This window comes from Oryzias latipes, chromosome 3 (genome assembly GCF_053564925.1).
Source record: "Oryzias latipes strain Hd-rR chromosome 3, Olatipes_Hd-rR_3.1".
In the NCBI taxonomy this organism is placed as follows: domain Eukaryota; kingdom Metazoa; phylum Chordata; class Actinopteri; order Beloniformes; family Adrianichthyidae; genus Oryzias; species Oryzias latipes.
Window position 1 is genome coordinate 23,299,154 of NC_136239.1, and position 71,626 is coordinate 23,370,779.

At 38.7% G+C, this 71,626-nt stretch overlaps 3 protein-coding genes and 1 long non-coding RNA gene across 17 annotated transcripts in view; 1 reads left to right on the forward strand and 3 right to left on the reverse strand.

The window, feature by feature from the left end:
* Window positions 1-385: 385 nt before the first annotated feature.
* On the reverse strand, window positions 386-29,445 carry stk33 (serine/threonine kinase 33). 12 transcript variants are annotated; one of them, XR_013655160.1, is made up of 16 exons: window positions 29,181-29,441; window positions 23,157-23,280; window positions 22,635-22,748; window positions 22,412-22,516; window positions 22,110-22,248; window positions 21,279-21,361; window positions 20,720-20,807; window positions 20,238-20,313; window positions 20,053-20,165; window positions 19,884-19,969; window positions 19,703-19,805; window positions 18,897-19,069; window positions 18,411-18,482; window positions 8,775-8,854; window positions 6,709-6,765; window positions 386-775 (listed from the first exon to the last, which is right to left on the reverse strand). XR_013655160.1 is itself a non-coding variant. In XM_078945221.1 (15 exons), exons 2-14 carry the CDS (start codon window positions 23,241-23,243, stop codon window positions 8,822-8,824), a joined length of 1,272 nt encoding a protein of 423 aa, XP_078801347.1. In that variant the 5' UTR covers window positions 23,244-23,280; window positions 29,181-29,441; the 3' UTR covers window positions 386-775; window positions 8,775-8,821. The 12 variants fall into 12 exon arrangements, 9 of the variants coding, with proteins under 9 accessions (XP_078801347.1, XP_078801349.1, XP_078801348.1 ...); XR_013655158.1 differs by having other exon boundaries at window positions 8,767-8,854; XR_013655159.1 differs by lacking the exon at window positions 6,709-6,765 and having other exon boundaries at window positions 8,767-8,854.
* Window positions 29,446-32,486: 3,041 nt separating this feature from the next.
* LOC144990968 (uncharacterized) lies at window positions 32,487-32,913 on the forward strand. Its single transcript, XR_013654856.1, has 2 exons — window positions 32,487-32,609; window positions 32,766-32,913. It is a non-coding gene; the product is annotated as an uncharacterized LOC144990968 (long non-coding RNA).
* Window positions 32,914-33,415: 502 nt separating this feature from the next.
* Window positions 33,416-59,920, reverse strand: trim66 (tripartite motif containing 66). Its single transcript, XM_023953453.2, has 19 exons — window positions 59,750-59,920; window positions 52,887-52,944; window positions 52,723-52,767; window positions 51,800-52,019; window positions 48,443-48,572; window positions 47,995-48,111; window positions 47,707-47,821; window positions 47,282-47,428; window positions 45,942-46,059; window positions 45,040-45,827; window positions 41,470-41,676; window positions 40,620-40,749; window positions 40,466-40,535; window positions 40,232-40,385; window positions 38,332-39,194; window positions 38,102-38,222; window positions 37,942-38,016; window positions 35,765-35,917; window positions 33,416-35,663 (listed from the first exon to the last, which is right to left on the reverse strand). The coding sequence occupies exons 1-19, from the start codon at window positions 59,761-59,763 to the stop codon at window positions 35,430-35,432; spliced, it is 3,759 nt and encodes a 1,252-aa protein (XP_023809221.1). The 5' UTR covers window positions 59,764-59,920; the 3' UTR covers window positions 33,416-35,429.
* Window positions 59,921-60,652: 732 nt separating this feature from the next.
* Window positions 60,653-71,626, reverse strand: part of dennd2b (DENN domain containing 2B) — a 48,491-nt gene continuing 37,517 nt past the window's right edge. For all 3 annotated transcript variants that reach the window (XM_023953452.2, XM_004067013.5, XM_078944449.1), the window contains 6 exons: window positions 67,051-67,228; window positions 64,409-64,450; window positions 63,955-64,066; window positions 62,061-62,300; window positions 61,708-61,794; window positions 60,653-61,119 (listed from right to left, as the gene is read on the reverse strand). In XM_023953452.2, the coding sequence (XP_023809220.1) occupies window positions 61,085-61,119; window positions 61,708-61,794; window positions 62,061-62,300; window positions 63,955-64,066; window positions 64,409-64,450; window positions 67,051-67,228 (694 nt within the window). In that variant the 3' untranslated portion in view covers window positions 60,653-61,084. The remainder of the gene's footprint in view (window positions 61,120-61,707; window positions 61,795-62,060; window positions 62,301-63,954; window positions 64,067-64,408; window positions 64,451-67,050; window positions 67,229-71,626) is intronic.

A 71,626-nucleotide genomic window follows, 5' to 3' on the forward strand; every position in this document is an offset into this window, starting at 1 on the left:
CTCCCTTTTCTGTGCCTTTTTGTGTCTCCAAACTGACAATATGTTTGGATTAGTTGTCTTTCTGCCATGAACAACTATGATTTAGCAATTCTTGACATATCCATTACACCCCACAGATTGGCCATTCACCGTTCCCTGTGTCTTGGAAACCCACAGAAATGACATCGTCCCTTTCATTTTTTTTTTTCTCTTCGATGTCCTCGATTCACAGGTGGCGCGTTTAGAAAAGAGTGGATTCTAATTTCAGAAGTGTTCCCTTACTATTAACTATAGCTACAAGAGGGACATCAATCTTGACAAGGTCTTTTTTGAACCACATCTAAAAATGCAATGCCATTGTGTATTTTTCACCTGCTCTCTCCAGCCTGACCATAGATGGGCATTTCAATTTATGATTTACTTTATTTTTGTCTCTCTGACAGTGTCTGGGAAATGCTTCATGTGTCATCATTATGTCTCTCCTATATGTTCATTGCAAAAGGGAGAGTAACTGGTGTCCTCTTCTGGAACAACAAGGGCATCAGTTTGAGTCATCATGACCCAATCTTCATCAGTCTAGAAATATTCGCTTTAATGTTTATTCTGGCGTGCCTCTCTGCTATGTTTACCTATGGATTAGTTGTATTTTTTTGCCCTCCCTTTGAATCCCAACATTAACATTCTTGAACAATGACATTAATTGACCCTGGGACAGAGGAACTTCATCTGACAGCAGCTTCATCAGCATGGGAATGGATTCTGGAAAACCGCATGGCCAAAAGGTCGCACTGCGTCGCTGTAACAAACAGAAATCCATATTAATTAAACTATCATTTGCAACACAAAGAGTTTTAGTTCCGTTCCGAAGATCGAGGACAGCTTTGCAAAAGAATTTGACATCCACTTTTAGACAGAGTTGTTCTGAGCAGCAAGAAAAACATTTTGTTTTAATCATTGAGTTTCAGGTATGAAGGCCGACAGTTTGAAACCATAATTAGGAATGCTTTGAAATAGATTTAACGTGGGCTGCCATTGATTAATTATTCTTACAATAGACAATGGCATTGACTTTTTGAGAAGTGTATCCATTGAAAACTCATCAGAGTTTTAAAATTTGCACCATTTCCACTAACAATTTGTTTTTTTTGTTTCTACTTTTTAATTTTTCAAAGCAAAAACTATATCCATTAAATAAAATATGTTTATTTTTACACAGTACTGATCTAAATGCATTTTCATAAGTGATTAACTTCTGGATGAATAAAGACCCCCTTTAACTTGTTCTTGTCACATTTTCTTTTCCATTTATGAGAATATACATTAAAAAACTTAGGATCAAAAATTCATTTGTGAGTATTTCTTTATTCAAATCATGGAGAATTATGAGCAGATGAAAAAAATGCCATTTAAAAAATCTCTCAGTTGGGACGTAGAAACTGCGATGGGCGGGCCAAAGTCTTACTGCCGCTCTATTATCACGCATCCACTTGCAGACAAATGGATCCATGTTTTAAGATTGTAAATCTGTAAATGTCCATGCAGCTTAGGTAGATCTTGTTGGTAGCTTTTACACTTTAGGCTCTTTGGCCAACTGCACATTTAGTTTTCTTGAAAGTTTTGCCTCATTTGGCACCTGTGAAAATTCCCCAGTCCAAATGAGTAATCCTTGGTCAATCTTAGAAAAAGGGTCTGATTAACATGCAAGTGAGCTCTGGAACTGTTCATCCTCTTTAGGAAGGCACATGGACTAATCTGCAGATCAAGGAGCTTGGAAGTAAACCAAAAAGAGTAAACGGAATGCATTTCAAGAAGAAAAACAACAGGCCACAAAGCACAAAAGCACATCACAAAAAAGTCTCTGAAGGTTTTGTTAGCAAAGTCATTGTAAAATTAGAGATCAAAGTTGTGTCTCCTCAACCTTTCTTTCTGGTAAAGACTTGTATCTTGCTGTATCTTCAGGATCTTTCCTGGAAGTTTGGTCAACTCAGGGAAAGGGAAGCACATCAAAGAAAAGTGAAAATTATTGGCAGCATTTAAATCAGAACACGGCTGTTAAAAAAGTCAGGGTGTTAGAATGAATACATTAAACAAATTGTAGGAGTATGAAAAAAGTTGTTTTTGTTAAAAATTGTCTGATTTTTTTTTAAAAATGCTGGTCTTTGTGTCACTCTTCAACTATTTACAGGACTTTGTGATTGCAAGGAAATAAAGCTTTTAGGGAAAAAAACTCAATTCAAACACCTATAGTTCTAGATAAGCAAAGTATAAAACTGGTTTAACACTCCCAATGTCATTCAAACATGGAAGCATTGGGACTGCATGAGCATGCATGGCTTCCAAAGACAGTGTGTCACTTGCGTTTATTGATAATATGACAGAAGCCAGAATCACCTGAATGAATACTGAAGTGTACAGGGATTGACTGTCTGCTCAGATTCAAATGCTGCAAAGACCACTCAACTGAACCCTTCAGCAGAGATGAGCAATTATGCAAATCACACCAACTATCCCCAAAACAACCCACACCGCTTTGGATATAAAGAAATCAAATATTCTGTAATTGTCAGTCTAATTGATAATCGTATCTTTATTAGGCTGAGCTTCATATTTATTTACTGCGCTGAAGAAACTGAGGGTTTCCAGACTTCTGGTATTACCTTCCGCAGAGGATTCCAGATAAACTTTAAAAAGAAAATGACTTTATATGGCTGTGTCAATTTTCCTTTTTACATTTTGATACAAATGTCATATGAAAGTGGAAATTCTTATACTGTGTGGCAGTTTAGCTCAGGCGTTAGAGCAGGTCATCAAACAACCGAAGGGTTGGCGGATTGATTCCCGTTGTCGCCCCCTGAGCGGGACAAGTCTGCAGCTCACTGCTCCCCCCAGGGGATGGGTCCAACGTGGAGAACAATTTCCCCATTGTGGGATAAATAAAAGTAAATTAAAAAATATAAAAATAAAAAAGTATGTGATCTCTACACTGAATTTTGCATGAATTTGAACAAAAAATCTGTTTTGATGCTTGTCTAAACTACAATAGAAATACCTACTCTGCCTAAAATTATACACAAACATTCTTTCATGTATTTATTGAATACAACATGTAATAAGAATCCACAGTGAGTGTGTGTGCGGGGGGGTGAACCTCTAGACTAATAATTAGTCCAGAAGCTAAATAAAGCCAACCTAAAAGTCTAGCAATGTGATGAAATAGTGTCAGAAGTAAGAGCTCTGTGTCCTCCCTTGGTCACCGGCAGGAGCCGTCCCCAGAGTTCTAGCCACACTACATCTCCCAGCAACCCCAGCACACACTGCCTTGATGCTGCACACCTGACTGTCATTAATTCAATCAACCACTGCATGCTTAAGCCCTGGACTAAGTGAAGCTAGTGTATTGTTTGTGCCACTCTGCCCTCCATAACGAACTGTGTATTTAGACCTGATTTGTTTCCTGACCCTGTGTCTGTTTGCAGGCTGTGACTCTTGCCTGGATCCTGACTACCTTGTCTCTCCTCTGATGATCTCATGCCTGTTATTGACCTCTGCCTGCCCGACGCTGATTTAGCTTTGTGGACTTTTAGCTGAGCTAATAAACCTGCTGCATTTAGAACCAGCTGTCTGCCTGTTCTTGTGACAGACAGTTAGGATATGTGGAATTTAGCTGGCATGTTCAATGAAAGCATGACATCAGTTATATTTTGCTGTCCTTAATCTATGATCAAAACTTGCAGACTTGCATGAAGCTGTAAAAAAATTACAAAAGATTCTCTGAAAGCCTTAAAAGACATTGCTTAAAATTGTGTTTTTAACACGTATTGTAACATTTTTCTCATGATGGAGGGCATATATAAAATTAATCTTAAAATTGGATTTCTGAGTATTTCTTTATTCGAATTGCTTTGAATTAGAACCGGACGTAAAAATGCAGTCTGAAAAGGTTTGTGTCATGTAGAACCTACAACGGCAAGCCACAAGCTCACTGCTCTGCTCCATTCTGATGCATCCACTTGTAGACCACTAGGTCCACGTGCGTCTGTGTTTTCCTCATCCGAGCTTACTGTACAGCTGGATTGCTCCTGAGCTTGCAATTTCGGAAGTGGGGCAGGCTTGCTCAGCACCAACCACCATCTCACCCACTGCTCACTCTGCAGAAACTATGTCCTAGAAAACTACAGGTTTTTTATTTGGGCTAACAAATTGTATAATAATATTTAAAAGACTAGTGGAAACGCTTTTACAATATATCAAAAGATGATTGGATTGGGTCTTTGTTCATGTGTTCACTGTAAGACAAACTACCTACAAATGATGTTTAATACTGTTGCTCCTCTACCCAAGCTGAATTGAGGTTATTGATGTCAAGCAGTTATAGGCCTAAAGGTTCACTTTTACCCTGTACTACAGGTTTTTACACATTGTGTTCATAAACATGTGAAAACATATGTTTGTGTGATATTAAGAAGACTACGTCTTTCTATTGTTGTGACCTGTTTTTGTGTTCAATCCATGCAAATGGTAAAGATTTGGTCCACATCCACTACCCCCTTCCAATGAGCTTTCTATTTATGGCCAACTTTATCACTGGGGAGATTACAATTAGTGACAAAAGGAGTGCATCCCCAAATTGAAAAGAATCAACCACAATTAGCACACACAGTAATAGCTAATATGATGGCAATTGTTACAAATGTACCATAAAACCTGCAACCTTAGTCCTAATAACCGTTATTAGGGGCGTTATTTTAAGCAAAACAAATCAACTTGGTAACTCCCACATATTAATAGTAGAGTAAAACAAAGTCAACTTTTCTCTCTTGGCCCTGCTGTGTTCACACCAGGGTCCTTACCTTTTATGTTGCATGGTGCTTTGGATGTTACACAACAAACCACAGGTAAACTCAGCATCATTACACCCACACAAAAGCCACAGCAGGCAGTACACCAAATGAAGAAAAATGAAAAAAAGAATTATGGTAACTTTTTTTGACAGCCTGTAAACTCATCTAATTACTAGCAGCTTATTTTTGCTCCAATTCTTTGTTTCTTCAAGGCCACAGGATGTAAGCTGTGAAACAATCTCCAAGCCAGTTGTCACAGGAAGATGGGACATGGTGAGCGGGGATTTACTGGCTTTGATAGTTATTGGATGGAGTATTTTTTTTTCTCCTTTTCTCACCTTCTGCTTTTCTGCTGCCTTCCTGAGCATCGGTCCGAACTGACAGTAATGAAAACAATAATAATGGTAGGAACGGCATCTCTTCAATCTCACTTTTCATGATTACGTGGCACTCCCATTTCCATTTCTGCTTAAATTATATTTAACTCTATCTTTTGTGGCCCACAAACAGGATTTGTAGTACTTATCTGAAATGAAAGGGCATTTTTAACAGGGTTTAATAACAAGAGAGGACAACACAGTCCATAGCAATAAAGCTGAAACGAATTAATTTCCATGTGGCTGTCAACACAGAGTATTCCATTCTTTCGCACATGTCCATTCCGACTCATAAAAATCTAAGAAAAAAGAGGTGGGAGGCTATTAGTGCACAATCTGCTGCAGTCTAATATCAGCATGATTACAGAAACTCTGAAGAACCTTCATCCAGCTTTTAAGAACCTCTTCAAAGAGCCACCAAAAAGTCTACATAAAAGCAACCAAGATCTTCAAACCTTCCTTTAGAGTGTCAGGCAGAGTGGAAGTGGTGGACCATCAAAATAAGGAGACGAGGGAGGCACGTCCTCCTGCATCTAAAGTGGTCAGCAGTTTGTGCGTGCCTCCTGTTCCATTATGGAATAGCAGCACAGTTTGTTCGCCAAACACAATTAACAAGGTTTCTGCGGCACATCAATACTGCTATTTGCATAAGGTATTGATCTGAAGTCCTTATAATCACAAAATGTTAATTGCACCAATTAATTCTCAATCTGTTTGTGCCCTTGTCTGGCCGCCTTGAGCCCTGAAGGTCAGTGTGAAAATGAACTTCTCTTTGATTCTCCTCCAGGAAAAGATTTTTTCCCAAGACAACACAGTTTGCTACTCTCAAATCAAAGGGCCTTCCATTCTTTATCATTATTATCATTCCACATGAGTAGCAGCTAATGGCTTCGAAATCTTGTGATCTGATTTGTCCTTTTAAACAGGGTTTTTTCTTGTCTTGTTCATTAACCGAGGCCGTCTCTTCTTTTTTTTTTGCAACGCCACAGCTATTTACACCACAAAGACACGGTATCTCCCTCTTTATTGACTAATAAGTCATTTTCTGAGACAATACAATGGCCACTTGATTCATAGCCTGAACATGTTTTCTGTGTTTTCCTGACTGCGGTCCTGCTGCTACACCATGTTATTACAAGCTGAAACCTGACCTCCTGGCTTATTGTCTGTTTGAGATGATCAGAATAATAAGCCTGAGCTGTCTTTTAACTGGTTCTCTGCCGGTGATATGAAGGGAGGTTCTTTCTTATGTGCTGTGCGCCATATCGTATAGCAATCAAGTGTGTATGTGCCAAGAAATACAGAAAAGAAAACTCTTTTTGACCCTATACATCACCCATACACTGACACAGTGTGAGGGATTTCTCTAAGTGATATGAACAGATTATATTTTTACAGATGCTGTTTCTCCACATTGATTGGACTCTGCGTTAATTGCTTTTTTTCTCCCCCTTTATCTTTAAACAGTCAACAACAACGCAATTATAGGCTTTGCTCCGTGTTTCACTCACCAATATCTTTGCGTAGCAGTGCACCAGTATCTCTCTCCCAATCCCCGTCATCCATGCCTGAACACAGCCAAATGAAAAACGAGCCACCTTGTGTGAAAGATGAATTTCAATCCACTACACCTGTGCCACCCCGGCAAATGAAAGAACTGATTGCCTCCAATTGCATATTTAAAATGCTTAATTCCTCCATTAAGAATCCTATTTACATGAATTAGGGACAATTAGCATTTTCAGACCCACTTCAACTTTGTTCGCCCCCATCCATTAACATTTGAAAGTGTCGGCTGGCAGACACAAGAAAGCCCTTCCGTCTGATTTGTGCTGACCCCCTATGACGGCAGCCTAGATGGACTTTTTTATCTATATCCTCTCGCCAAGGAAGAGGGGGAGGGGGTGGAGGGGATAAACTGGGCAACTATAGTAAGTCACCTCATTATGGTTAATCAACAAAAGCCAGGGAATGAAAGACATCAGGGGGAAGAGCGATGGGATGTCTGATCTAGAAAAGCTAAGGTGAAAGTCTTCAACCTCACGCAGCTTTTATCTAATGGATGTTACATTCATTTTATGTGGCAGAACTCACATGTTGCACCCCTAATAGTCAGTGCAGAGTCAAGGGAAAAAAATGAAAAAAAGAATCTGTGGTCTCAATAGCTGTCAGCAGTTAAGAGGAAATAATGAGGAAAAAAAAGTTGACAAAAAAGGTGAGGATGAGTTTCAGGGTGTGAACCTGTCAGGTTTCTAAAGTTATTGGACCTTGTAGCTAAATCCAGTCAACACAATTAAAAGTAGTCCTAAGTGAAGACTCCGCGCAGCCCTGAGTATTTTCCACTGGTCAGCAATCACAGCCTGCGATTCAAAGTGCTTACACATCCTTATGATGAGCTTTTTGATGGAGAAAAGCTGTCATCTTCTAATGAAGATGACAGACGCTGTCGCACTTTCCAGAGAATTTATGAGGCAAAAGGGCCCCCCACATCATGTGAGTCATGTGTAATGCTTTTCATTGCTGTAGTCACTCGCAAGAGAGGACGAGAGTGCTTGTTTTGATGATTATATTCACTCTTCCAAATGTATTAATATCTCTTTGAGTTACATAAATCATTGAGTGTTTGCCCATGGACACACAACACACAGGCACAGGCAATGTGTGCTTGTGTAAAAGAGGGAGAGGTTGGGTTAGTAATGGAAATGGGTGGATTTATGTGTGCCCATCTGTAAAAGTGCACGTTAAATCCTTTAAGTCTACAGTTTTTATCACTCACACTAACTGTAAATATCAAAAACTCCTTTTAAAATTGCTGTACAGCATTTGACTTGAATTATGAAAGAGGGCAAAGATAATTAAGAGAACAAAAGCATGAAAAATGTGTGGACCATTAATCTAAATATCCCTCTAAGATGTACTAAACATAAAAACTACATTTGTACAATTTTTGGTTTTGTTTTAAACAATAATTAGGAAGAAAGAAAAATAACTTTCTTAACAGATGACTCTGTCTCTTTGATGACTTTAGTTTTTTCCAGCATTTGCATCTTGTGACTCAGCAATTGTGGACTTCTTCAAAAAAACGGGAAAATAAACCTTATGTCACAAACCAGCAAAATAGGGAAAAAGTGTTTTTCAATTAATAAACACTGGCTGATAAGATTAGTTGACATCAAGTTCAGAGTGTGGAATATACACTTTAAAAGAAAATCTTCCAGATGCTGCAAAGATCCTTGACAAACACTCCGTTAGAAGTGAATTAAATTAAACTTGCAGATCTATTCAATGTCCTCTTGTGATTTAGTTTAAAATGTTTTGCAGCAACAAGAACACAGAATTCATCAAAAGTATGTTCCAACATTAGGAACTCTTTTTTTAATACACTATACTTTTTTGGATGCTCCAAAAAAAAAAAAAGAATAAAAGTATAAAACAGAAAAAGAAATTTTCTTTAACAGCTTTGTCCAACAGAAGAGAAGTTCAAAACTGCATAAAAACAGGATTAAAGCAAAATATAAAACAATCATAGTGATTTATTATTAGGACTGACATCTAAAATTAGTACTAACAGTCTCACTTTGTCGGATTCACACTCTTCAGTCGTAAATGTTGATGTAGATCATCTCAGGTCCTCCTCACCACTTCAACTTGTCCTTCCTGAAAGGGAAACACGTTTTCACTAATTTTGGAACCCTCATACTCTACAGCCTTTGTCCTGCTCCCTTTCATGATGAAGTGACTGATCCCACACAAGGAGAAAAAGATAACAACAAAGCTCTCGGCTGTGCTTCTGCGTGATTGTTCATCATTTTGAATCATTTCAGTGTTAAACGCTTAAGCAGAAGACTTCAGAATTTTAGTCTCTGTTAGAATCAGGCAGAGATTTTTAGGGAAAAAATAATATTTATAATAATATCTACATTTCCAGATTGATAAAAAGTCAAATATTTATAGTAGTACTCACATATCATTTATTTATCATCAATCCACATGCACGCACTTTCTTCGTGGCACAAACTTGTGCTTTAAAACGTTTTTTTCCCCCTTTCATCTAAAGTGTTTGTCACTGTGATAGACCTCAAGGTTTTCTCTCAGATTGCCCCAGAGTACGGAAAGCGCCCACTCAATTCACTCCAGTTATATTTAAGCCTTGAAATTTTCTCGTCAAAAGTGGAAGCAAGGGGTCACTTTGACCTGCCACGAAAGCCACATAATGCACAGTAATTTAGCAAAAAACGCTGCCGACGTTGTTCAAGAATTTCTGTAAAATATCATCATGGCTATGACAGTTTAAGTATCCTGTCACCCAAATCACAGAAAAATAATTTTTCCTTTTAACCCAAGAGGACAGCTGGGAGCTCTAGAAGTCTCTTTACCATCTTAAGCGCAGACAACCCAAGCTGAGTTGAAAGATAAAACAGCACAATGCAGCCATTAAACCACACTCAAAAGAAAAAACGATTATTGCTTACTTGGTGAATTATTTAAGTAAAAATCCATCTCCTTTAAAATTTTAGAGTTCAAACTGCCCCCTTCCTAAATTCAGACCATCTTTGGACCATGAAAGGTAACAGGTATACTGCTGACCCTCAGCAACTGACTTGCAAACATCTGCTGAGTAGCCTTTAATCATTTTCTTTATCCTCCTGAGAAAAGAGCGGTACAAGTCTTCATGGAGCCCCCATAATAGAAATGTCAAAAATGAAAAAAAAAAAAGGTTTTTCAGTATGTCCAAGAAAAACCACCTCTACTGTCAAATATATCATTCAAAGGACAACAACAACAAAACTGCTACATGACCAGACTACTTTACCTGGTTTTTTGAAGCTGTTTACCTGTTTTGTAGATTTGCTTGTTTTTTCTTATCAGCAAATGTTTAGTCATACTGTTTTATACCCTTCTCACTTTTGCTTGTTATTTAAAGAGAAATAAATGTCCACACACCACAAATCAATACAGCATGATCATACCTTTTGATTGGATTTTAGTTGTTGAATAACCATTTTGATCCCAAGAATTACAGTTTCAGTCTTCAAAATGGTTCACAGCCCAGTGCATAAAATAAATTAGCTTTTTTTGAGTACAACCAATCCTCCATCATAATATACAAAAATGCTAAACATTCTTTTGTTTGCACATCTTATTTGTCATAAACAAGAATATTTTTTTTAATTAAGAATATTCTCTAGGAGCGCATGTATTGAACATTTATATTTTTCTAAATATTGCCTAGACATATTTTATTTTTTACTTTGAACTTAATTTTGGGCAATCTAATTTAATCCCAGCAGTAAAACTACAAATACAAATAAAAGGTGTGTTTGCATGAATTCTGAACCCAACTTTGTTTATATTTTTTGTTTTTGCAGTTTTTGTAATGCCTGTAAGTTAATTTTTTAATGCTTAGTAAGTTAAGGGACTAAATTATATTAAAAGAAAAACAATAGCAATCCAGTAAATATTGCCGTTTTCTCACAGTTCTGATGCTCTTAACCAGCTTTGAAGTTGATTTGAAGTTATTAGCAGTTTATAATAAAAATGAAGAAAGTGAGAAAAGAAGGTGAAAAACAAAGAAATGTGAATTTTTCTTTAACTTCAAGGACAAAACTTCTGTTGAAAATATTAGCTTCCATTAGTTAGAGGAAGTTATTTTATTCTATAGTGTGCAATTAAGAGGATTTTATTTAAAAAAAAAAAAACAACACAAAAAGATAATTTTGTAAGTAAGTTATAAATTTAGATCAAGCAACCGGGTTGGATAAAACTCCACTGATAACTGAATGCACTGACATTCATGCAGAGCTGCATTGTATTAAAAACAAAAACAAAGCACTTATTCTTTGTATAGCGAGGGTGATTCGTATGAAGAATCGCAGTTGTGCTATTGATTATACATAACTCATTTTGTCTGATTATGATTACAATTTAATATTGACTTTCCTTGTGCGATGAAGTCACCCTCCTGGTGTCACTCTTGTTGACTGGTATGATCTATGAGTCATCAATACCATCGATTGTCCCAAAGTTCATCCATCCATATGTGACTGGCACACCAGTGTTTTACATAAAAAAGATGGAGGGGAGGCAATCTGCATGTCAGCAAAATGTCACTATAATTGAGCTTGGCTGATCTTATTGTCCTTTAACGAAGTTCTGACTGTTTTATAAACAGGGCTGGGACAAGACGCATCAGTCACAAGGGAGGCAGTTAACTTTACAAGGACAGGAGCACCTTGTGCTTCAGAGGAAGCAGCTGAGGTGGTCTCCCCTACTTCAGATGTAATCTGAATACTTGTACTTATCTCCCTGTGAAACAAAAGGAGAACCTGCAGCATCATAAAAGCTCACATGAGTGACATAACACAGAGGTTGATGGGAAAATGCCTGCCACTGATTACAGACGGGCTTGCTCTTCCTGTTTGTGTATCTGTGTCAGAACTTTGTGTGGGCGCCTGGCTATTAAGGGCGTGCACACTCGTGCATCTCCGGCAATAGCTCTGTTGGAAGATACGGTGGTGACAGTGGGCTGCCCTCAGAGGTCTCTGAATATCCAGTGTAAATCCAGCCTGGTGGAGCAATGAAATAAAAAAAAAAACTAATAATATGTTATTGAAGTTTTGGTCCCCCTGCTGTCTCTCCATCAGAGCAGCACTGTCACCTTCAACACAGACCAGGGTGGGAAAATGGACAATAATGTGGACTAGCTGAGAGTGAGAAGTCCAATGCGTTTTATGAGTGGTCACAGGACCAGGATGCTGCGCTCTGGACATGATGCCGACCTTCCCACTGCATCCTTATTCTATCGACTTATTTCTCCCAAATGTATAGGTTCAATTCTCAACAAGAGGAGTCCTCTACAGGTTTCACTGATGACTTTCTTCTCCTCAGAGAAGTGAGGCTAATTAGTGAATACAACTCTCCAGATTTGTTTTTGTTATTATCATTTTCTAGACGTCCAGAAATATAAACCAGCTGCTCGTGCAGGACCATTGCCTAATTGTTTCATCATGAGGGTCTCATTCATATTTAATGCAGAGGCATTTTCTCCTGCAAAAACACGGTCATTAGTAGGATCTTCGCATAGAAATAAATAACTACATTTATGGTAAGAGCGCTCACATTACACAAAGAGAATCTGAAATCGTGACTGACTTCAGGCGGGATTGGAAGACCGCTTCAGTTGTTATGGTTTCTTTGTTTAGAACAAAGTTTTGTAAAAATAACCCTAGAACACTTGTTAGAACTCTGCTTTTTAACATAAACATATTAAATATGCTTCCTTTGATCAACCTGGTATTTCTGCTTTTGCTTACAGTAAATTGTTTCCCTGTAGAGAATTATGAAAACACACGAGCAGCAAAAGATTGAACGAATAAAAACAAAGTGGAACAGCTTTTTACCAGACCGAGGCCTCTGGTGGCAGCTCAGTGCAACACGCTTAATTTTAACTTCTCTGAAACTATGGTAACTGATTCATACCATGAAACTGCCCATTATGAACCCCTTTAGAGTTTGGAGCTAGAAAAATACAAAATTCTATGTTATTTGTTCAGATACTGGGAACCCCAAGGTTAAAATGGGAAGAGAGCAAAGATGTGGGACTTCCAGATCCAGACTGATAGGATGGTAATGGCGAACCAACCAGACATTGTAGTGGTGGATAAAGAACAGAGGAAAGCCGTTGTGGTGGATGTGGCAGTGCCAAGCCATGGTAACATCAGGAAGAAGGAACATGAGAAACAGGAGAAATACCAGGGACTCAGAGAAGAACTGGAGAAAGCATGGAAAGTGAAGGTGACAGTGGTGCCTGTGGTAATTGGAGCACTCGGGGGAGTAACCCCCAAGCTGGAGGAGTGGCTACAACAGATACCAGGAAAGAGAGAGAGAGAGAGAAACTCCTGGTTTACTCGGGGTGAACCAGGAGTAGGAAAGAAATGTAGTTTAAAAAGTCTTGTAATTGTTAAATACACACTTGGCAGGCAACAAGCTCCATGCTCCGCTCCATTCCGATGCATCCAATTACAAACAAATAGATCTATGTACGTCTTTCTTTTCCTCATCTGAGCTGGCCTCTGGTTCAAAAACTGTATGGCTGGATAGTTCCGATATTTCTCGTCTTATTTCCTGATCCACTAATGTTAGGTCGGGGTTGTGAGGGGCTGTAAACTAGCGGGAGTGTAAACAAATAGATATTGGTAAAGGAGCGCAGGATTACTTCCTGTCAATAGTCCTGCCCTCAATTCAGAGGCGACTTTCTGATCAACCACTGCCGCTCGGCAACAACTACATCCTGGAAAATGACACTTTTTTTTATTTTGTCTAAAAGCTCCCCAATCATAGTTAAAAGACCTATGGGAATGTTTTTACAACAGATCACAAGATGAATGGGGTGGGTTTTTAAGGATTCTTGACAAAAGATTTCACTGGTTGTTGCTGACAAATTTTCCCTTCTTCCGCTTGTTTTGGTGTGTGAGCACATCTCCTGTGTTTATAGGCATCGTGGGACCAATTCCAATTATGTACTTGACTGTGACCCTGCAATGTGACCCCTTAAGTCGCCCATTCTTACAGAAACCTAATTTAAATGAATCATCTGATGGCAAGCAGCATTTTTGGTGAGCTGAAAAGAATGCACCGGTCCTGTTCCAGTCCTGAATTAAGCGCCAAGTGATGGGGGCAATTTTCCTGATAGAGGACATGATTGAATCTCCCACACTCCATTTCACTATCTCTCTCTGCTCTTGTGGCATTCCAGCAAACCTGTGGTCACCACTCGCTGTTGGGAGTAAAGCACCCTCTCAGTGCACTGCCAAGCTGTGCATCAATGGGGTGAGTCCAAAATTAACAGCTTGAAATAAATGGATTCATTTTGGCAGAAATGTGTCAAATGACCTTTGCGCTGCTCATTACGCATGGCGCACGTCGCTCCCCAGGAAGGCTCAAGTTGTTCGAGCTCTTTCGCCCCATCCCGCCCCACATCTGCTCTGTCAAAGTCGAGCGGTAATTAATAGAAATGATTTCTGCAGGTTCTTTCTTCAGGTGTGTCAGTGTGTCGATGGATATTTGGGCTGCACTGTGAGGTCAGGTGATAAGAACTCCGGTCATATGGTGCTGAATGACTGCCAAAGCTCCATAAAACCAATTCAAGGGCAGATGAGTTTGAGGGCAAATAGTGGTGGAAATGGAAGTGCGGGGCAGGAGAGGGTGGGGGGTGGCATTGTCCCCAGTGGGCTGCTTTTTGACAGCATTGACATTATCTGCAGAAATTGCCATGTTTTTTTGGATCATTCAAGGCTGGGCACATTTTTCATTTTTGACCCCCCTATTTTACTTCTGATTAAAGAGTTGTTTGTGGGAATCGAAGAGTCTCCTTGGTGGTGGCATCCTCCCGCTTTAGAGAATGTGGGGCATTTCACCAGCTCGGTGCACAAGAGAGGGTAGCTTATCCTTATGCAGCGGCTGCCAGTGTGCCTGCCAAAGAGAGATGTGGCTTCAAGAAGGCCATACATGGCGTTGATTAGTTTTACTGAGCGGGGTATGCAGAGACCAATAAATTACACATGAATAAATTAAAAATGTACTCTTGCAGAAAATTGCTTGGAAAACAACACCCTCCCCATTAAAGCACGTACAGTAATGCCTTTTATGTGAAGCAACCTGGGATTAGATATCACTGTATATTAACACGGTATCCAAGCATAGTGAAGAACTTTTCACTTTTAACAAGGACTTATGAAAGAGGTATTTACTCCAGTGTGTTCAGTAATTAATTTGATTTTCAAATTAGCTCACAATATATATTATAATTGCAAATACCCACCCCACCCCAACCAAAAAAGGATTGCTTGAAAAAAAGAGGTAGTGTCAATAAAGATTGATGAGGCTTGCTTCAAAATTGCCATCTGTTTCAAATGTTTTCCCGACACGGACCCGGCCCTCCCCTCGTTTTCAGTGGAAATGAAGGGGTTTCCTCCTGCCTTTTGACCATATGTATATGTTAGTTAGAGGTGGTGTGTGTGTGCGCGCTCGAGGGTGGGGTGTGTTGGAGAGCACACATGGATCTCCACACCCAACACTGAAGGGGATCAGGAACATCAGCATGTGCTACGAGCTCCCACAGATAACGCCTCAGCAACGTTTCCATGACATTGTAGCTGTGTTAGCTCATTACCACAATGTCACAGCAGCAATGTGTGGATGTTGTGCTGGGTGAGGGTTGAAAGTGTGCATATGAGTGTGTGTATTGTGGAGGGGGGGGGGGGGGGGGGTCAGCTGCAGGTATCGTGCTTCTCTGTAGATGAGCTAATTAATTAAGCAGATCTCTATTAGGGTTGAGATGCACCTCCACCCCACTCATTCACGTTAAGCAGCTTGGTGAGTCACGGTGGAGGAAGCAGAAAGGGGTGCGCCGAGAAGGGGGAAGCGTCCCAGCCTTTTTGACATTAACCCGCCCGCGCTCACTCCACACATCCCACCATTCTCGCCACAAGTGCCTCTCCGCACCCCACCTTTTGCAGAAGTGACACTCTGTGGGCTCCAAAATGGGGCCGCAGAGTTTTAATCCCCGCAGCCCATCAACCCAGCCACCCTTGCCTCCATCTGTCAGGAGCACTGCTGGAGGAGAAAGGGGGAGGGTTAAAGAGGGGGAGGCCCTCTTCTTTTCGGGTGTGTGTGAGGGTTGAGGGGGGCAGTGCCATCAGCTGTTCCATCCCGGCGAATTTTGTAATATCCTTTGCTTCCATGCTCTGTCCCAAATCCACGCCCCCAACCTAACCACCATTCAGCGTTTCATCTGAGACACTCACTCCTCTGCAGCTTCTTTTCAACACTGTTCTGCCACAGGATGTAATGGTGTGTGTGTGTGTGGGGGGGGGGGGGGGGTCTTACAGTAAATAAACAGCAATTGAAGAAGCTGTCAACACATTTAAAAATACTTTTATTTACCATTTTTATGGCTCTAATGATTTTCTAAAACCAGGCATTGTGTGCAGAAAATATGATAAAAATGTAATTCAAAATGTTCATAAATATAAATTGAAATCCAGTTTCATTAAATAAAAAAATGCCAAAACAAAAGGCTAAAAAACTTTAAATAGACCATACATCCTGTGTTCCATTGTTGTCTATATCCTTCTCCAATTGTTTTGAAAAAAGATTTGCGAGACGGCGCCCGAAAGGAAGCATGTCTAAAACCTTTATTTAAACTGAATGAAGCGTCAAAGTATAGGCAGACAACGTAATAATTAGAGACACATTACAGTGAAATCCCAGTGTTAATGGGCAGTTGCTCAAGCACTCCATTCTAATTACAAATCCTCATACTCAAAATTAGGTAGCTTTAGGTACAGCCCACTCCCCTCAAATGAATTCATTGGAGAACAATTCAGGATCCAACCACAGCTCCATCTGCTGTCTGCATCTGAGGAAACCAGAGGCGAAGCAGCGTTTCAACTGGGTTGCAGTGACGTTCTTCTCTTCTTTGGCAACCGGTTTAATGAAAGCTAATTCACATGTCATTGTTGTTCTCTCTTGAACTGTCTGTTTCACAAAAACACACAAAACGCGGCGGCTACTTTCTCACATATGTACTAAAACACAAAGCCTGTGCATGAACACAGAGACCATTGTTGGCACTCATTCACTTGAAGATGCAAATGGGTGGATTTGAAACTCGCCCTGGGTGTGTTATGCTTGGATACTTTAATGTTGTATCTGTGCTGGGGATTATTCTCTCTGCAGAGGAAAAACCTGTGCTTGAATGGCAGTGCCCTCAAAGTAGCTCCTGCTGCTTTCAATGGCCTCCAAACGAGATTAGACCCGTGGCTGTCCTCAGTCCCAATCCTCTGCATTCAGATGGAGCGTAACCAGCCTTTGTGACAGTTTTTCTGTTTTGACACAGAGTGGGTGCAGTCACTGCATATACAACGACTTGGAATTGAGAGGTCAAAGCAGAACAGAAAGAAATCCCTGCTGCTCACTTTGGTTGTTTGAGCACATGTCCTAAAAGGACCTTTGCGTTCTTAGTTGTAACTAATCTGTAATGTGCTTTTGTCTTTAAAAAAAAAACAATGCTAGAAACAATGCTGAAAGTTTTGAATTTTTTAATATATATAACATCTTTGCCGTCACTTTTTAACTTTTATTTTTTAATTTTAAGGCAAAGAGCAACAATTGGAATAGTGAAAAAATGCTGGTAACAAGTCATTGTTTCATTAACGATTGGTCTCTTCTTAATTTTCATTAATGATTCAACAGACAAGAAACTCAACTAAACTAGATCCTTATGGTATGATAAAAGCATCAGTATTTCCTGACAAACTCATCCAGTCTCTGTATTCTCTGTAAAAAGACTAAATCTGCATTTAAAGTGCTTTTATTTCCTAAAAAGTTTGAAGTGAACAATTAGGCGTGGGTTTAGCAGGCCCCACCCCCATTTTCCCACGTTGGCAAACACCTCAGAGTGGACTCTTTAAATTTGGCACAGGGCAAAGCAGCCAACAATGAAGCCTCAGGTGCAAGGGCTTTGTACTATTTTTGACACGAACACTCAAGGTCCCTTTATCAGACACTCAGACAGTACCGAGGCTCTGTTCATTACCCAGAACAGCTGAAACATTCACAGTGGTTATTTTCACATTTCTGCTAAGATGAAAGTCAAAGGAATGACAAATCGTAATGCAAACATTCATCATTGCCGCTTATTTTCCGTCCATTACAGATTTCCCTTATCTTATTTACTAAATTTACTCTGAATGGGACTTGGAGTGCAAATTATCTTTGGGTTTTCACAAGTTAGCTGTGTTTTACTGGAAAGGGGGAGCCTTCCAGGACTTGCCCCATCCAGGTCAGGGGTCAATTTCTGTGCAGAACAAAACGCCTTCTTGACCAGATGATTGCGTGGTTTTGCACTCAGCTGTTTGGATGAGGCTTTACGCAGGTGAAACTGCAGAGATAAGATTCACATTCATCTTGTGCAGTTGAATTAACTGTGATTCATGTAAAGCAGCTGCATGGCTGTGCCAACATTTACATCCTTGTAAAAGGAAAGTCTGGCGCCATCTAGTGGTGACTCAAAATTCAAACAAAAAAATCCATGCTCATAAATAACAATTACTTCATATCTGAAGTTTAAATGTGAAAATTAAATGTGTTGTTGCAATAAAAATCGAATAAAAAGATTCAAAAGTCATAAAATGGAGATGGTTTGACAAACCTTCGGATTTTCCAGCCCGACTGAGTTGTTGATGTTCTGGTCCTGCGCTGGTCTGCCCCCATTATTTTTAGCCTTTATTCAATGAAAAGAAAAACATTTTAAATGTAAACATTACTTAAACTTATACTTCTATAAACAAATAAAGGGGTAAATAAGGCTTGCTTTTTTTCAACCTGTCTTTATTCATCTGAATATAAAATGTTCACATTTTATTGCAAAACTAAAAACAGAATTTCAAAAGCATCCTGCATTTCTTTAACTTTAAGAGCATTTCAAGCTGTCACATGAGATAGAAAACAATTACCATTAGGGGTAATAACTTGCAATCATAATTTTCAAAAGCATGAAAAATGTTGTTTTCATTGAATTTGAAAAAGAAATTACCGTATATATGTGTGATGTTTTTGCAGATTTGACAGTAAAGCATTCAAGCTAATCTCTTGAGTAGAAGATATAAACAAATAAAGAAGACATGTATAGTAGCACCTGTGCAGTGGATGTGGTAGGTATGCACGGGCTGATGTCTCTTTCAGCGCAAGTCTCAGCATGGCTCCCATGGTTGCTGTTTGCTTCATCTGAAAGGGCCAAGGAGGCCAAGGATGGCTCCAGGGTGACCTCAGAGGAGGTGAGGGGAGAGACCTCAGCTGTCTGCTTTCCTGCTGTAGACCATCATAAACACCTACATTAAGCATCTGGGCCTTGTGCTTTGTTTTTTTCTCCTCTCCTTACCATCTCATTCTCTTCTGCTACTTTGTATTCTTACATTACAGTAAATTAATGTTTATGCAACAGTATGCCAATGTCAGGGCAGAAGTGCAATTACTAGGAATAGCAAAGCAAATAAAAGATAACCTGATTTTCAAGGTTAATGATGAGACTCAGTGATAAAAGCCTCATCTTGCACCTCCAGCAGTGATTTTGTGTGAAATGTGAAGTGAGTCTTGGATCAATACAATGTTGAAAAGCCCCCATCTTCTCAGATACAAGTTTTGTATCTTTCTGACAGGCTTTGTTGTCTTTCTTTCACATATCTTTACATTCAGTTGAACCTTTTTTTTTTTTAAATCGCACATTAAGCTTGAAAACTTGACTCCTAAAAAAACATGTGCATTTATTATATGACACTTAAGTGTTCATACAAACCTTTTAATTTGTATGTGTATTTTGTTTTTACAAAAAGGTATTGAGATCTGTTAAAAGTTATGTAAGGACTCAGTCCAGATTGAAAACAAATTGTTGATTATCATTTCATAATGATCCATAATGCTGTAAAGTCACTCTCAAGCAATGACCTGGATCGACTTGAGCTGACATTTCCTCATCCTCTTCATCTTCCAAGCAGCCCCCCATCATCTCCACAATATTGTTTGGACCGGAAGGAACTGTAGTATCACCCTGTGAGGCACAATATAAGAAACAGCTGGTGAATCCTCCTTAAGTTTGTCAATACAGATGGGGGAAACAGTGCCTTACTCGAAACCACGAGCTGCCCAGCAGATCAGAAGGTGACATGCGGTAGACAGGCTCCACCTCCAGGAGCTTAGTCAGTATGTACTTTGCTGTTGAGACAAGCCAAGACAGACAGATGACCCCACTAAAACTGCATTAACACAACAGTGGTAGAAGGAGCCTAAAGAATCACCTGCATCACTTATGGTGGCCCAAATGGATTGGGAAAATATAAGATCTCTGCTCTCAATCTTCTTGAGAAGGTTTTCTCTCGTTGTGGAAACAAATGGAGGTTCTCCGCACAACCTGCAGCAACACATACTTCAGACATGTTTGATCTTAATACACAGATTTGTGATGATTGAAATATTTACTTACACCATGAACATGATGACGCCTATGCTCCATGCATCACACCATTGGCTATAATCATTGCCCCTCAACACTTCAGGTGCTGAAAATGACAACTTATTATAGGCCCAAAGATGAAATACTTGAATAATTACTTGAATTTTGATTCTTTGACCTTGAGCTCAATCTTAAGTTAAAAAATACTATATTATGGGTATTAAGTCGTGTCAGCAAAGTTTCATAGACCTATTATTAAAGATAGATGTCATGATCCTTTTAATTTACTGCAGGTTGCTTTTTTCTCCACACATTAACCGTCTAAAAATAAAGCAGTTAGACTGAGATTGTTTTGTCACAGACTATTTGTGTGTTTTTAAGGTAAAATAGATCCTAAATATGTTGTCTTAGAAGGAAGTGCAAGTGACAATCTAATGCAAGGACTGACATAAGGGGTCAATTTGGTCACTGAGATAACAGTTAGTGTAATGTGGAAGATGCTGGTGACGTACCCATGTAGATGAGCGTCCCACAGGTCCCGCTCATCATCCTCTCGATCCCTGTACCTTTTTTCTTTATCGATAATCCAAAGTCTGCCACCTGCATTAAAAAGTAAATCAGAGTGACAGATTTCTTTACAATCTGCTGAATCTTCAAGCTAACATACATAGAAAGAAACTTTTAGGATACCATGGATTATTTATTTGCAATAGGGTGTCTAACAGCAGCAATGGGGAAAATTCTGAACAAAAAATGAAATAAAAGTCATAAAGACACTTTTTATAGCAATAGCACAGTAAAAAAGAGAACTCTGAGAGACAGTAGAATTTTAATGTTTTTTCTTCTTTCAGTTTAGACATTAACATACCAACGAATGCAACAGTCTGTGATTTTTATAGTAATGTGTAAAGAAAAGTTATTTTTTTCTAACAAAATTCCAACAAGAAAAGGACAGGGATATAGAATTCAAATGAAAAACAACCTAAACCCTTGGAAATCAGTGAGCTTGTAAGAACTGCACATGTCAGAACACTGAAACACAGAGCAGTGAGGAGAGTGTTCTCCATTTACCTTGACGTCCATCTCGCTGTTCTCCTCATTTATAGGATTTTTCAGAAGAATGTTCTCAAGTTTCAAATCTCGGTGCACAATGTCTGTAAAGAGAGAAAACTGGAATTGAGGAGAAATGTTTACACACAATGTTTTTTATCTCAAAAGTTCCATATTTAAGATGTGATACTAATCTAGAGGGGTTATTATTATTAATAACAACAACTTTGTATTAAAAAAGAAAGCTATTAAGTAAAAATTAACTTCCTCTGTCCCACATGCAAACATCTTCCTGTGCTCTGTAACATAAAAGAAAAAAAGAACAAGCCAAGTTCTTTCAAAACAATTTCTGAGGCAATGAAATGTATAATGCAGAAGTCTTGTATTTAGAAAGCTGACTTGCTCTAACTGATGCTCAAGAAAAATAACACATAAGTAAAGTCAGCAGTCAAGGTTATTCAGAAATCAAGTTAGATGGATGGTTCTACCCTGAAAGACTTTGCGTCCTGTGTTCTGTCCCACACTTCTTTTACAGTTGTTTTTAAATGTGTCTTTCGCACCTTAAAATGTGTTTTAAGGTGCGAGAGGTGACCAAGTGGCTTTTCCTGTTAGTGTTTACAATACACAAATACCCTGCATGTATGCCAAACAGTAAAAAAGTAAAAATCATTTAAATTTTACCTGAACGAAATTCAGGTTAAGCAGAAATACAGCAAAGAATTGTGGGATCAGAAATATTCCATCAAAATGAACTCATTTAAGAATCTTTGTTGGAAAAAAGATAATGGTTTTCGGGGATTAGACAGTGACAGTTAAACCTTCTTGCTGTGTAAAGTTGTAAAACAACATTACTTCTCATATGAAGGTATGTAACAGCATCAGCCAAACAGTTTATGATTTTTCTAGTCTCATTCTCCGTGAAGAACTTTTTCTGCTGCAGCAGCTGCTTCAGGTCACCTCCTTCACACAGCTCGGTGACCAAATACATCATCTAAAAAAACAACAGAAAAATGCCGTTAGTCGGTGTGCTCATTAGTCTACAGTATATCCCAAGGATCTTAATAGGAGGAGATCTTGGTTTTGTTACATGATAAACAAACACCACTGTGACTAAACTAATTACTGGTATTTTCTAACGGAACAGCAGTTTGTACCTTCGCTGTACTGTAGATCGCCTCAAGTCGTATGATGTGCGGATGATTCACTTGACTGAGTATGTCTATTTCGTTATCCAACATCTCCACCTTTGGACTGCCTGGCTGTTGTGACAGAAAATTAAATAAAGCAGCAGTTTTTCTTTAATTCTTTCATTTTTTTAACCCGTCTTTTCATCACACAAACATATAGGCCTCCAAGTGGGATCAGGAATGTGCTCACCGGGGGTCTGCGAACCATCTTAATAGCCCATTTTGACTGTGTCTTAATCTGGGTGGTTTCATAAACCTCTCCGAAGGTACCCCGACCCAATTGTCTTCCAATTTCATAAAAGTCCTAATGGGGAGAAAGAAAAAGAAAAAAGAAAAAACATTGATCAACATGAGATATGTTCATGATTCAACAGTTATTTTTAAAAAATATTATACTCTAGCATCAAATTTTTAAAAATTCATTGAAAAATCCACATTTAAAAGAGCGTACAAGATCACATTTTAGGTTCTCTGGAGAAGCCAAAGACTGTTTTTGGTGTCCAGAACAAAAGATCACACATTTTGTCACGTAATAAATGATTAAATTGCTCCTGCAGTTTCTTTTTCAGTCTGGTGTCTAATTAACATGACTGTTTAATATGAGCATGTAATCTTGAACACAATAGGACAGACATGCAGAACCTGAACTGGGGTGAGGGCTTCAAAAATCACTAGCGGGACTTCAGCTGTGCAGACATGAAACTTTGCATACCCTGATGTCTTCATTATCTTTAAGACGCGTGATCGGCACGTGCCCGTCCAGCTCAGTGGGGCCGCTCCGTCCAAATCCCTGAAGCATGACGAGCGTCCTTATGACTGGAATTTCCCCGTGTCACCTGCACATACATGTACAGCAAACATCCATCTTTCTAATAACAGTGGAATGTACAGTATAGATCACCCTACTTTTCTGTCATATTTATTTTCTTTTACAGCAATTGTTTTAATAAAACAAACTCAATTGTGTTTTAAAGACGTTATTTAAAATGAAATTAAATAGAAAAAGGTTTTCTAAACTCCCATAAAGGAAGAGGTAGAAGTAAAATGTGCTATAATTAACATCTATAGAAGAAGAAGATGCTCTTATCAACTTATGATACTTCACAAGTATCGTATCAGGTCATTTCAGAATAAAGTGAAGAATATTCTAAACAACTACAATTTACAAGGCCCATAAAAAGATGTTTATGATAACATGAATGTACACATGTTGATTATATTTAGTTTTTAGATCAGACATATTTGAGACTAAGTGACTTTTAAGTAATCGAATAAAGCTTTAGCCATGTAGGATTTTGCTACCAAAGGGACGGACGGCCGACTAGAACACGCTCAGCTGTTTTATTTCTCCCATTCTAACTTTTTTTTCTGTCACACAATCATAACCAAACGGTGACTGAGCCCTCATTCATTTTAAGCATAATTTAGTCAGCTTGAAAAACAGTCTCTGTAGCCAAATTAAATGTAAAGCAATTATCAAATGATGACTGGGAGCGATGAAGTGAATCCACCACACGCACAGCAATTAATTATTAACAAGGAAGCAGTGTCTTTAACCTCTTTACTCTGATACATTATTTTGGCCCTGACAGGTCTCTCATAACAGGCCTGTCTTCTCCATTATCTTCTGTCCGCTTTTCAATCAAAACGATTGTGACAGCCTCTGGAAATTCCAATCATCTCAATCAGAGCTCATTTGCGGAAGACAGAAGCATGTGATGGGTGTATCACAGAGGAGGCTGGAGGAGTCACTTGTCTGCTTCAGATGTCTGCGTTCAGACAAAGAGGCTCGGTCTTTACCCTCCGATCTCTGACGCACGGGAAATGTGATACTCAGATCAGGTTAGGGTGAAAAGTTTAACCTTAGAAAAAAAGGAGTCCATACAAGTATTTTCTGATCTCTTTATTGTGACTCTGCAGTTTAAAGTTAAAAAAAAAAAGCATTAGGAATTGTTGTTGGTCCCTCTCTCAAATCTAAAATATTTTAAATAACCATGAACTAAGATCCGACTTAAAACTGTTCAATAAAATACAACAGAATTGTGTTATAGAGAAAATAGAGTCAATATTTATTACATTTAAAACACTGTTTTTCTCCATGGCCAAGTTGCTTGGAACATATTAGGCTTTTTTCCACCAGAGCCCCTTTCTAAACTTTCCATTACGTTTTCATGTTATTTTCAGACACCTGTGAATAACTAAAAATACTTTGAATAAAAATCCCAGCAGGACAGAGTCTAGGGGGCTTTTGTTCTTTTATCTTGACCTAATTAAATCAAAAAGTGAGCAGCTAAATTCTGTGTGTAGGCTTTTTTTTTCTTGTTTCAACTTCAGTTCTGCGTAGAGAATTGACCAAAGAACAAACAAAGAACTAGGTCGAATAAAGAAAAATATTAATATATTGCACAAATAACAGTAAATTAGGATCATTTTTGTTCTTCTGGAAATACACGAAGAAGAACACAATGGCAGTACAAAGGAATAGGTCCACCTTTTTTAACACACTCTCCAGTTTCAGCAGAAAGTAATTAGAGCGGAGAGTTCATCACGGGTCAACTCCACAGTTGCTACACTTCTCCATCATTTCTGTCAGGAGGAATGTTAGCTTTTTACTACATACTTAATAAACATACAGAGAACATAAAGCCTGGGAGCGTCAGGGTTTTGTTTTTTAAATAAAGGAAGTGGCAAAGTAAATGTAAGTTTTAAAAGCAAGACAGATGACCGATCCTTTGTGTCCGTTTTGAGCCTAAAACCTGTTTGTAATTCATTAGCTTGCACAGAACGAGTGTTTATTCTGTCTGCCAGCCTCAGTGTGTCGATAAAACGGCAATATGCGCGCTCAACTCCCCCTGAAGCTGAGTTCAGGTCAAACATCAGATTTGTGCCCAGAGGGTGTTGCTCTTCACTCAGCTCCACCCATAACTACCCTAAAATATTTAGTCTGAGAGAAAAAGACTGGGCATCCATGCAGGTTTGGCCCCATTATGGATCACGTTTTAGGGATATATCTAAAACTACAAAACCTGAAAATTATAACATGAGCTTACCACACAAATACAAGATCAGCTGCTGTGTTTTACAGTCTAATGATCGCTCTTTTACAATACAAGCAACATTCAATAAGTCTCTCAGGAGTTTAGCCTTTGCCCAAGGATGCAATCATGTGAATATTTCAGAAGTCGGGAATCAAACCACTCATTTTCTGTCAAGCCTCCACCTTCTGAGCATTTGTCAGTCCAAAAAAGGTTTAAAATAACATCCAACAAACAGGTTATAGAATTCAAAATGAACTTTAAAACATTACAGACAGCCTGCCATGATGTGCCCGCTCATTTTAATTTGCCTCTGTTTTGAGCTGCATGGTTGTGTGGTGGTCAGCACTACCACCGTGCAGCTGACTGGAAGTTCTGCCTCACATTCTCACTACATGCTTTTTTGGTAATCTGGGTTCTTCTCTGTTGGATGTATTTACATTTTGGAGCAGAGGAGGATTTTTTATTTTCGTCAAAGCAACTTACTAGTTTTGTATCGTTGGGGCCAACGTGGTGTCAAATGTCTTGCCCAAAACAACTATAAAACCGGAGAGTTGAACCCCTTGATAAACCCAAGGATCCTGTTTTTGGGATGTATTTTGGCCACAGCCCCTAAATTTAACTCCTGCTTCCATTCAGCTGCGTTATGACAGTTAGTCTTTTTGCAAAAGCAAAGACTTTGTTGTTTAAGTTTAATTTTTCCTTATGAGTTGAAATGGGCCATATAATTTTCCCACTTGTAGATGTGGTAAAGTTAAGGAGGGAAATAATAGGCGGTGGCTTCAAAGCTTTGGAGTGAGAATTAAAGTTAAGGTCCTGTTAGGTGTCACGAAGCTGTGTGATATTTGTTTGACCCATCAGGAACGGTGAGCTCTTCTCATTTTTAGAGCCTTTGGTACGATTTGGCCTGGATTTGAACTCACAACCCAACAGTTTAAGGGCAGACACTCTACCACAAGGACACTGAGCTGGTGGAGAATAGTCAATCACAAAAAGGTCAATTTTCAAACCCTTCTTGGTCAGTGTTAGTGTTACTTGTAGAAATATTTCCATCATTTTATTTATTTGCATTCAACTATGAATAGGGTCTTAACCTTGTCTTTCAGTCAGCTTTATCCAAATACAAGTTCCTCTGGATATATGAGCAGCCAAATGCCACATTTCCAGCTGTAAAACAGCTGGAAACAAATTAACTGCAAAATCACTGTGGTCACATTTCTTTCTTACATGCATTTGATGTAGAAATGAGCGATGTGGCTAAAACATGCCAAAGAACCAATATGATGTTTCCTAATATGACACTGTCTTCTACTCTTGTTGTTTTGTTTTGTTTTTTTGTGTTTTTTTTTGCCATCTGCTGATCTGTTTTGCTCTCCAGGGCAAACCTGATCGTGTTTTGAATAAAAGATACCACACAGTAGGACCAGTGCAACATCTAAAACTTGAAACAACTAAACAGGGGTAAACTATAAAGTGAACATATTTCAGACTTGGCCACAACATCAAAATAATTTTCATTTCAATTATTGCTAGGGGCCCTTGGACGTTTTCTTTCTTTAATTGCATAAGCTTTAGACTAAATTATGCTCAGAAATCCATAACATTGCCTCCAGCTCTAACAGGCAGCTGCTGAAATATATCCTGAAAATCAAACAAAAGCAAAATCTGACTGCAATTAAAATGCACACTGTTATCTGTATTACTTGAGCTCCCAATAATATATTTAACTCATGTGAAACTTCATCATTTATTGACAGCTTGGCTTTGATGACAAATGATAAACTTCAAAGTACTAATGAAGCATGGAATTACATTACCTGATGAGGCAAGAAATTGCATGTTTAGAATGCAAATATGCCATTTACCTCAAGACGCTACGAAGTGAATCCTAATTGTATGCAGCGTGATTATGAGAAGCTTGTGGTATAAAAAGCGAGAGCAAAACAATCCGTAAAAATAACACACCTAGATGAAGTCATTAACAACAGACTCACTAAAGATCTGGATATTTTCCCTGACAGCTGATGGGCTTCATGACTGACAGAAAGGGAATGAAACTTAAAAAGTCATTTTCAGAAATAAAAGCGCGATGGCATAAAATGTTTATGCGTGTTATACAGATGCAGAATGGCATCAAGCTGTAAATCATTTCCCAGCACTGCCTCCCAGGTGAAATAGAAAGATGTTAGTTGTAATGATAATTCTAAGATTTTATTTTTTTTGCCATTACCTTCCTTCTGTGTTGGAATTCTAATCTTCTGCATGCTACTTTATTTTTCCACAAGAAAAAAAAATGTCAAACACCACAACAAGTTCAAGCATAAAAAGAACGCAGATGCCAAGGGGTTAAGTGTTATCCCAAGTGCTGCAAACAAGCAATGCATGTTGTTTCCCTTTAAACAAACCATTTAAATGCATCACCATTTTTTCCCTAGTTTTTTTTTTTTTTTTTCCCAGTGGTCATGTTTGATAAGTGTCTATTGGTAAGGAAAAAATGTTTTGCCATGAGGAAGCAAAAGATCAAATTCTGCCATTTGCTTAGGGCACTCCACATGTTGCTAGGAGATAAGGGCCAAAAAATTTAAATTTTCTCATTGGTTTAATCCTGGTTAAGGCTAATCTCTGCCCTTGCTGGGCTCAGCCTTGAGAAGCGAGGAGAAGAGACATCTAAAAAAGAAAAAAAAAATGTAGGCCAGTGCAGAAACAAGAGCAAATCAAATGTTCTCAGCGGTACAGAAAAGGAAACATAAGTCACACACTGAAAAAGGCCCACACCAATGTCAGCTTAGGATACAGATGAATCCAACATTTTTACTGTCAATAAAAGCCTAAATGTCCTATGTGTTTCAATTTAAAGAAACACGCATTGTGTCCTTAAATCAAGGGTCTGCAACCTTTGGGCCAGTTTCTTATTGACCAAAACCCCACAGTACCCCCTCAGTGTTAAAAAAAAAAAAAGAAATATATATATATATATACACACACACACACACATGTAATATTGGTGTAGAAGACACATTTTTAAAACCTTTTAAACATGACACAAAAGTCAACATGCATAAAAAAAGTAATCCACTCTGAAGGTAATTTAAATCATTTACCATCATTTTACAGGTATTTGTTCAAAATATAAACATAATTTACTAAGAAAATGAACAAAAACCAAACCTACAAACCGTTTTTTTATTCAAATAATAGGCAGCTTTTTTTTTCAAACCAAAGAGCCACAATGGAAGAATAAAAGAGCCACAGGTTGCAGGCCCCTGCCTTAAAATAGACTTTTTTCTTTTTTCTTTTTAAGATTAAAGAAAAAACATGCAGCTATTGTATATTATATTATTGTTGTCGTCTTCTGAAAAAACGAGCCTTTACATTTTGCTAAATAAGCTAACTCTAAAAATAACCTCAGCTAGTAAAAATGTGTCCGTGTAAGAGTTTAACTACTGCCAATTCCAAAGATATGTCAATGCTAATATCTCTGAGTGTACTTACGGTATTTGGGAAGTTTTACAACATTAAAAAGGTGTTACAAGTTTATACTAAAATTCAGCGTTTCTAGTGGTTGTCATGGCAACGAACCGTCTATTTCATAAACATTTGCTTTGCATAAAGACTGTGGTTAAAAGGAACAATAAATAGAACAAGCACAATATTGTTGGTGTACCGTGAAACTCCTAAAGAACTTAACAAAAGTGACTTACCTCTCAAAAAACACGATTTTCATTCACTTCTTTAGGTCATGTAAAAAATTGTTTAAAGCTGAGCGGACGGACAGCGAAGAGGGACACACTTCCTCGTAATGAATACGACAGCTCAATTGAAAACGAGGGTTGACCCGAGGTCCTTGGAGTCATTGACCACGCCAAGGCTTTCGTTAGATTTCCAGCTTCCTGCATCCAACAACACAACACGGCATGGGCATTACTTTTGGCTTTTCCCAGGTGCCTGTCTCCATCTGGTGGACAAAATCTATGGGGGTCGCCTTAGATGGAGTTATGGGAGAGTAAGCCAAGTAATTCTACAAAACAAAACCTATAGTTATAGTAGTTTCATTATTATGCAGTCATCGGTTCCCTATGCTGTACTGTACTTTTTAAAACCGATTTAAACAAAAAACTACACATCGTCTTAACTCAACAGCTTCACTTGAAAGATCCGTAGACTTAGTGGGATTAAAGTTTTGCTTCTCATGTCAAGAATTAAATCAAAATACATCCATTGTTTATGTATTTATTTATTTATTTTAATTTAATTTCAAAGCCATTGTCTGTATCTTTTTTAAACTATTAGTAGTGCTCATATTAGATGTATACTGCAAAACAGATTTTGTTAATTTTTAATCTCAAGAATCTAAAGAATCAGTCCTTTCATTTTAGTTACAAATTAACCATCAATTTTAAAAATATTTTGTAGTTGATCAGTGACACTGATTACTTAACTATGTGTAATGCTAAACAGCCTTAGACAACCTTTGAATTTGAACTGTACGACAATTAGCATTTTAACACCTCGAACCCCAAAATTCAATTTAAATAGATAAACACTGTTGACAAAAAATGCTTATAAATGTAAGATGTGTGCAAAATTTTGTGAACTTGCCCCAACTGGCTGCATGTGTTAGTGGTTACTAATAAGAAAAAGCCAATTGTAGTCTAAAACATTTCATCTTGGTATAGTTTGTGCCCTTGGGAAGAATGTTTCAATGCTGGAACAAGGCAGGACATTGTGTTCAGTAGAAAGCCTTTTATCCAATAATGCCTAATTGACTCATTGAAGAAGAAGTCTTTCTTTTATTTTAAAACTTTTTCCCTAAATCGCTGAAGATCTTGGCCTTGGTTCAGGCAACATCGTGGCATATGCTGCAAATGGAGTCCGTAGGGCAGTCAGACATGGAACAAAAGAGATTTAAAAAGCTGAAAATCTTCAAGTACCATAAGCAGAAGCTCCCTGCGTTTTAAGTCCTTCTCCATTTACAGTAAGTGGGGAACTTCCACCTGTTTTCCAAGGACAAACTGTGTTTAAAGCCACAATGAGAAAAACGGAACGTGTTCACAATTGTTTAAGCCTTTTCTTAAACAGACTTAGGGGTTTTCTCTGTTTTGCTACAGATATATAAGCAGCAGGTCCACCTTTAATCTAAAATCTTTCAGTAAACAATCTTGACATGCTAATTGAAAACATCAAGGATGTTTTTTCAAATGTTTCTTTAAAAAAGGGTTAAGCTCGTATTTGCAGTGTTTTAAAACTAAAATGTTCATTTTTCTTTTATCTCTGTTGTCCATAAACCGCTCGCTAAAAAGTAATTAAGAACTGAAATAATTATTACTAAAAGAAAGTTTTCTCAGGATTAAAGCTCGTTAGTTTATGACAGTAAATCTTTCAGCTCATCTTCATCTTGGCTCTTGGCTCTGTCATGCCCCCTTGATTTTGCTGCAGGGCGCTGATTGGAAGCAGGAAGTTCTGTAATTCATTTATCCCTTGTGCTATCTTAGATGACCCCACCCTTACATTGACGTGTTCTCCCTACCATGACAAAGGTGGAAAGATTTCATGTAATCCATGGACACCAGTGAGGTTCACAAATCATTGAAGAAAAAAGGTTCAGAGCACTGTCTAGTGGGTCTAGATGACCAGACTCCCAATGTTAAAGTGCCTAGGATAGCACAAGGGTTACAATAAAAGTGGAATAGAATGATGCAATCACAACTTTGCACATAAAACAAAAAAGATGATTCACTAGATCAGTCTTTCTTAACCCCAGAGCACTATCCCCAGGGGATTTTCACCCGAGCAAAACTATGTAACCCTTGTGCTATCTTAAATGACCCCACCCTTACATTGACGTGTTATTCCTACCATGAAAAAGGTGGATAAAGGTGGAAAGATTTCATGTAATCCATGGACACCAGTGAAGATCACAAAAAAATTAAAGAAAAAAGGTTCAGAGCACTGTCTAGTGGGTCTAGATGACCCCACCACCAATGTTAAAGTGCCTAGGATAGCACAAAGGTTAAGTGAATTTCAATATGTCGCGTGTCAAGGAGTCTATGCCTTCACCAGGGAAGTCTGGCATGTCCCAGTGGACAAAAGACCAAGTTTCTATTATCATTTTTATTATTTTTTAGGAATTTTTTGTTCTCAAATTCCTAATTTTTCAGTAATTTTTGAGCATGCTTTTAGAAACTTCCTATGTTTTTCTTTTTCATTTTGTTACACATGCCACAGCTGAAAATAAAAGAAAACCACTTTAATTATCCTGTGTTTTCATGTTTTGATCTATTTTTTGTGACAAGTACTTTTTGTTGGGTATAATATATCGGATAAAAATTACCTGGCAAAAGTGACACTTTTTATAGCGAAAGTGTTCTAGGGTTAATGACATAAGTGTGAAGTACATAGAATTGATAAAACTTTATTCTATACGAAGAGAGCTAGGATAACAGGAGTCATTTCAAAATGAAAAATATCAGCCAATTTCAGCTGCAGCGGAAAAAAAGCTATAGTTTGTGCTGACCCTCATAGTTGTTCTGTCGCATTATTTTCTGACTACAAGTTTTCTGACTGAAAAATTAAATAAATTAAAAGTCCTTCTGACCATTTAATTGAATGAAAGTATATGCACATATTCAAAGTTCACTTTAACCCAATCATTTTGCCTTGTGCTATCTTAGATCACCCCACCCTTATATTGACGTGTTCTTCCTACCATGGCAAAGGTGGATAAAGGTGGAGAGATTTCATGTAATCCATGGACACCAGTGAAGATCACAAATCATTGAAGAAAAAAGGTTCAGAGCACTGTCTAATGGGTCTAGATCAGTGTTTTTCAACCTTTTTTGAGCCACGGCACACTTTAACCCTGAAAAAAATCCCGCGGCACACCATCATCCAAAAAAAAAAAAAAAGCAGAAATTCATGGTCTGTATTGATCGACAGCGCCCCCCCCCCCCCCCCCATACTTTGTGTGGTGAATGTTGTTTCGGTACACTGCAAACTTTGCAGATATGTTATAAGTTTGTAGAAGACACGTGGAAAGTTTCCCGGTTTTCTGTTCAACAGGATACTGCGACCCCATGTGTTGAACCAGAGAACTACATGTCACCAAGTTATCTGTTTTGTTTGATGTACAGGTATGGACTCTGTTTCATGTGTTTTTGTGTTATTGATGGTAATGCTGGTTGTCCTGAATATTATTTTAAGTTGCACGTATTTTAATATTTTGAGAACTTATAATTATTTTGAAATCTGGAAAAGAAATGTTTTAAGTTATTATTATTTTGTGAAAGTTGCCTCGCAGTTCGCGCTGAGACGGCTGAGAGGAGGATACTGCGACCCCATGTGTTGAACCAGAGAACTACATGTCACCAAGTTATCTGTTTTGTTTGATGTACAGATCCCGCTGTGGTGATCAATAAACGGGTAGCAACCAGCAGATGCTTGGGTCCAGACTCTCCTCATTTGTCCAGCAACACAAAAAGAACACAACGCAGATTGATTGGGTCAACGGACGCGCATTACGAGCTGGATTGCAGCCAGACAGATACGCGCCCGTTACATAACACACTAACAGACAAAAAAAACTGGTTTAGTTAGGTTTTTGGTTGTAACGTGTTTAAGACACATTCCCTGTATCCAGACAGACACATTAAATGTTCCGGTAGTTTATATGAGGTTAATGACTTTGTGAATTTAACTCTAACCTTTATCTTTTTGAGGCCATGAAAATGGCTTATGTGCAGTAAAGGCCTTTTAAAGACATTTATCTTTGTTTTACTGTTGCTAGGGGCAGGAGCCAGCCGTGTCCCTGAGGCCGGACAGTTGGGTGATATCACGTCTGAGCTGAATGGTCCAGAAAGCTACATCGCTTTCATGATTTTCAGACGTATTTGTAAGGTTAAAACAAAAGAACAGGCAGAGATGATGAAGAGAAACAGAGAACTGTTGATAATTTATTAGGACGAATTTCCAAACTTGTCAGAAATATCAAGCAATGGTATAATACATATATCTATACATATATATAAAAAGATGCTTTTAGAAAAAATGTATTTTTAACTCAAATGTATGTTTTATTTCTTTTAGTAATTGCAGATACCCGATAAATGTAAAGTAACAAGAAAATATTACTGAAAATTGTACAAAACATCAAATGTTTAACAAACGTTTTCTGTTTTTTCATGAACTACGGCATGTCTTTTATTAAAATATTCCAATACTCCCCAAACACGTGCTGTAGCAATTCCAAAATAATTTTCCCAAATGCAAAACTGCAAAAAACTGGAGGAAAATAAAATACTTTTGTTGAATGGAAATTAAATTGTACAAATACTGTTTTTTCTCATTGGAATCAAATTCAAAATAAGAAAATTCAACATTTAATTTAAACATTACTGCTTTTAGACATCTCTTAAAATAACTACAAAGCAGATGCAAGTGCTGCTTTCAGGACAGAGAACCTATAAAATACTCTAAGTGTTGTGAATAGTATACATGCTTTTATTGTAAAAATTGTTTCACAAGAATGACTTTTTAACTGAAATTGGAGGACATATATTTTTCCTGTCTTTCTTGAATGATTTTTTTGTATGAAAAAAATAGCCAAACAATTGTGTGCTGCTATGGTCAAAACTATATATGAAGACAAACAGAATCCATCCTTAATCACTTCAAAACATTAAATATATTCAGTGCTAATACTGTTTATGCAGTGATAATAAGTTAAGCATTGTCTACTTTAAGCTGCTGAAGACAATTAAAGCATGTTTTGAAAAGAAGTGCTCTGTATGTTAATATTAAGCCATGTTATCCTTCAACAGTATACCTCTACATATAGCAAGAAATCCTTCAAAATGTCCAAAACTAAAGAGCACAAATACTATCCTCTTATTAAGCCTGGGGCAATACCGGTAAACTATTAGAGGAGTAAATTACTTTGCTGACACATCAATATGACCCATTATTCACCCAGATTGGTTATAAGTTGATGTAAGAATTACATTTCTTCTTGTTCAACTTTACTTTGTTCTGGTAAGGATGCAAAATGTCCTATTAAAACCTTTGGTGTGGTGAGATTTTACCAGTTCTTATAGCTTTAAGACTTTTGTATCTGCACTACAAAAGACAAACTGGACATGTTAGAAAGGTAGCAACTATCTAGTTGTGCATCAATATCTGTGCACATATATGTGCTAAATCAGCAAGACAAGTTTAGCAGATGAAACTCTGTAATGGCAAATAATAAAAAAAAAACTAACAGAAAAGACCTGAACTAAAGTCTTCTCAGCACTCAATTCCACTTGAAAAAACACTTATTTTAGATGATAGAACACCATCCTATAGCATCCTCTGCATGATACAATATTTCTGCTATAGCTGTTTACACTTCTATAGGTTTCTTTGAGAGTATCTAGAATAGTGAGCAGTGCAGAGCATTAAAAGCAAATAACCAACAGCTACAATGTCAAACGCTAAAGCCAATTCTCAGCAAACTTTCACATGTTCTATAGCTGCAAGCTTAAACCAAATACATGACAGTCAGGAAAATACATCATAGTTATATGTAGCATATAGTATGCAACCATAATCCATTTTTACACACTGTTCCTTTGATCAGCTGTTCCTGCACCGTCTTGTAACTCGGATATTTTAAAAGGGATGAAGTAGGTGACTTACAGGGGCCACACAGAGATAAACATTCTTTTTCAAATTCACACCTTAGACAGATTTCCAGCTAGCAGTTAAACTAACTAGAGCTGCTGACCTACAGAAATGATGAACGACATGCAAAACACAAAAACCCCAACTGAGATATAAACAGAAGCATGTCTGCCATTAGGCTAAGCACTACACCACCCTGTTGCCTCGGTAACGCAGTCGTCATACCACAAGCCAGTAAATCCGGCTGTGTAATGTAGACCAAATGGCCCCGCTTTGATTCCAGTCACCTTTGGTTAGAAATAATGACGCCTTGACTTGAGGGACTGCCTCCTCTTCCTCTTTCTGTGGCACTCCCTTCTCTCTGGCCATGGAAAGCCGCTCTCAGCAGTCCTGCAGGCCTCGTCGTACTCATCACTGTCGGAGTCTGCATCAGCCACCTGGAACGCTCTGTCTGGGAAAACCTCCTTCAGCTTTGAGGTGAAGAAGACCTCCAGGCTGCGGCCTGCTTGAGCTACTTCAGAGTCAGGCTGTTGTCAGAGAAAGAAAGAAAACACAGTTTGATCAATACTGATCGGGGCTCACTGAAATCAACGATGAAACTGCTGTCACAGAACAAGCATTCACTTACGTAATTGAACTTCGCACAGTTACGGAACATGAGATAGACGTCAGCGACAAACTGATCCGGGGAGGTGTAATGGACAGGATTCCCTTTACTGAGTCTGGCTCGTATCACAGACAGATCCATTGGCCTCTTTATGATCTGATAATAATGACGTGCCTGCATGACACAGCATTGACATGTAAGAGCCTTGTGATTAAGCTACATCTTAACAGATGCGATGTCTGAAAATAAGACATTTTTAAATCTTTGTGTAGAAGAAAATGTAAAAATAAAAGATAAAAAACATTTTCATTACTGTTAATAACAAGGTCGTATTAATCAAAAAGTATTGATACAGCATTTTGTGAAAGGTTAGGCAAGAATGGATGGTAATGTATGTTTTTGTTTGTTTTTTGTATGATTCCACAAAGCTAGTGACTTAGTCAAAGTGAGTTCACATTTCCTTAAATGGCACAGCGAGCATCCATCTTTTCCACTTTACTGTCAAACTGACATGAGGTTAATGGCTGATAGTTAAGCATTGATTCTGTCTCTAAACAAAACAGGTTATCTTGGTGTTCCTTCCTTTAATAGGTGCTTGCTTGAATCATATTTGAAATAGCAAATTTCAGAATATAGAGAAACAAAATCTTTGGATTGTTCAGCCTTGTTATATATTTAACTCTCCTCCATGCTCCTTTAGTGGTGTTTTTTCAGATATACAAAAGGATGGTACTGAAATGCTATAGTGTGGTGAACGCCGTCAGGATACAGCCCTCATGTGTGTCTGAATTCAGTTTCATGTGTTGCTGAAAATTAATTTCTCCCCTGTGGCTCTGAGGCACTTGTTTCACACCTCACCAAGTTTCAAATAAAACCCAAAACCACACTTCACTCATCTCCAGTTTGCTCAGTATCAGGGCTCAGAACTGCATCAAAGATTAGTTTCTAGTTTGTGCTTTTTTCCTGTTTTCTCAGGGTTCCTCTCAATAATGTGTTTTTCTGCCTTCTCCAGTTAAACCAGAATTTCTTCAATTCATTATTCTTAGTGCAACGTAAATACATTGAAAAAGAAAGCTTCAAAATGCAAAAAGTGAATTTTCAGAGAGTAAAAAGACCTTTCTTTCAAGACTGGTTTGTGTCTTGCAAGAAAAATTATCTCATCAAGAAAGTTTTTCAATAGCAAGTCGTCTTAGTTTAAAAAAACTTTTTGACTAGAATTTTTTTTTGCAAAATAAGAATTCTTAGAAAGACTACTTTTCTTATTCCATTGGCAGATTTTGTTTTGCAAATTTAAAGAAAACTTCTCAAATAAGAGTTATTGACTTATATCTAGGGGGTCTGTTTTTATCTGTGCAGCATGTAAATGTCCCTGGCATTTATAGCTCACTCAAAAGAATTATAATCTTTACAAAACTCTTATTTGATTGCCTACTTTATAATATTTCTCTTAAGAAGTATTAAATAAAAGATGCAGAAGCAGAAAGAAGAGAAATGTTCAAATAGCAGAAAATAATGTTTCCCTGTCACTGTAAATACTTTATTTTGTGTCCAAGTCAATAAGTTTAAAAAAGTAAATGTTGTTTTTTTTTTGCCAAAGTGAACAGAGAAAAACTATTTCCTGTTTTTATTGTGTGTACACAAGATTTACTTGTGTGAAAAATAAATAAAAAGCATTATGCTAAAACGTTATAAACTAAATTCTGATGAATATTGTACCTTGTTGACATTTTTAGTTCTGATATTTTAGACTTTAACTTTGAATAAAAATAGGAACAATCTGTGTGCATCTCTGAACAAAAGCAGGGATCAAACAAAATAAACAGATGAGCAGCAGAAAAAGAAGGAACAATGCTTGCCAACATAAATGTGAGCAGAAACAAAACATGGTTCAACTCTTTAAAAATCTCTCAAAGATGAAAGTGCTTCACAACACTTTTGTGGCCCCAAGGATGTGCTTACACTGCTTTGATGAGGAGAACTGAATATAAAAGCGACTTTGTTAAAAAGCAAACATCCGTGGGGGAGCCTTGTAACCCCCAAACGCTGACAAATATAACAGCAATCAAAGTGTGTTTGTGTGTGCAGAAATAAGATGAAAACTCCTCGGGGCACAAATGTCTGCCTGAACGCACAAGCAGAAACGCGTTGCGTGGTGAGAGTGGGTTGCTTTTCCCCGTTACCCTGCAATCATCACTCACAAGTGGACTGACGGGCTCATGGAACGGTGCGCTCAAAATGTTGCTGAGGATCAGGAGGGTCAGCCGCTCACATTTCTGCAAAAAAAAAAAATAATAATAACATTTTTAGGAGATTTTAAGAAAGAGATCAAACTCAATACTTTTCATCTTAATGACCTACTCTCTGATCACATGCAGAGAGTCCGTGCAGAGGGTTTGCTCCAGAAGCTCTTTCGTTCTCACAGTTGTACTGCACCTCTGGCTGTATGGCATCTCTGCACAGGCTGCACACCCAGTCCCCTCTACATAAGATAATATTCAGCAACAGATTAGTCATTACTGCTTTGATGAGCATCAACAGAGAAGCTGAGCAATGCTGATTGAATAAAAAGAGAAGTGAAAGAAGCTTACGAGGGGAAACTCAAAAGAGGCGGGACATGACAGGACAAGTGGAAGACTTTGGGACAGCGGTCACAGCACAGCAGCTCCCCTCCGATCAGACACACCGCACAGAAATCCTCGCTCTCCATCTCTGCACTGTCATGCTCGGACTGGATTTCTTCCGAGTCTCCCTGGTCGGTGGGATTTGCAATGAGAAGTGGCCTCTGAACAGGGCCAATATGGAGCTCCTCTTCCACGTCAGAGCGAAGGGGTTGAGGATCGTCATTTGCACCCTCAGCGTTTGATTCTACATCGAGTTCAGACTCCACAGATCCCTGAGAGTCTGCAGGCTGATCCGAAACAGCGTCTGAATCAGTGTAAGCCAGAAAAGTGGGACGATATTCAGGCAGGACGTCAGACTCTGTATCAGCATCCTCTGATTCTTCTTCAGCGTCCAGTCCTTGATTGTCCTCTGATCCTGCTGCCCCATCTGACTCTGGGTCCGCTTCATATTCAAGACTCAGCTCCGAATCCCCACACATCTCTCCTGCAGCTGATGATTTGACCCCAGCCACACAGTCAAGCTCGGCATCCAATGAAGACTGTACATTAGGATCAGACTCCAATGATGCCTCTGAGTCCAGGCGCGGATTTGGATGAACAGGAGAAGCAACAGCTTCTTCAGAGCCTGACCTGGGTTCAGAGTCTGAGTCTAGGTCGAGCACAGAGTCCCTCTGTGGGTCATATTTAGAGCCAGTAGAAAGGAGAGTAGAAGCTTTGTGAGACCTGAGTTTCTCTCTGCTGTTGTGGATGTTGAAGTCAGTGCTGATGGAGTTCGTCTGTTCAGGTGTGAAGGAGCAGTTGGTCTTCCTTCCAGGGCTTCCTGCTGCCTCCTATGTCCAGAAGAGAGCAGAAACATGTTTTTTAAACTAAATGTAAACAACAAAGAAGCAGGAATACTTCCAACATTCACTCACTTGCCACTTTATTAGGTACACCTGTCAAGCTGCTCGTTAACCCAAATTTCTAACCAGCCAATCACATGGCAGCAACTCTATGCATTTAGGCTTGTAGACATGGTCAAGACGATCTACTGCAGTTTAAACCGAGCATCGGAATGGAGAAAAAGGAATTGAAGTGACTTTTACAGGAAACTGGTCAGAATTTGGTGTCAACAACATGAAAGCATTGATCCATCTGCCTTGTATGAATGGTTCAGGCAAGTGGTGGTGGTGTAATGGTATAGGGGATATTTTCTTGGAACACTTTGGGCCCATCAGTATCAATTGAGCATGGTTCCAACGCCACAGCCTACCTGAGTATTGATGCTGACCATGTCCATCCCTTTATGACTGCAGTGTACCATCTTCTGATGGCTACTTCAACGAGGACAAGGCGCCATGTAATAAAGCTGTAATCAATCTCAGACTGGTTTCTTGCAAACCAGCAGCAACTGTGCGATCCTATCATGTCAATACGGACCAAACTCTCAGAGGAATGTTTCCAGGACCTTTTTGAATCTACACCACCAAGGATTACGGCAGTTCTGAAGGCAAAAGTGGGTCCAACCCGGTAGGTGTACCTTACAAAGAGGCTGGGGAGTGTAGATCATTAGAGTGACTTCAGGGTCAAATAGCTAGGGTATAGATCAGGGTTTATAGGTAATATGAACAATTTCTTTCATGGGTGACACAGAAAACAATGGTTTTGTCAGGTTTTCCATATTCAAAGCTCCCTTTTTAACCAATTTTAGCAAATTTCAATTAATATTAGTTAATGCAGAAGATCTATGCTAAAACAAATTAGCCTAAAAGACAATTTAGGCAAATTTAAGACAAAGATGAAGGAACGGTCGTTAAAATTGTTCTGAAAAAAAGTAAAATCTTGAGTTCAAGTAGTAGTTCTGCTTTTACTGCAGAATCCAAGATACCTCTACTATGACAGTTTCACACTTCTCCAGCCCGCTGGCGGGCAAAGGGTCACTCTGTCTTCTCCCGTGAGGTGGAAGCTGTGATACAAGTATCTTGAGACGCTCCAAGCAAACCACTGGTACTCTGTTTTTGATGGAATCCTTTGAAACATCTCTGTTAATGCAAAAGAAAATGAATGGTACATGGTTTAAAAACTATGCTTTGCTGTTATGGTTTACTCAGAGAATTCCTACCTGTGACTTGATCCTCTGTCTTTGTCTTTGGCTCCATGATCAGAGTCTTTAATCACAAAAGCTGTGTGACCTTGGAATAAAAAGAGAAAATGTATTAATTTATTTAGAAAATGTCAGGATTAACAAAAAAGGCTTTTTATCACTAATCTTCTACCTGGATCCAACTTTTGAGACAGTGAGTGAGACTGAAGTCTGCCGGATGAGACCATTTCGGATGAAGATTCCTTGATGCCACAAAGAACCCCATCAGAGGATCTTCTCTGTCTATGATCTGTGACGTCATCCTGGCCACAAACATGATGTTACCCAATTATCAAACTTAAATGAATACTTAAAAATCTGTTAACACCATTTAAAAATAACTTATAGTCTTCTGACAATTCAAACCAGTTCAAACCACCCTTGGCAACATGCATTCAAGCAGCCACTTTCAATGATAAGTCTATGTAAAGGTACATAAACTCATAATTTGGGTTTCCACATTCGAAACTCCAACCTTCAAGCGTAACTACGCAAGTTTCTACAATCGTTTTCAACCTCTACGTACAAAAACACTTCAACTGAGCACATGTTGCAAGTTAAACCAGATCAGACTTTGACCAGTCAGGGACTTGGATTTGCTAGTGACAGATGGATGACGTCCCTTTTAATTCATGAAAGTGTCAACGGTTAAAAAATTGATCATGAAGGAGAAATGAATAATTGTGGTTTGTGCCCGGCCGAAATAATATGACACAAAGTCTTTTATATATCAGAATAGAGCTGTGAAAGAAAAAGCCTTATTCAACATTTTGCGGCAACCCTTTTTTCAACTGTAAGCGGTGGGCATGCGCTGTAAACAGTAGAAAAAGAAGCCCCTCCCTGTTTGTCCAGTGTGAGCACCATGAAGAATGTGCATTCAGCATGTTCTTGAACACGTGTCCCATGCCTAGTTTGTCCATAGCTTGACACTTATATTTCTTTGCAATGATTACACTCTTGGTTGTACTCTGATGAAGGGCTACCTTCGTTGCAGGTCCTGCATTTTGGCTGTTGGAGCACCCTGTGGGCTGATCGTGGTAGGAGCTGGTAGATGGAGCCACCAGCTCTGTCGGGATGCTGCGTGAGCGCCTCTTCCTCCTGGAGCCCTCTGAACTGAGGCCGGGCCTGCCGCCCTGCTCACCAGACGCACACATGCGGGCTGTCGCCGGCACATCCAGGGATGGCGATCTCTGTTAGAAACACACACAGGTGGCCGGGCTTCTGAGATGAATAAAATACAAAGATGCCTCTGTTCATTCCATTAACAACTAAAAGGCAAATGTGTGTGTGTGTGTGTGTGTGTGTGGGTGTCTCAGAGCCAATTAGGAAAAAATTCAAACGGCTCAATCCTTACAAATACACAGCATATATTAGTGCAATAGTACGAGCGATGAAAGGTTACTTCATTCCACACCAATTATCAAATGCAAATCCAGGATTAAGCTCTCTTTGTACCACCATCCTTCTCACTCTCATTACAGTTTAAAAACTGCACAAATCTTCAAGCACTTTCACTCCTTCTTCAACTGATACAGCGAAAAAGGGCTGAAAAAGAAATGGCACGAGGATTTTGAATGTGTCCCTTTCTGTCTCCCTCTAGCACACCCTCATGCATATTCAAGCTCATCTTCCATTGAGCGTGTGCTTCAAAGTATCATGCGATTAAAACACTTACCTGATCTATGCCCCCCAGGGAGGGCGGGCAGGATCCAGACTGTAAAGAAAAATAGACTCTAATCCTTCTCTCTGGAACGATGAGGCGTTGAAATGTATCTTGGTGTAAAGCAAGGCCAAAATCAAAGTGGCATATCCTACTATTCCCTCAGTGACTCATTAATGACAGGTTAAGTACATAAATGAGTGTGCCCCGGTGTATTTATATCAGTTCCAGATGCAGTGACTTGAAAATGCAAAAATAACAAGTTCCCTGTGCTTTTAATAATCCGTCAAGAGGGCTTCATACAAAAGTCACAATTCTGCTATTAAACGTGTTAATGATGAAAAGGGCTGCCCAAGCACTATCATCTACTCTTTCAGTGGCACCATATGTTTTCAGCAAGCTGTCACCTTCCACAGGTGAGAACTCTGGCATTAAAATAAAGTGCTCACTGAAGTAGCAGCTTTCAATGGGTTCATAATCAAGGAAAATGCGGGTGTTACATCAAAACTGTCTTTTGACACTTCCACAATTGCATCCATTTTTTTCAGCTGGATTTCTTTCTTTTTTTTATTAAAACATGGCTAAACGAGTTACTCTCTCACTATTCTTCTCGGCATTGGCTTCCTGGTTTTTTAAGAATACTGTTTGAACGTTGCATTTTCACAGGAAATGGCCTTCACTGATGAACAGGTTTCGGCATAAACAGTTTAGTGTGGTTGATCATGTCATGAGCTGTGAAGAATAAAAAAAACTCATTGGAGGTGGTGAAAACTGTGCAAAACCACGTGTGAAACAAAATTTCAGAGTGAGGGGCTCCTCACCCTCACTGCTTGCTACAATTTGATTGTAATGTTGCTTACATTAAAAACGCTTTAACATTTAACATTTTGAAGCTGTTTTCAGCCATAATGATGTCATTAAAAAGATTTTATGAGCCCATTAGGTAAAAGGATAGATGGATTCTTGGGAATCACTGTCTGTCTGACTGTGTTTCTACATTTTGAATACATGGGAAATGCTTGTGCTAACCAAAGACCCAACCCAAACAAATCTGTTTGGAGGATTAGGGAATCCGTTAGTTAAGGGGACAGTTTAGTTGAAACCACTGAAAGAGGGACTTTTTCTACATTCAAACAGACGCACCTTTAAAAAAATCCACCGCTCTTTGTTTCAACACCTCATTAAATTTGTTGTGACACCATGCAACACTTGAGTCACATCACAACCTATTTTCTCAAGACAAAAGGGACAACAGTTATGAATCATGCTGCGGCAAATCCAGAGTGGACCTTTCACGCAGTCATTTAACCCTTTTTTTTAGTGCTGATAATTTTACGGTTACACCGTTACACCAGTAATAGAACTGAAATGGACACCCACTTTAGTTTGGGGACCACAGGATTTTCTCTCTGCTCTTTGCAAATGACGCTGTCCTGTTATATTTAAAATGCTAACCGTTTTAGCCTTTTTGTTAGCCAATTATCCTTTGCAACATTCAGACTCTAACTGTCATCTTTTAGATCGTTGATCTAAAATAATTAGATTATTTCTGCATTAAACTTATATCAAAGTGGTTACAGGTCAATAGGGATGCTATCTTTGTAGTAAAAATGTTCAGTAACATTCAATAAATAAATGTATCTAATGTTATGAAATTCAAAAGGAGTTTTCGAAAAAAGGACGAGGCTGCGGAGGTTTAAAACCTAGATGGCTTGACTGTAGCTTTGGGTTGATGCAGCAGCTGCTTTCCTCCAATTTTATAAAACTGAAAACTTTTTTAGGTCTATGCCAGCTTTTACTGACGCTTTTTCAAAATTGTTAAAAATGTGTAATTTTTCCCCTAGTTCCTGATTTTTTCTTCTTGTAAGGGTACACCCTGGTTTTGTTAATAAGGATCACAACTATTTCCCATTTGATAATTTAATCAAGATTTATTTCAGTTAAGAGTCTTAGTTTCTAATTGATTGTTTGGGTTTTTACATAGTTTTTTTAGTTAGATTTCTGTTCGTCTTTTTAATTTGACTTGATTTGTTTCAGGGTTGTTTTTTTTGCCACATTTGTCTCTGGTTCAACTACATGTGGGTTCTCCACAAAGCTCTTTTTTCCCAAATGGAAGATTTTCTGCAGAATCACCCTTGATAAAATCTGTTCCCACTTGCCACTTTAACCCATGCCAGGCAGGCCACTTTGAAATCCATATGTCTGGTCTGGGGAGGTTCCAGGGGTTCATTTCTCAACCTGTCTGTTTCAAGAAGGTTTCTAGCAAGCTTCAGCCCCTAATAACTCTGAGAAGACTTTCTGAAAGTCTGGGTGTTACTTCTGCTCAGTCAGATCCATGACTCTAGTCCCCTGACTGGATAGCCACCTGCACTTTTTTGGTTTTCCTTAAACAGCCTGCTTTTTACCTTCTCTAGTTTTGTTTAAGGTATCTACTGTAGGAGTTCTATTGAAGGATATTGTTAGGATCTGTGTTTTCTTTTCTTTTTTATCATAATTTGGCTTTAAATATATATCATTATAAGTTTTTCTCATGTTGTTTTCTAGCTCATTGTTCCAACTTTGATTATGTATGATCATACCTTGGTTTAGTCAATAATTTTTTGCTAATTTCACCTCTGGAGTTTTTCAGATTTTGATACGTTTCATGTTTTGACATGTTTCGGTTCTGCACTTTTTCTAAGTCATGTTTCATTTTATTCGCTTTTTCAAGTCTTACAGGTCCTCCGCAAACAACATAAGCCTGCAGCAAAACATTATCACTACTGGCATTTCTTTATCTGTCGTCCGAAACAATGTTTCTGCATCACATTTACACCAGTGGGAATATGATTTCTTTTGCACCTTTTAAGCATTTTGATACTGGCCAATCAGAACCCTATCCTTTGTTTCTTACCTTGCCAATGCCGTGATCTCTGAGCGTCAGTAAAAGTCTGGTCTTCTGCAGGTCAACAGTTCTTATTGATGCTTGAATCGGCTGTTGTTGAAGAGGATTCTGCTCCCTCCTGTCTGACTCAGCATCCAACAGTTCTCTGATTTCAACCCCCGTTTGTACACAAGTCTCTTCCACTCTGAGTCTCTCCCCACAGCTGTCTTCAGCCAGAATGTCTTTGTCCATAACTTTTTGTCTGAGCTCTTGCAGCAAAGGCGTACTGGGTGACAATTTCCCCTTGCACGGTCCTTGCCGGCCGCGGTTTAGCTTAGTTTGGCTGTCTGGAAGAACTTCCCCTTGATGCTCTTGAAATGCGGTGTAAGATACAGAATGAGAGTGGGCAAGGGAGTCAGCAACTTGTGGTTCCACAACAGGTCCTTGGCTGCAGGTAAGTTGGATGACAGGAGAGGCAGCAGTGGGATATTGCAAGGACTTCTCCGTATCCCAACACTTCTGTAGCTGCTGGTTCTGGTGCAGAGAACCAGACAGAAGTGTGTCCTGAGAGAAGCTTGAGTTATAAAGGGTGGTTTCCACTTGGCTTTTGTCTAAGCTGCTCATGTCTGACTTGGAGGGAATGCCATGCAGGCAACACAGTTGAGGTTCACAGCAGGTCTGGTAGCCACAGTCTGGCTCTCTGCCTCTGCAAAACATGGTTGGAAGAGCAAAACATGCAACTGGCTGTGGCCTCATCACACTGGAACTGTTAAAGCCGGAAGGATGGGGGCAGCTTCCCCCCTCAACAGTCAGCTGGCCTGTAAAAACAAAGTTTAGTGAGACTTCTCCTCAGAAATCCCTCAGATCAGATTTTTTTCTTCCACAACTTACAATTGACATTTGAAAGACTGTAATCACACATTTTCTTTTACCTAAGGAGGAAATCTGCTTGGTCCAGTAACTTGCATCCCAGTTGAATTTTATTTTGACAGGACTCCATGAGTCACAGTGGAGAGATGCCTCAAGCAGGTGCTGCATCTGGAAAGAAATCTGCCACAAGAACATTCAGTTTGAAAAAAACAGTTCAATTAATTGCCTTTATTATTTCCAAAAGCCAAGGACACACTCATTACTTATATACATCATAAATAAACAATGCTAAGTTCAAAATATTTCATTTTCAGCACCTAAAGTAGGTTTTTATAATATCTTAACCTGAACTACATCATTTAGGTTTTAAAAAATGCACAATATATTGTAAACAAATAGTATAAATAACATTTTGTCTTCACGTTTCCCCTTGTGCTTGGCTGTTAATGTAACTGTGATAATAGGTAACTGAGTTGGTAAGAGTAACATCCCTTCTTCTTTTATAGTAATACATTAGAGATATGCACACTAAAATTATTAAATTGCTGACTCTGTGGCAGGTGTACATTAAAACATAACTCAGATAATTTAGTACTAACCCATCCCATAAGTGAAACGTGAACTAATAAACCAGTTCTTCCAGACCGCCGCCCTGACATGCAATCGCAGGTTAGCAAAAAGCAGCAGACTGCTGCCACTTGGGGTCTTTGACTACACCTGTGCACTTCTATTGATTTGAAATGCTCTGCAGGCAAAAAGAAATTAAAAAAAATGATGGGTTTCGAACAAAGTTTAACAACAGCTAAAATAAATTCTAATGAAATGAGGTCAGCTTTTTTAATTGCAAACTGTTTTAAGAGTCACGAGTCTGGTGCTTTAACTGAAAATCCCCCAATTTTATCAATGGTATTACCAAAACAAAATATGATGTGAAGCAGTGCTGTTGAATATTATTATCATAGAAGTGAACAGGTTTTGACTTGGGATCATTTTGCAGACACGGCACACTTTGAGAACCTAGAAATCATAAAGTAAAACAAAAATGTCCTTTATAGTCAAATTGAGGCCATATCTCTGACACACAAAGCTTACCCTAGATGGTGTGCTGCACTGTCATGCAACACTGCACGAATCCCAGCAACACCAGGATGAGCTCATGTCCGCAAACCTCAAAATATTAGATAATATAAAGTACTTTACATTTACGTTGCACCCCAGCTCCTCGTTAAATGGCAACTTAAAGATGCTCATGGTTTTATCAAAGTATTATGTTTTCAAATTGACAGAAATGACTCTTGTAAATGAGCAGCTAGAAACAAACGTTTTTTATATCCCTAGAGTTTCACTGAACTCCCCTCAGACGTCTGTGTAGGGGTGCAATGACATCTGCTGACTGTCTCACCAAAGCTCTGCTAAAGAGCACCGGCCCTCTGCAGTGGTGGGTCGTGGCCCAGGTGACGAACTTCTGAATATGGTCCAGCTGTCCACAGATCTCTATTGCCCCTTGCAGCTGGTCCTCCAGACTGTGCTGAAAGTCCTGTGAAATTTTCTGTAAAAAAATAAAATAAAATCAACAAATACTAATTCAGTCATCAATTTTCTGGCAGACGGAGCGCAAAGTGGGGCTATCTTGACGGCAAATCAACGGCTCTTGTTTCTAACAGATGTAGCTCACGGGACGAGGGACGTCTTAAGCAACTCTGACAGATTATTACTGGTTGCTGTTTGCTTGCTTTCGGGGCTGATCACATCAAGGCAGTTCTGGATTTTCCGCATGAACACTCACAGCTGGCTAAACGATAAGAAGGATAGAAAGGACGTAATTACCTCCAGTTGCTCTATTAATAGGTTGGCTCGTTTGTTAAGCTCGTTCATCATAATCATCTTTGCCATTTTAATCTGGTTCTCTGCCTTCCTGTGTGCAATCTTGACTTCATGCAGTCTAGAGGGACAGAAAAGAGGAAAATGTTTCAATTCGATTAAATCTCACAAGATAGCGAGTTTTGATTTTTTTGATTTTTTCTTCACTGATATGCCATATCCCATTTGGTCTGATTATAGACCGTTGGTGGCAGATGCTACCCGGATTGTGATTACAAGTGACTTGACACCAACCTGTCCTCTATCTGTTTAGCACCGCTCTCCACTGCAGACCTCCTCTCCTCCACCTGAACAATCAGGTTCTCAAACAGCCACTGTTGATCCTGAAGGGCCTTCCTGATCTGCAGCACTCTGCACAAATGAGAGATCTAATTATTCACCAAACAGAAAGCTCACTAATTTATTCTTTCAGGCATGAGCAACACCACAATTAACTGTGTTTCTCCTTAAGGACAAGACATTATGCAGGTGACCTTCGAGGCAGTGACTGCACTGTAACATCACACAAACAAAAAAGGGTATGAATGCATAACGAAAGTTAGGTCAGCCAAGGGTAGGGTATGCAGATATGCATGATAAAAGTGACAAGTCAGTTAGAGCGAGTTTCATCTGGGAGAAGGTGTTTAACCTGTGGTTAGCCCCGTCTCTGCAGCGTCCTTGCGCTGTGCATCAGAGGACTGACCTGTGGTTTTTGTGTGAGGACAGATGGCAGCTGCTGCAGCACAGAAGGTCACACGACTCACAAAAAAACTCCAAGGGCTCCTGTCTGTGAGAGTGGCACATTAGGAGGGAGCAAGGATTTGACCCTGGACCTAAAAGACATACACAGAGATGAAGGGAGGGGAAAACTTCAGCAACAGGCAAATTGTGATTCGGAACTGGGGCAAGAGCAGAGCAGGGGACACACGTCGTCAGGGCAAAAGACAGTCAGCGTTCAAGTTCCTGAAAACTCAACAAACCTGTGTGATGACTGCAGTCACACAGGATTGACGTTAAGGTGTAGAGTACAGTTCCACTTGATTTTATATGTACTTTTGTTGTGGTTATTTGTGTATATTAATTGTTTGTTGCTGTGAGTTTTTATGTGGAGCTGTACCTGCCCAAGGTTGCCTAAAGATGGTGCCAAACTGAGAAGCTCTCCACGAGGATTCCACCACTATCTGGACTCCACGGTGAAGGGAATGGGTTTCTCTATTCTCCTTTTGTTGATGTTTTCATCTCAACCCCTTTTAATGTATCATAAGTAGTTTAACCCACTCATTTAAAAGGTGTGTGGTAATGGCAGGTCAGGTATTTGAGTTCTTTCTTAAGTTACAAGTCATTGAGTTTAAGTTGACCTCTTTTATGAGTCCCTTTAAACCACTAATGTTTGTTTAGTTGGACTTTGTGAACTTTGTTTGACATTAAAAAGGATTTATTTTTGGACTAAATAACTGTGCTCTTAGCTGTGATTGCCTGGTCCATTACACCTGTCTGAAAATATAGTTTTCACCCAAAGTTTGACAATTTTTCGAAGAATAAAGCTGGGAAACTAAAATAGATTGATAACATTTTCTTTCGCCATGAACTAGGGACACAAGAACACACTTTTACCAAGATTTGGTTCAACCTTAATTATTGGGTCACGGTTTTATGGAAGCATATCTGTCTAATGATTCAAAATAAAAGTCTACACTCGAAATGCTGAATGGAAATAATTTATGCAACAGTTTTTGCGCGGTGGATGTGAAAACGAAAATGTAATTCCCTTTTTGCATTATCATTTTAATTATGTCACAGGTTTTGAAGTAGAAAATGAAAAACATTTTGGAGGGTTGATTTTTAATTTGATTTTTGAGTCAATTGATGCAGTTACATTGCAGTTACAAATGAAAAGGCATTTCTGTTAATCCATTTTAATTGTCAAATTAGATATTTCTGATTGAATTTTGCTACACATTTAATAGAGAAAGTTTTGAAAATGAAATGTCAAATACCATTTTCTTTATCATTCTGATTAAGTGACAGAATGAGTGATGTTGGAGAAGAAAAAGCCATTTGGCGGATTGATTTTTCATTTTATTTTTGAGTCAACGAATGGAGCTTTATTGTAAAAATGAAAAGCATTTCTGGTATTGACTTCATAAATACTTCTTTCTAAATTATGAGACACATGTGCTTCCATATGATTTATGTATTACACAACGACAACAAAAAACGAAAAATTCCAAACATCCCTTTTTTAATTTGCTAATAAGGAAGTAAAAATGGCCCAAAAAGACCTTTCATTTAGTTTATACTAATGTAATGCAATAAAACAATAAATAATTAATCCTTCTTAAATTTAACACAACACATGTGTGATGCTTCTTACATCATGAGTCGGTTCATTGGTGTGGGATACAGTTTTAAACCCAGAATTTTTCCATCGCTCCTATGAACAAAGCTTTGGATAGTTTGTTTTCTACAGCTAAAGCTTTTGTATTTCGTGTGTTTAAGATTGTCGCACTTTTCTTCTCACGTTGCCAAAAAAGGCAATTCTATCTAATAAAGATGTGCAAGACATGTCACACAACAGTCATGTTCACAATCAAAGCATTGAGGAAAATGAACTCCAGTAAACTAAAAGCAAATTTCTCATGATTATTTTAGCAGTTGTTGTTGGTTTGCTAAGTGCTGTACACCACATCAAGCAGTTAAATATTCAGCTGATGTTTTTCATTTTGTTTGCAAGTTGATGAAAATGCCCAAAGACTTATCTGGACGTTATAAATATGTAAAAAAAACAACAATAACAATGCTCCCTCATTCATATTTTGATTGTGTTTCACTTGGTAAAGTCAGCTGCCAACAAAAATGAAAATTACAAGCAGAACCATGTCTTACAAAGGTGTGCGTTCAACCTCAACCTTTTAAAATTGTTAACAATTGTACAATTCTTAGTTTAGAAAAGTTCACATTTAGCTTTAGATTTGATTGTAAACAAACTTTCCTCAACCAGGATGTGAATCTTGGGAGTTTGGATTGATCTGGTTTTGCCTGAGCAAATAAAGTTTTACTGAGTCTGGAACCAAATTTTATATTCATACATATTTTATGAATATATAGAAGACAATCCCAAGACTTTTTGTTGCGACTGCAGTTGGTTACTGTAATTTCTGTAATATTTGCAATAAAAATATTATAACGTTGCAAATATATACGAGTTTAAAGCCAGAGGAACAACTTTTAGTGAGTTATGTTTGCATAAAAACAGAATAAGAGCACTGCAATGACAAATATTTTGGTGCTGAAGGAAGTTGAGGTTATACTGAGTGACAAGAAGGTTAAGTAAACAAAAAGTGCATAAGCATAAACCACACAGATACCACAAAAAAAAGAAGTACTGATAGATATTTGTGGCACCTTTCAGAACAAGGGTAAATTACCTTGGGCATCTAAAAAGAAAAATACTATAAAAGTTAAGAAGGTTAAAGAGCAGAGATCTGCCGCTACCTGCTGGCCAGCTAACCTCAGCCAGCCCCTTCCTGCCAGCAGATCTTTACAGATCTCTGTGGCAGAAAGCGAAGCATCACCCCAGGTGCATCAGCCTGATCTGACTGACCACATCCTGTCTGTCAGCGCAGTCACAAAGTTTTTCTCATAAGAGCACAAACCTAACACTAATGCTCTCGTATCATAATTAGGATCTCCTGAGTGTGCTTTGCTATGATTTGACAGTTTGTTGCAGACAAAATCTGCAAATGCAGGCAACAAAGCGGCTGGGCATGGCTGAGGGGCTTTAAATAGCAAGATGCTAATATTAGCAGAAATGATCTCATCCAGGTCTCACAGAATCTGGGCCATGTGTTAAAGATAGGTCCAATAAAGCACACAGATCTCCAGGAACTATTATGGGCAAAATTGTGCATTATTGGCAGCAAGTGGCTTCTACTAAAGCATTATGAGTAGGACCAAATATCCAAAGCCTAAGACCACAAAACAAAGCTATCATATGACAGTTAAAGCGGCCACAACGAGTCTGTCGCAGCAGCTTCAAAGGCGAGGGAACATAGCTTGCCTTGGGCAGGAGGAGGCAGAGAGCTGGAGCCTCTCGGGTGCAGGTCAGGACACTGTGGCTGTGCAGCACCGGGCCTCTGCTGCTGGTATGAGTCTGCATATTGCGAGTTGGTGGAGGCTCTGTGATGCTGGTGCACATCTGTGCATTGGTAACACAACCACTTGTTGCAGAGCGTACAGAGGCTGTGTGCAAGCGTCGGCTCTGTGCACTCTGAGCAGATCTGAAAGAGAAACCTGCACTGTTTCAAAATATACAGTAAACACATGCAGCGGGCTAAGCGGTAAAAAAATACCAGGCGGTTCTTGAAGGAGATGCCTTACTTTGGGCTTAATGACACTTGAAAGAGTTGTTACGTGTCACTAGTTAGAAACCTTCTGCAGAATATCAATGAGCGTTTGATGAGACTGAAGCTCTACAAGGCTTTACTTTCTGAAGTTCATCCTCATTTGGTTTTCAAAGAAAATGCTGCGAAACATGACAACACATCCGTAAAGACGTGTTTATTCTCTGTCAGAACATTCCAAATCACCTCTTTACTTCCGATATAAACTGATACAAAAACACTGAAGCCGCTGGCAGATATATCTATGCACAGTATTCCTTTTTCCACTTATCTTGTACTTTACAGTAATAACAGATGGATTCAATATCAGATTCTTGTGCCTAATTTGATAGCAATGAAGATCACCATGGATCAAATCCAAAAGCCTTGGCATTGGTGACAGCACAGAGATTTCCAACAACAAAAATGACTTTTTTGGTGAGAAAAGTACAAATAAAACCCATGAGTCGCTCCAACCTAAACACAGAAAGCCCTCTTTGCATGATCTGAAACTGATGCACATACAGAAACCGTGTTTTGGTGGTGTGGGGAAATGAAAGTTCAAATGAAGGAACAAAACAAAGAAGAAGAGACAGCTTACCTTCTCCATTTTGGAGCTTTCAGGAGGGATGTGTCGCCTGCTCAGCTGGAGGGAGTAAAGAGAAGAGAGAGCTGCCTGATGCCTCGCCAGCAGAGACTAGGAGGCTTCTACCTGAGGCAGGAAGCAGCGTGCACCACAAGGTGGCCCCAGAGGAGACGGCTTACATGACAGCTTCGCAGTGCTCTCTCCTCCCCCTGTTCATCCAAGTGAAGGAAACCCTCGCTGCACAGGAAGAGAAAACAGTCATGTTTAAATTCCTCCTCCGATCGCTGGTGCTGCCTCCAAAAAGGACCCAAAAAAATCTCATCCTTTTTTCTTAAATAAGCCTCTGCATAATAAATGGGAATTAGGGAGATAACATAATTATTTTTTTGTAGGGCAAAAAATCCCCGGAAGCTCTTACCAAAATGGAACACTAAGGAAAAACCAAAGTGACCTAAAATGAGGAAGGCATGCAAAATTATAAAAGCATGCACCTTTTAGTTCTTTGGAGGAGGTGGAGTGAGGCAGGATTAGGTAAAGTCAGACTCCTGTTGTGCCAGGAAGCAGTACCCTCCTCAGCGAGCAGAGGGGACGGCTTCCCACAGGAGCTACAGTCAAACGTACAACGCGAAAACCAGGTCAGGCTTGGACGAGCTCCAGATGGGACCGCGATTTACACCTGCAATTCCCTCCAACACTGCAAAATTAATTGGATTTTGGAGTCAACTTGGCGAACAAGATGAACAGCACATGCTGGAAGAGGATGGAAAAAACAGTTGACTGATGAATCATAAGAAAAGAGTGGACACAGTGAGGGGTATTTTAAAACACTGACTGTTTATCTGCCAAAGAAAGAGTATCATGCTGCTATGAAAGCTAAAAACAAAAAATGAAAAAACTTCAACACTCCCCATTAAGTTGAGCCATCATTTAAGCCACTCTGAGATGTAACCCTACAAGCTAGTCTGCCCAACCCTGACCTACCACCTTCCCATCCTAGGATTCTTCCATTGGGACCTCGGAGCAATCCCATTCCCCGTCGCGCGCTCAAAGACCCACTTTGAAAGACAATTAGCCGGTTGTAGCGCACCCTGCCCTGCTCCTTAGCATTTTTAACCTCTGCACTTTCATCTAGCTTCACACTAAAGCTTTCCTGCCTCAAAGCTGCCACTTCGAACACCACTTCTCCAGAGGCTTCACCATAATAGAAACTTGAGCTGTGATCTCTTCCTTGAAAGCACATCCTTTATAACATCTATTAACATTGAGGCGATAAGGTTACAGAAGATGAAGGATTATCTTCTACTGCTTTCAAGTTATAATTCTGTTTGACTGTAATACTCCTCAAAAAGCAAGGAAATCAAGGATAGTTGTGTCACTTTTCTACACCCCCAAAAAAGAAATAGTGTAAGAAAGAACCATACTCATTTTACAAGTTTTGATGTCTTAAGATATAAGATTCAATAGAAGCAAATCTAAACTTAAAATATGAGCTTAAATCAAATGAAAATCATCTCTGATTGAACAGGCTGCGGATCAAGTGTAGACTGGCTGCCTTTATGGGCAGGAAGCAGCGATAAGAGTCAGCAACAACACAAAACCTAAAATATGTGTTTATTAGTCAGAGTAAAAGATAAAAGGGACTCAGCTTATAATGTAATAAAAATATATAGTTTAAAAAATAATTTAGGCAATAATTAATAATCTTTTAAAATTACTACTTATGGTAGTACATTTTAAAACTCATTCTTATATTAGAACTTGAAATAAACATGTTTTTTTCACTTAACCCACTTACAGACACCAATAAATCACATTAAGGAAGCAGCAGCTATAATGGAAAACGAAGAAGAAAAAGAGCTACATATTATAAAATTAAAGTATTTATGAAGGTTTAAAAATATTAAAGTTCAATGTTCACAAACACCAGAATATTATTAAAAAGCCCAAGGCACTAATTTACATGAAAACAAACCATTAAAAGCATAAAGGTCATGTGATCATCACAGTGTTTCATTTAGAGGTACTTTGTGGTGACTTATACTGACATTCTGGCATTTTGTACCAACTTTCCAGTTGAAGTTTGCTCATGTCATAAACGTTATGTTAATAAATAGTTTTAATTCTACTGTCAGAGGCTAAAAAAGGGCCTGTTTATAAATTGGTACCGCCCAGAAAACGTTTTGGTCGGATACTAATGAATAAAAGCTCAAAAACAAGGAAAACTGACTCAGACGAAAACTCCTGACAGTTTGGAGTGCAGTACCACTACTTACCACAAGGTGTTCACTCAAAAATATTTCTACATCCTGTTTTGTTTTAAAACTTGCCACAGAAAAGCTTTAGGTTTTTTTCCCCCAACTCTTACTTTGTTGGGGAAGTATAAAATGTAACCTAAAATGTTTTATTATCATGTTTTGATCTTTTATTTTTTAACTATACTTACATCTTTGAATTGAATTATTGAAGCAAAAATCTCTAAGATTTTAGTCCAAAGCTGTCCATTATTTACTTTGCCACAGCCTTTTTTTATGAATAAAATGTTCTCCATATTTCTGATAGTAATATATTTTGAGAGAATAGCAAAGTACAATACTAAAATGGTACAGAGTACATAGATACCCCTTCCTTCCCGTACTGAGAAAGCCTCTAAACTTCTTTATGCATTGCTTTCATTTTTTTAAAGTGGGGGGGGGGGCACTCGGAACAACTCACAGTGTTGTGCACTTTTAAAGTTTCCCTCTCAGCTACAATTGCTTCTGTGATGAACTAAAGAGGAATTCTCAGCTTTCTGACAGTTTCATTTGAGGCAGTTGTTGTAATTGTGCATGACAGGAGAGAGCAGCTAGAACTTTTAAGGGATTCCATCATGGGGTAGGTAGAAGTCCTCTTTGTAGTTGTTACAGCAGAGTCACTGACTTTCTTTAGCTATGACTTTTACATTTATTCAGGTTTATGGCTCCTGTAAAAAAAAAAAAAAATCTCCATCAAATCTGAGCAAAGATTCCATATCTCTCTTTTCAAAGACTCCGATATGAATAATGTTTTTTTGTTGTTTTTAACATGTTCATGTGGCATCTTTGTGATGATATGGACATATATAAACACAATTAAGTTTTAAATTGCAATTCAGACAATTTCTTTATTTAAATCGAAGTAAATCTGGAGCAGAAGAAAAAAAAATGTTTGATAAAGTATTTAGCAGTAACATAGATCCTACAATTAACGAGCCACAAGCTCCCAGCTCTGCTCCATTCCAAAGTATCCACTTGCAGACAAATTGATCCATCTACGTCTTTGTTTTCCTTGTCTGAGCTAACATCTGGCTCAAAAATGTACAGCTGGATAGCCACAACTTTGCTCACCATTTTTGTTGCATCAGTAATGTAAAGGTATGAGGGGCTGTAAGCTAGCGGGAGAGCATGGATGACAAGAAATAGGGGCAGACTTACTCAGCGCCAACCGTTCTGCCCACAACTCAGATATGAATTTCTGATGAACTCCTGCCGCTCTGCAGAAACTATGTCCTAGAAAATGACAGGATTTTGATTTCGGCAAAAAACGGCAAAATCACCATTAAAGGAGCTCTGACAACACTTTGAACACAATAGATCAAAATACGATCAGGGTGGAACTTTAAGAAGAAAGATGCTTGCCTGCAGCGTTTTATCATTTTTACTATTAATAATTTGATGGACTTTCGTTCTCAAATTGGAGCTGGATTAGAGGACAGATTAGGGGTTACTAGTTAACAGGTTTGCTAGAGTCCACTTTTGTCACTCCTGATGTTTGAGTAGTTCTCCTGAAAAAGCCCAGTTTGGATCCTAGCATCTTGGCCAACTATAGACCGATATCAAACCTGCCCTTTATTTCTAAAATCCTAGAAAGAGTTGTAGTTAAGCAGCTTTACTGCCACCTACAGGACAACAGCCACTTTGAAGACTTTCAGTCGGGGTTTAGACCTCACCACAGTACGGAAACTGCACTAGTTAGAGTCTCTAATGACCTTATTATTGGCCTCAGAAAAGGGACTACTTTCTATTCTGGTCCTGTTGGACCTCAGTGCAGCCTTTGACACTATCGACCACAGTATTTTACTCCATAGATTACAGCAGGACATAGGGATCAGAGGATCTGCTCTCCAGTGGTTTAAATCCTATCTGTCCGATAGGTATCAGTTCGTTAATGTAAATGGCCATTCCTCTCAGTGCACTCGAGTCAACTATGGAGTCCCACAGGGCTCAGTCTTGGGACCGATCCTGTTTACGCTTTATATGTTACCCCTAGGAAACATAATCAGGAAACACAGCATTAATTTTCATTGTTATGCCGACGATACGCAGTTGTATTTATCCATGAAGCCTGACCAGAATGACCAGATAGAGAAACTGAACGCCTGCATCAGTGACATCAAGACCTGGATGACAATTAATTACCTCCTCTTGAACCCAGAAAAAACTGAGGTCATTATACTTGGTCCTAAAAACCTCAGAGATGCTCTGTCTGCTCAGATAGTCTCCCTGGATGACATAAGTATAGCCCCCAATTCCACAGTTAGAAACCTTGGGGTTTTACTTGACCAGGATTTATCATTTAAGGCTCACATATCTCAGGCGTGCAGAACTGCCTTTTTTCACCTGCGGAATATTGCTAAGATCAGAAATATACTTTCTAAGAGTGATGCTGAAAAACTCATCCATGCATTTGTTACGTCGAGGCTGGATTACTGTAACTCCTTGTTAGCAGCGTGTCCTAAGAGTTCCTTAAGAAGTCTCCAGCTTGTTCAGAACGCAGCTGCTAGATTGTTAGCTGGAACCAGCAGAAGAGATCACATCACTCCTGTGTTAGTTTCGCTCCATTGGCTCCCAGTTGATTCTAGAATTAAGTTCAAGATCCTCCTGTTAACCTATAAGGCCTTACATGGAATGGCCCCGTCCTATATTAAGGACCTCATAGTCCCTTACCATCCAATGAGAACACTTCGCTCGCAAAATGCAGGACTGCTTGTGGTTCCTAGAATTAGTAAAAGTACAGTTGGAGGTAGAGCGTTTAGCCACCAAGCCCCTGTCTTATGGAATAAACTCCCAGCTCATGTAAGAGAGGCCGACTCAGTTTCTACATTCAAAGTTAGACTGAAAACATTCCTCTTTGGACAGGCTTATTGTCAGACTAGTTAGTATTCAGAGATTATTTAACTTAATGTTAGTTTGTTTAAATTAAACTTAATAATAACTATTTCTTTTAAAAGGCTGCTAGAAGTTGAAGCTGGGGTAACTATGGTGCACTGGGGTTCTGTCCTCTTTCCTTTTTTACTTCTACCCTTCCTCTCCCCTATTCTTGATCATAATTTATCATTTAGTTCTCCATGCCTCTGTTTGGTGCAGTGCGATTCATGTATTGTCCCTCTTTTCCTCTCCCCTCCTGGGGAGTGGGAGTGCTTCCAGACTCCAGTTGTTTCATCCGTGCTCCAGTTCCTGACCGTTTACCTCGCCTTTGCTCCCGCTCCTACACCTGGCTGTGGATCCTGACTCTGGCTCATCTCTGGCTCGTCTCTGCTCTGTACCTGACCGAGTACCTCGTCTCTGCTCCTGCTCCTACACCTGGCTGTGGATCCTGCCTCTGGCTCATCTCTGGCTCGTCTCTGCTCTGTACCTGACCGAGTACCTCGTCTCTGCTCCTGCTCCTACACCTGGCTGTGGATCCTGCCTCTGGCTCATCTCTGGCTCGTCTCTGTTCTGTACCTGACCGAGTACCTCGTCTCTGCTCCTGCTCCTACACCTGGCTGTGGTTCCTGCCTCCGGCTCGACTCGCGCCTTTGACTGTCCCCACAACCACGGCTGGATGAAGCTCGTCTGCTGGACTTTTATATATGTAGTTGTAGATTTAGATAAGTTAATTCTTCTCTAAGAGTTCTGGTAAATCGCCTGTCCGTCCTGGGGGAGGATCCCTCCTTCATGTGGGCACCCCTGAGGTTTCTTCGTTTTTTCCGGAATCCGGTTTTTTTGGGAGTTTTTCCTTACCGCGAAGGGGGGTCTAAGGGCAGGGATGCCAGTATAGCTTAGTCAGTTTGTTAGTTCATTTTAGTATTTTTCTATTGAACTCTTTGTATTCGTGATCCTTTTGATTTCATGTTTTACTTCGAAGCCCATCGAGACGACTGTTGTTGTGATTTTGGGCTATACAAATAAAATTGAATTGAAAATTGAATTCTCCTAAGAAATTAAATATATGTATTATGATATATACATATAACTAATAAACAAACAATCAATAAATATATAAAGATCAATCTAGTATTATACAGGGGAATCACTTGCTAGTTTTAATATGTTTTAAAACTCCAATGAAAAAACAACAATAATAAACATTCTAGAGATTGCAATCAATGAAGAATTTAATTTAGTGTTTAAACAGTGAAACAACAATTCAGTGGCGGAAGAAATCCGGTGGGAATGCAGGCATTTGGTGTAAACAAACTGCTTTAGTGTAGGATTTGATCCACATCCATCCCACAGGGCTCTGGGAATTCGGGCTTTCCAGATTGTTCTTCTTGCATATTTTCCTACCTGATCCTGGTTCTCCCTGCTCTTTGACTGAGAGACTCACTTTTATCAGGCGTTTTGGGATGAATTACGCATATGATATCTGCCCCCGCAGCCACCGCCTGCCTCTGCATGATCTGCCGCCTCACCTCCAGCGCATCACTCAGCGTGTTATTATTTTATTATTATTTATTTTATTTTTTTTGCAAAGTGCGCAGCAGATGACGCCCCTAACGCCGCACCATCGTGGACGCGGAGCCACAACTGCAACCCCCCGCGCGCAAAAAACAAAGTCAACGCGCGGTCAGTTTTCGCGAGCGCGGGGAGCCTTCTGGAAACTACATCTGTGTGCAAATGTATTCTGCCGGGAAGCAAAACATCCCGTCAGCCAAACATGGGTGATAGAGGATGCAAGAGTGTTGCTAAACGTGTCACTCACGCGCGAAAATAAGTGTGCACGCGCACCCCAAAAAAATGGACTTTCCGCCTTCTCCTCCCCTTACCTTGACCCGAGCATCTCCAGCAGCTGATGCTCCCTCGTCGGATGTCGCTCTTTGGCCCGGACCAAATTTTGGAGATTCCAAGTCTCGCAGTTAATCGTGAGATTTTCTGCTGCAACACTTCTGACGTTTCTGGAAGCTGGAGCGAGCCTCCTGGCAACAGGACTCTGGTGTTTCACCTAAGTTCAGTCTGCTTGTCGCAAAACATGCAAGCATGAACGATAAATTCACCTTCAAAAAAATTCAAGGTACATTTATTAAAAGCGCAAACTGAAGAGTGCAACATTTATTCTTTGCACGAAATGCAGATTTTTCTTACTTTTTATTTATATGCAAAAAGTTTAGCTTCAAATATTTTTGAAAATATATAACTCCATATAATACACACATGCGTGTAGTCCCACTCATGAAGGTTTAATTTACCATGCCGTATTTTCAAAATAAAGTATTTCAGACATTTTACACCTCCACTTTTAGGCTGCTGTGCTTCTTGAAACAGAATGTTATAATTTATGTCTTACCAAAATCTATGTTCTTATTTCTGCTTTCTATTCAAAACCTCTTTACAGTTTTAAAGGACAAAGGCAGAAGGACAGTAACATGGCACCTGGCACCCACAGTGAGGAGAGCTAATAACAGCATGGCAGTGACTGTCACAGGAGTGATGTGCACAGACATAATTAGGTTAGCGGCAGCATGTGGTGGCTGGTGCTACAATACTGTGCCTTTTGGGACTTTACCAGCTCTGGTTAACACATTGCTGTGAGGAAGCCTGTCATTGACATGTCAAGTCTTAAGGAAATAACTTCTTTAGAAATGGATGTTGTTTGGTCGGATGTGAGTCAAAAATTAAAAAATAATAATAATAAGATCACATATTATGCGAAGACTCAACACGCTCACATATGCAAACCAAATGAATGATTTAATAACAGATGCAGGAGACCATAGAGAGTAGAAATAGTTGTTCTTCATTATCTGGATGCTTGTGCAGTTATTGAATACAATTATTAAACAGAGAAAAAAAACAGGGTTTCTTTTTTTTAAAATACATACAAACTGTACATCTACGCTCATATCCACTCATGTACACCCATGCATGCCGACAACATTCTTAACAAGCACGCTCTGACATCAGTGGTTACTCTGTGATTCACTCACCGTGTACCGTCCTGCTAAAGCTGTCTCACAAGGTACTATAAACATACACTGAAGATTATCACAGCTTACAGTGAAACAATATGTACATTGCTTAATAAAACTTTTTAAAAAAGCAACAAAATGCAAAAGTTGGAGAATCCTCTTGAAAGACAAACTCATGGGTCTTAATCTGTCTTCTTAGCTCTTCTTGTGGAGAAACTTCATTTTGTTTCCTGCAAAACATGTAAAATATGCAAACAAATTTAATCATGCAAGTTAAATGCAATAGTTTCTCTTCCTTTTTAAATTTTTAAATTATAGAGCATTGAAAAGAGCCAGGGAAAGCTAGACAAATATGTTGGTCAATAGTAAAGACTCAAAACAAAATCTAAAACATAAAAACCAATTACAATTTAGATTTGTACATATAAATGAAAGGAAAACACCGTTACTCATTGAATTTTTAGGCTTTATGGTGTGACACAGCTAAAATTTAAGATTTTAGTTAACAAAATGAAACTCCAGCAAATTTGGAGCAAAATTTGACCCATCCAGAAAAAAAGTACCTTTTTCACACACATTTATGACTTATGTTTTAAGTTTGGACTCATACAATAAAACATATCGATGTCGTCTTTAGACATTTAGATTTTTTTTTTAGAAAATCAGAACAAGTGAATAAGTGAGAATAAGTGTGTGACAAAGGCACAAAAACGAATGAGTGTTGCTGGTAAACATCTACAGCAGAAGAAAACATGTGCTACACTTCTGCTTATTTTGCACAATTTCTACCTACTGAAAGATGAGCCTGCAGAACTCACCAAGGCCTTTAAGGAACTTGTTCACTCCGCTTTGCTCTGTGTCTGGCAGCTCCTCCAGATATTGTTCCACCCTTTGCTCAAACAGGCCTGTCAAGAGAAGAATTAAAAGGTAAACACAAAAAAGGGAGGACATATGTCAGTATTCCAAGAAGCAATAAGCTTTTGTTCTGCCAAGAAGGGTTCTGTGATGTGGTTGGGGAACATGAAGACATAAACTGTCTCTGCCACTAGAGGTCAGTGTAAGTCCAGGACTTTCAGGTGGAAAGTGATTGTGAGGAGGGAACAGCCACATAAAAATAAAAATAAATACATTCAGATTCCTGGCCCCTACCCTGCAAAAGACCCCCGCCTACCTTTAGCCCGGGTTTTCCTCAGCTCCCGATCTTGAATGAACCCCGCAAACATTTGCGACTCCATGAAAACTCCCAGGAAACGACGGATGCTCTTTGAAGCCACAGACTTGCGGAAGGGCTCTCTTTGGAAGACACGCTCTCCCCGTTCATTCTGAGTGATGAACAGAGAGTAATGTCCGATCGTCTCCAGGAAGAAGCGGATAAAGGCTTCTGACACGAGACTGTTCAACGAATTGTACTCTGAGAAAAGAAACAAGAAGAAAAGTCAGCAGAGCCATTGATCAAGGACATGGTGTTGTTTCACCGGTCATGTTACTCAGAGTGATCAGAAAAAGAAGATTATTCTTTCTGAACCAACGTTCAAACTGCTTTAGTTGCTACAGGAATCAACTTAATTATGTTTTTTTTTATTGTTTCATGATTTTGCATTTAATTGATCTAAATAAATAACATTTTACAGAAAAGTAGAAGTACAAACACAGGCTCTATTGTGCTAATGTGTAAAGCAAACTGTTTTCAAGACTAGAACAACATAGACGGTTAACTGTGAGGCCCTATCAAAGTTATCGTGTTTAGCTGTCTTTTGTTTTCATCATTTCCTTGGGCTGAATATCAGTGCAAATGCTGTCAGAAATGTAGCTGATGTTAATGAGGAACATCAAGAAACAACAACATGATCCAGACCTCTTGAACTTTCTGGTATTGATTTAGATTGGTAAATACTTAGTACGTGTAAAATGAAAAAATAAAGTTTAAATATATAACATATCAAATTAACAGAATTTTTTTGGGGAAAAAAATCAACGATTTTAAAAGTGAATTCCATGTTTTTTAAGACTTTTTTATTTTATTTTTCTAAAGACATGCTAAAACAGCATATTGCTATCCCATAACCGATTCCTACAAGACATTCAGGCCGAACAAACATAGAATATTTTTGCTTCATTTTGGGTTTTTTATGCATTGTCAATTAAACATTAAACAAAAAGTTGAGAAGGTGTACTGAAGGAAAATATTTTATCTTTTTGCAAGAATGAAGTCTATTCTTGAATGTGTTACAAAATTATTTCTTGCTCCATGTTTGCTTAACCCTTGTGCTATCCTAGACATTTTAACATTGGGAGTGGGGTCATTTAGACCCACTAGACAGTGCTCTGAACCTTTTTTCTTCAATGATTTGTGATCTTCACTGATGTCCATGGATTATGGAAAATACTACAGTTTTCCATAATTCTTATTAGATATCATAAAAAGTGTTTCTTCCTTTTTATGTTTAAACTTGAACATTAAAAAAGATAGTCTTAATTGTGATCTGAACTGAAAAAGCAGGGAAACATTAGTTAATTAACTTAACCTGTTTTAACTTGGCTAATTAAGATTAACTACTATAATTAAGCTCAGCTGTTGGCTTTTTGGTTTATTTTGAGTTAAAATGTTTTTGTCAAAAAATATATTCACTGTGATTTTGAAATGTGTACTACTTGCATTGTAGCAGAAGTATGTAAATGTGACATAACCCTTGTGCTATCCTAGGCACTTTAACATTGGGAGTTGGGTCATTTAGACCCACTAGACAGTGCTCTGAACCTTTTTTCTTCAATGATTTGTGATCTTCACTGGTGTCCATGGATTACATGAAATCTTTCCACCTTTATCCACCTTTGTCATGGTAGGGAGAACACATCAAAGTAAGGGTGGGGTCATCGAAGATAGCACAAGGGTTAAAAGACAGACTCTTGCTGCTACCTTCATGATGACTTCACCTTATACAGGAGGAAGACGTCATTTCCCAAAGAGATTTACAGACATGCAAATGCGGGTCTCTGCACGAGCTGCTTGAGTTCACCAGGAGAAAGTCTTTCTTCTTGGTGGAGATGATCTGTCTTTTACTCACCATCGTCTGATTCACTGTCAGAGTCCTGGTTAATGATGTCATTTCTCTGCTCCAGTGCTTGCTCAAGAGCTGCTTGAAGTTTCCGCGGCAACAATGAGGCTTCATCATCCATCTATAAACAAAATAAAACACTGCAGTCACCAGTGATAAACAACACGGAGCTCCAAATGTCAGCCTCTCAAGAGATGTAATGGATTGAAAAAGAAACAGCACAATCAGCTACATTTGCCAAGTACGACTATTGAGTTGTGATTTGATATTTGATATGTTTAGTTTGTGTAACCAAACATTCTTGAGAGCTTATGAACTATTCCAGAAGCCACACACCAACAGAATGCTCCTTTATGTATATATAAGAAGTTTTAGTGGGAAATCTGAAGCTAAAGGTTATTATGGTAAAAGCCCATAAACACGATTAATTATACTGATAATTCTTTGTTTTGTCAGCACCAACCTGTCGAATGAAGCGGTCAGTTCCCAGGTCAACCATCAAAGCCTGAGTGGAAGAAAAAAGAAAACAACTAAAAAAAAACTGAAATCATTAAAATGCCCACATTTACACAATATTCATAAAGAGAAGCAAATACAGCAGAAATGTCAGAGAGAAAAGATTTATTTTTAACAAGGGTTCATTTGTGTGTAAGTCAAAATCAGGAATGGAAACATTAAGATACTCTTTAGTTGTGTCTATGATGGACAGGCCTGTTCATCCTGACTTCCTGGAAATAGAGACTCCATGTAAGCTTTTGCTGATTTTCTTTTAAAGGTCATCTGATTGCAGTTCTTTTTTATCATCAACTAAATCCAGAATCAAGAGGAAGACAAACATCTTTTAACATTATCTTAACAATAATACCAAGGTAGACATCCACAACAACTTTTCTTTTGTCACACTCCACATGTACTCATGTTTGACTTTAGGGGATTGATCAACTTAATCAATGAATCGATTTATATATTCCTACGATCCCTGCAGATCGATCTGTCAAAGGAAAGTTGTTAATCGAATCGACCTAAACCATTAAAAGATAAAATAAATCAATAATATCAATATTGCAAAATACTATTTGGATAGGCATATTAGGTTTACTTTACTATAATTAAAAACCACTGAGTGCCATCACAGCGGACATCACACATGTGATGGCAGCAGAAAATGAAAATGAAAACACTTTGAATTTTGCAAAGACGTGACCATACAGTGTGGTAGAATGTTCTAATAATGTTCTGTCATAGAACATTATAGTCATAGTTCACATCATAGTTCATAAAAAGTTTTTAAAAAATAGATTCTCTTATTTCATCATTTATTTGGAACAAAAAAAAACACCCAGAATTAAAAAAAATTTTGTAAAGACCAAATTTCTTGGGAGGATTAGGACTACCCAGCTTTAGCCTGTATTATTGGTCCTGTAATATTTGATGTATGTCCTTCTGGGACGGAAAAACCAGACCTGATTGGGAACGGTTGGAAAATCAAGCTTTCTTCCCAAATACAGTAAAGTCACTGCTATATTGTACATCAGATCTTTCTAAATTTAAATGCCAGAACCCAGTAGTATCTCAGTCCCTTAAAATTTGGTCCCAAATAAAAAAATATTTTAAATGGAATTTTTGTTCAGTACAAATGCCATTGACCAACAATCAAGCTTATAAATTACTATCACATGATACATTTAAACAATGGGGTTCTAAAGGGATCCACTTAGTTGCAGATTTGTTCATAAATAAGACCTTCTCTACATTTGACCAATTAAAACAAAAATATAATCTTGATAACAAAGACTTTTTCAAAAATTTACAGATTCGCGAACTTACTAGGGCAATTTTTCCCTCCTTTCCCAGGAAAACGTTATGGATAAGATTTTACTCAAAGATCCATTGAAAAAGGGCTCCATTTCTACAATATATCATAATCTTTTAAATATTGAATGTACCGCTACATTGGATCATCTGAAAGAAGCCTGGAGTTTGGACTTGACAACAACAATTACAGAAGAACAGTGGATAAGGGCGCAGCAAGAGTGTGCAGCAGACATGGTTTAATCCAGTTCAAAATCCTTCACAGACTGCACTTGTCCAGGAAAAAATGATCAAGAATGTTCTCAGGAGTGGACCCCTCATGTGAACGTTGTGGACATGTTCCTGCCTCACTGTCCCACACATTTTTGAACTGCAACAAAATCATTCCCTGTTGGACAAAAATAATTGAAAAATTGTCTCTAATTTTTAAAGTTAAACTCCCATTGGACCCTATAGCAGGATTACTTGGAATGCCAACTGCTGGAATTTGTTTAAACAGTAAACAAAAAAAATGTCTTCAATTATGTTACCCTATTGGCTAAATGTCTAATCCTACTTAATTGGAAAAGCAAATTTCCCCAAACACATCTTCTTTGGTAAGAAACATAATGCAATACACAAATTTAGAAAATATTAAATTTTTACTGAGACACCAAGAAAACCTTTTTTATGAAACATGGCAACCATTTATTGATTATTTCAACGGTATATAGACAACTCAACCTCTACTTAAACACTTAATAGTAAAATCAGCAGGGTTTTTTTCCCGTTTTTTTCTGTTGCTCTTTTTGTTGTTGTTGTTTTGATATTGTACTGTTTGTATTGTTTGCTGGAAAAAATTAAGATTAAAAAAATAAACGTTACACCCCTATTTAACTTAATTTATTAAGTCTGCAAAAATACAAATCTTTCAAAGTTTGTCCTACATCATGATTTCCTTATAAAAACGTATTTGATATTTGTAAAAATATAATTTTTATTGTTAAATACATTACTTAAAATACATTGTTTTTGATTGGTCTAAATGAAAAATGATTTTATAAATTACCCAAACCGTAACATTTGACACAGATGTTATTCAGTCGGGGAACATCAGAAACCAAGGAGATAAATACATAGCAATGCAGAATAAAGGAGATATTTCTCTGAAATATTGAATTCATAACGATTTGGGTAAACTTTTTAATCGGGCTATGGTAACAAGAGAATTTTCATTTTTCCCTATCAATACAGTTCTATTCTATTCTAATAAGAGAAGGAAGAAAGAAAGCAGAGCTTGGGTACTGCACTTACTTCTTCAACAGGAAGCTCTTTAAGTTTGGGCAATGAGCTGGACAGCAGCCCCACCAGGAAGGGGGTGGGGCAACAGACGATGTCCAACATGGAGCCTGGCAAAACGGGGATGAAGGTGTGCTGCCAGGAGAAGGGGTAGAGCAGTGCCACCACAGCATGCATACAGCTGGATAGTGTGCTGTTGATGGGAGAAAAGAAAACAGAAAGATGTCAACCAACTTCAAACCTAACCCTGAGCCTCAGAGGCCACATGAAGTTATCACGGGTGTCGTTTTTTTTCCCAAAGCTACACCACTAAATTCATAAATAACAGACAACATAGAGAAAATATTTAAGATTTCTTTTGTTTTCTTAAGAATTTGTGTCAGGATGAAGTCGATTTTGGCAAAGATCTACCATAACAAAATATTTATTGTTATTTCTAGATAATAATAAATGAGCTGGGATGCGAGTAGACATAATTAACGCTTACTTCTCATGAGTGTTTTATTAGATACATGATGAGATAAATCATGCAAACTGTTTTGCAGATGTAGTCGTTAAAGTTCTTTCAAGTCTTGACGCTAAAACTTCTGATACAAAGAGGGCAAAGGAGTAAAACACCTGGTACTAGAAACCGCAATGACGAAGGTTGAGTCCAATAAAATGCCTCACTGTGAGGTTACAGTGTTCTGTGTGTAGTGGTGGCGTGACTCAGACATACTGCTGTAGTTAAGCTGCAGGACTGCTGACGTGATCCCAGAAAGCAACAGTTGGGTTTAAATTTGACAGCTGTGGCATAACATCAGGATCACAAATAGCAGCCCGTCTTTCTCACGATCCGCCGCTTGTTGACAGTGGCTGACCCTCGCCTCTTTCTTTCACATACAGTTTGGTCCATGTACACAAAACGAGCAAAAATAAACCGGGGCCCAGTAGCTCTCACACATAAACACACACTGGAAAGCACTAAATCAGCGTGGATCAGGAACAAGACTTGGGATCAAACGTGGTATGCAATGACTACCCTGTACATTATTTTCCACATCCACTGCCTTTAACAGCACACTGAGCCCTTGCGTAAACAGTTTGAACCCAAAGAAATATTGCAAACTAGTCGTGAGTAAGATACAGAGAACTGGAATCAGCGGTATAATCGATGTGCCCAGAAAGAAATAACTACCTCAGCCTTTTCCACATTATTCATTAAGGCAACATGTTTTCCACAGCCTTTTATCTCGACTTCCCATGAGTCAACGTGCTGCCATTCAAATATTTCTTGACAGGCTGAAATAGAATTACACCAGCACAAGCCGAAGGCACCACAATACCTGACCTTTTTTTTTTATTTTTTTGAGGCGTCTTCCTATACACTCAAAATGTTAAGTCTTCGCAGCTTTTCTTTTTACCTGTTTGATTTTCAATTAGCCTGGAGAGACTTTGATGAATCCCAACAGATCCTGTCTCCTGGGTTTGACGAGTTCCAACAGGGAGCAATGAGACACAGGACTCAAAAAAGGCTTTGCTACAGGCTATATGCAGTTGGCCCCAAAAGCATCGCTTACACTCTTTCCCTGAACACACTACCGTGGTAAAATGTGCGTGCAGTGAAAACATACGCAAAAAGAAGTTGCCACCCGAAGTTTGAAAGAACAAGAAAAAAATGAAATCTGAACCTTCAGGCATACGTAACAAAGAACAATAATGCTTTAAGGAAATTTCATCTTTTTATTTTAACAATAAAAGTTTAGGGTCTCCACACATATACTGAATGCATAATGTATAAGGTATAATGTGACTGAAGTTTAATTTCAGTTCAAAGATGGTTTGTAGAATGATGACACCAGTCATATCCAGATCCAAATATTGTTTCAGCTTCTGTCTTGCAACCAAGAAAAACTAAAAACACCAAAAATTCGAATTAAAAAAAATGTAAATATGCCATTAAAGCTTTGGCTCTGGCTGATGTCTGAAATGAGCCACATCTATCTCAAGTGAGATGTTTGAGTTTCTTTTTGCTGCATTGTCCTCTCATTAAAAATGTATGATGGCTGTGGAATTTCAGTTTCGTGGTCTTAATTTGAGACTGTTACTTGCTCCAGTTTTCAGATTCCATTCTTATTAAACTCTAACTGGATAAATGTGATCCAATGTGTGGTCAGAGAAGTTCAGTGCCATTGTTACACTGCTGATTTAAGCATTTGGAACAGTGGATCTCTATCTGAACTCAAGGTAATGCTGAAAGAGAGCACATGAGGACCTGCAGGAAAGTTACACATGATGCATTTTTATTCTTAAAGGAATGTTCTGTTCGGTCCCTTGGCCTCCAAATAGCTTTTCCTTACTTCCTGTCCATTGGAATCTGCAACCACTGGCTCTTGGTCTAACACTGCAGAAATTGAGGCGTTCAAAGCCAAAATTCTGTCTGATTTTAATTACGGTACAACTGTCTGAGGTGAAATGAAAAATGTGCAGGTGTTGAAGGAGTCGACATTAGAAGCTGTGTGTCTACAGCTGCATTTAAGCATTCATGAAAGTAAGACTAATGTAAAACTCAGCTGGTCAGATTCTAATAACAGCCTCCCTGTGGGAGGAGAGGGTGTGACCGCAGTCGCAACACTCTACAGGGGGGCCCTGTGGAGCTCCTATTTAGAGTGCACCAAACAGCAGATGTCTGATTCTGATCAACTATAGTTATATTGTTAAGTGGTTGAAATCATGAGACTGAGCAATAAAGCAGAAGAGCTGCTAGACATTAACTTATGTGTAATTAGTTCTAGTTCAGCAAAAAAAAAAAAAAGGAAAAGTGCAAAGTAGAATCAAGGCAGGGATAATGGCTGAATTGAATAATACCTGCTAAATGCCGTTTCATTCGTTTTTTACATAACAACTGCAGGAATGCCAACTAATGACTATTGCAGACTAAATTCCATTCAAAACAGATTGGCTAGTACTTAAAAGTGGATGTTTTCCATGTAAGAAGGCTGCTGGCCCACAGCTTGTAGAACAGAGTTCAAGTTGGGTCAGACCAGCATGGTTTGGAGTTGTGACAAATGCATTATGCATCATATGCCAATCACCACCACAGCACCATGCATGTACCAGAAGGCTGTTAGAAAAGTTGAATTCAAATACGAAGGTTAAGCCACAAAAATCCACCTGCAGGTTATAAGAGAGCTGGTTGTAGGGAAAATTAAAAAGCAAAACGAGGCTGCAAGATGTAAAAAGAGGTTTCTCAGGTGATACAAAGTCAGTGGATATAGTGACAGGGAAAAAACAACTTTCTTGAAAAGACATTGGGATAAGAGGCAAGCAGAATGAATTCTGTCTTAGGAGCAACATATTCTTGCATCCCTCCAGAATTTGAATAGGTGGCCAGGTGAGGATCCATTATGTGTGTTGTGTTCAGGGACACATTCATTTTAAGACATTCTGCCAGGGTGTAAAGTAAGAGATTTATATGGAGCTGAAATGAATAGACAAAAAGCTAAGTGGCAGCTTCGATGGAAAACATAGAAAAAATGGAGAGAATGGGTTTGTTGTGAAGAAAAGACCTGCAGCACACTGGAAGGCATGTGGGAAAACTCCTGGTCAGTTGAAGAAGCTAGAGACTTGGAAGGGTAGCCTATGGTTCCTCAGAAGATTTCCTGCCTAAACGTTAAGGCAGATATGGTTGTTAGGTCTGTTTCAGAACATATCGCATAATTCACAGAGATCACAGATCCCTGGATCCATGGAACTTCTAATAAAGCAGTTGCCCTTTTTTCATTTATTATATTTTTATTATGTTATTTATTGCTGACACCTTCATTTGTCAACTTTTTTTTGCAATACACGACATTGAGTTGCTTGCAAATGTATCAATGAAAAAAATGAATGGGTTACTTAAAGGGGTACAATGGAAAACATCTTTCTCATGCACATGAGACAGTACAATAAAAAAGGACAAATTCTAATTACATGAGCTGTAATCAGAATGCTTGTAAACATGGATCGTTTTGTGTTTTTTCCTCATTGTACTTTTAATGTAAACAAATCAATGTTCTGCAGCCTGTAGCTCCATGTAAACCCCATTCTACTTCTAGTTCCACCACCCAAAAATCTGTTTATTTTGCTTTAGGGAAAACCAAAAAGAGGAAGTTGAATCTAGTGTTCACTGTGGAGACATGACTCAAAACACATCTCTGTGCCTTAACTCAGTCATTGTTTTTATTCCTGCCCTGGTAAATAAGATGTTGAAGACAGTAGGAACTGAAATAAATTGCAAAATTGATTATGGAACATAGAGTATATTTCCAACAGTGTTTTTGTTCTCTTTAAGTATAACTCAGAGCCTGCCGTGACTGTGGTGGTATTGTTAAAAGACTGATGACTTAAGCAAGTTTAAGAAAGCAGTTGTTATAGGTCAGTGTAGGAAGCTTGTGCTAACCCATGCTAAGGTACAGCAAATGAAGCGTGATGTGTAATTGGGTGGAACAAAAAGATGGGGAAGCTGGATAACTCCCTGATCAAGATCTGTAGTGTTACAGTACATTTAAAATCAAACAACTAACTGAATGAAGCACTTTTAAGCTTTGGCAACCACAAACCCAATAAC

Bases quoted from the DNA above. Each gene is read 5' to 3' on its own strand.
- stk33 (XM_011489344.4), bottom strand. From the start codon at position 23,243: ATGCTTCAGGGATTTGGACGGAGCGGCCCCACTGAGCTGGACGGGCAC. The intron at 19,806-19,883 runs GTAAGGCACTGT...TGTGCCTCACAG, and splicing joins TGGGCAGCTCGTGGTTTCGA to GGTGATACTACAGTTCCTTC. The intron at 18,483-18,896 runs GTGCTACTATAC...CATTGAATAAAG, and splicing joins CTACCACATCCACTGCACAG to GCTAAAAATAATGGGGGCAG.
- trim66 (XM_023953453.2), bottom strand. The intron at 52,768-52,886 runs GTAAGCCGTCTC...TACTCCCTCCAG, and splicing joins GAGCACTGCGAAGCTGTCAT to CTGAGCAGGCGACACATCCC. The intron at 39,195-40,231 runs GTATCTTGGATT...TTCTGGACATAG, and splicing joins GTGAAACTGTCATAGTAGAG to GAGGCAGCAGGAAGCCCTGG.